At 40.7% G+C, this 72,089-nt stretch overlaps 1 protein-coding gene across 1 annotated transcript; it reads left to right on the plus strand.

Moving 5' to 3' along the window:
* The first annotated feature begins 9,570 nt into the window (after positions 1-9,570).
* On the plus strand, positions 9,571-52,566 carry LOC100771487 (solute carrier organic anion transporter family member 1A5-like). The gene is made up of 14 exons (XM_035448602.1): positions 9,571-9,630; positions 14,970-15,111; positions 16,744-16,876; positions 25,785-25,891; positions 29,403-29,549; positions 33,866-33,964; positions 34,984-35,205; positions 41,581-41,745; positions 42,912-43,107; positions 44,383-44,548; positions 46,226-46,398; positions 48,011-48,075; positions 49,142-49,259; positions 52,347-52,566. The coding sequence occupies exons 1-14, from the start codon at positions 9,571-9,573 to the stop codon at positions 52,564-52,566; spliced, it is 2,013 nt and encodes a 670-aa protein (XP_035304493.1).
* Positions 52,567-72,089: the final 19,523 nt, after the last annotated feature.

Raw genomic sequence — 72,089 nt, forward strand, 5'->3', positions numbered from 1 at the left:
AATCCTTCATGCCCCCTGGCTTCTTGTTGAGGAAAATTGCCAAGACATCAAACATAAGAGTCTACTTGGTTCTTTTTATTAGTCACTCTCTTGGATGTATTTTTTGTAACTAGACCAAGGTGTGAAATTCAATCTCCAACACCAACTGGAATCAGATTTGTCATGCTATATTATAGTCACCTTAATTCTCTGTGGAATCTCACCTTCACAAACTTCTTGATTTTCCCTGAAATGAGAAATAGATAGGTGCTTCTGTTTTCTGCAATGAGTGGTACGCAGTGGTGTGTTCATGGAAGGCAGTCCTTGACCTAGAGCTGCCCACATATATTTCAAAGCTAATCCTGAAGTAGTCTGAAGTTTGTAAGATGTTGAAATTGAGAAACAGAAGCTTCTGAACATCAAAAAAGGAGTAAAATTTTATGGAGCTATTTATACGACTCTGAGAAATACAGATAAATATTTATTGATCACCTGCTACACACAGAAGCTTGCCATGACTGCTGTGGGTAGGAGATAGGAAGTGCCATATGTGGTTAGTTCTCAGAGCAGGAAGACATCACCACAAGACTAGGAGTAATTAGTGTTTCCATTATTTTAAGGAGACGTGAGAGAAGGAGCCAGTCACACGAGCCAGGGATAGAAGGATGTGGTGGTATGAAAAGGTTTGGAGTTAGTCGGACGACTCAGTGTGTAAAGACACTTGTCACTCAGTCCAGGTTCCCAAAACTCACTCAATGGAAAGAAAGAACAGCTTCCTCAAATTTGTCCTCTGACCTCCACTACTGTCCCATGGAACACTTGTGCTTGCATTCATACACAGAAAACATACACATACCCACACCAATAATAATTACAATTTAAAAGCCTAAAGCAACAGAGGCTCCAAATCCAGACGCAGCAGGAGAGCTAAGTCTCTCTCTCCCCTTCTGATCCAGTGACCCATCTTTCTGCACCGGGGTGACATGGTCACACACTGTGTAGATAATCAACTGTGTGATTGGTGTCCCATCACTCACTGGCCATACCCACCTGACTGTGGAGCACTCTTAATACCAAAATATAAGTTTCTACCTTGTACCTCGCTCCCTACTTTATTCTATATGCCAGTTACCATTGCTGCTGAGTCAGTAGTCTTTGGGTTCTCTTTGACCTTTGATCTTTCCTAATCTAAGCTGACTCCCAAGGGTGTTATTTATATATCATTAACTTCTACCGTGATTGTTTTTAAACATATGGCTCTACCTAATGTGTTTTATTTAGAATAATGTGTAGATACTGTATGAAGTTTATTATGATACCCAACAATATTTGCTCCAAACAAATGTCTTCTTTTCTATGTATTATGTCATTTAATGTATGATATACACTTTTAGTAGTTCATTAATATTGTGTGGGTAAAAATGACCTTTAAATAAATTCAAAGATGGCATGTTGTAACTTGGCATTTATTCTATATGTTAAGTTGTTAAAATCAGAAAAAGCTGGTGTGATGATGTTTCAAATTCCACACCCAAAGACTTAGAATTTTTTAAGGAATAAATAAACTTTTATAATATTAATTTTCTTTAAATCTGAGGTTAGAATTTGTGTGTGTGTGTGTGTGTGTGTGTGTGTGTGTATTTGCAGATATTTCTTGAAGTTTGAATGCCTATGTATATACAATTTTCCTTACTAATTTCTTTCAAAAATTGATTTCTGAGCAGTAATGCTACATAATGAAGTACTAGATAAAATTTTGAATCAAGAATAAAATGTGATGATCAGGAGAAAATAATTTATCAAGTCATTATTCTCAAGCTCAGTGGGTTCGGCCTTCCCATCGGCGTTCCTCATGCGTCCCTCTTGATCTAATAGCCCATTAGAAGTGTAAACACGAGGGCACATGACCACAAATGAACACTGAAAGTTGTCTAATGACCCGAAGCATGATGCTGATGACGAGCTATATATAGACACACCTCTGATGAACCCGGTCCCTGATTATGCCCGGAATTTATCCAGAGCCACCTGCTCTTCCCTTTGTCAGGTTACACAAATATTTTGTTTTCCATCTCCCACATAGAAATCTGAATCACACTGCTCTGACATCAAACAGATGTAGCCAGTCGGTACTCTGAGTGGTGGCTGAAGGCACTTGTTGGTTATTCAATGGCTTTCGATAGAAACCTAGGATGCTCGTGGACTGTCTAATTAAACTAAAATGAAGGGACTTAACGGATGTGCTGAGTGAAATAAAAATATTTAGATAACAATTAGCACGAATAGCGAATATTCAACACCAGCCTGGCTCAGAAGTGTACATTATTGTTGTTTATATGAAGGACTCAAATTTACAGCTGCCTTTAAATTTTTTCTCACTCTGTTTGTGTCTTTGTGATTGTCTCCCCACATTAAACTCTTCTGGCACCAGTCAGGAACTCTATTTTCTTACCTGTGCTTTGAGAGCAGTAGACAATGTTTTTGTTTGTGGTTAAACTGAGGATGACCTGTTCAAAAGCATGCAGATAGTTTGCAAACAGATCTTCAAACTTGTGCTTGCTTTAAACACAAGGGTTGCACTATTACACTGCACCCACACGACACAGGCATGAGAATCGTTTCCATTAATATTCTTTTCTCTCTGACATTGACTGCATCATGACAATAGCTACCCATTACCACTTCATGATCCGTCTCTCCCAATAGCTACTGAGAACTCTTGAGAGGAAGCACAAGCTAATTAGCTTCAGATCCCTAACAACTGCTACTGTGCTGGGAATTTATTAACGCCTTAATACATATTTGTGAAATAAATGAATAATATTCAGTCATGTGAGGATACTGATGGGAATTTTACAGCTCATTCTTCATAACAGCATTGCATGATAGACATAAAGATCCCTGTCTTTCAATATAAACGGGCTAGAAGCACATATAGACCCGTCAGCTCGCCAGGGATTAAAGTCGGAATGATGTCTCACACCCGACACTCTTTAGCTGTCTCCTCTTTTTTTACTATGTGAATGAGAAAATGTGCACATAAGTGGAGCAGGGGAAAGTCCTGTGATTTTGCTATATTTCCAGATATGCGGGGTACATTAGGAAAAGGTAAATTCTTTCTTCTGTGAGAAAAGGAGTTCAACTATTTCCTTCCATGAGATTAAGGCGAGATATCTACCTTTGTCCCTCAAACGATGCCTGTGCAGATAAAAGGAAAGGAAATGAGTGAGACAATCTGAAGAAATTATTATACCCATTCTATTGCTCTCAGGGAAATACTAGTGTTGACGGCAAGTGGAGTAAGGCAAGCTTTCTTCAGGAACTGCAGCAACTGCTGAGAATGCTTCAGTGTAGACGGGGGTGCGGTTCAGGATGCAGTGGAGATGAGTGGGGGCTTGCAGACAAGGAGGGAATGCCATCGAGAGGAAACAGCGTGCCAGCTGCTCTCGAGCTGGCTAAGCCAACCTGTCAATTGTTGCTGGCAATGAGGGGATGGCAATGAAGCAGAAGCAGAAAAACATTGAAGCAACTGCCTATCAAGAGTGAGCCGTCTCCACACTGGCTTGACCTGATTCCTGCTTTAACCAGAAGGTACCGGGCTCAACAGGATTGTGTATTACAGAGTTTAAAGCTGCCTAGCAAGACCTAGGTCAAAGTTAAGTGTCTCAAGTATGGAAACTGGATATTGTCTCTTCATTCTCTAGTTGTGTGTGGTACAGGAAGTGACATTGATGACATTCACAGGTGGCTCTATGTTATACATTTCCAGTTCTGATTCGCAGTCTAGACTTAGAACACATCCAAAGACAAACTGTCTAGATTGCTGGTGAAGGGTTTGCCCATGTTCCAGTCTTGTTCACGGTACAACCGCACTAATGGGTAAAATCCTGTAAGTCTGGTTAAGTTTTCTCTAGAGTGGCACATTCCAGGTACCTTGAATATAGGGAGTAAAATTGTTCCTATGACAGACTTAACAGGCAGAATTCATCTTGTCTCTTTTGATTTCTGACTGGAAAAAGCAGATCACAGTTAAATGATTCGCTTGGAATCAAACAAGAAGTCATTGTTGATTCTCAGTACCCTTTCTTGGCTTGGTATTGGTTGAAAGCATTTCAGTTGGACAGCACCCAATAGGCTGCCTCTAGCAGTTAGACACAACGTGAGGATTCCAGAACAAGGTGTTTTTCATAAGACTTCTGCTGCTGTGACTTTTTCTCCTCATCAGGGAGAGGACCATCTCCTAAGGCTTCTTCATGTATGTACTATTCGCTTGGCCATGGTAAAGCAAAGCTTTGCTTCATTAATAACAGAGGGAGGTGGAATGAACAGCTTGCATTTCTGATAATCACAAACTGTGTGGGTACTGAGCATGAGTGAGTGTGTTTATTCACTTTGTACAGAGTGTGTTCTCCTGTGATTGCGATGTTGGTAGGACTGTCATCCAAAGGATCCCCCCTCCAGGGATGCCGCTCAGTGTGTATTGAGTGCCAGTACTGCAAGGTAGTTGCTGTTCTGGAGATCTTCTTTGTAGGATGCTCACCCACCTACTTAGCAGTTCTGCACTGCATTCTTCAAATGTTTGAGAGAGCAGACGTTCCATCATGCATCTTTACAGTAACACAAACAGAGCGAAATGGTTCATAGTTATGGACTCTTCTGTTTAAGAATGAGGGTGGTGTGTTCCCACTCTTCATGTGGATGCTAAAGACAGTGAGACATGGCTGTGTTTTGCTTAATAAAGGTGCAACACGCTGCTTTCATTAGCACTGATGATTGATAAGGATTTGTTTGTGATACTGTGTGATCCTGGGAGCAGAAGTCATTGTTTAAACAATGCTGCGCTAACAAAGGAACACTGTTCATGTGGCCGCCACTTACTCTGTGCACATTTCTCATTAAGGTTCAAAGTGCTCAACAGTCGAATATGACATGATTCAGTATGCACAGGTCTTGTTGAATCACTGGAAGAGATGTTGTTTTGCCTCTTTTCCTCTAAGGACATGTTTAAAATGCCTCTGAAAAGTTATAATATTTTTCCCAGGATACATTGGCACATTAAAGGAAAGTGGGGGTTAGTTTATTAATATGGAATCTGTTTTTGAGTGCTTGGCATTGTATGTTTTATTTACAGTCAAAACACTTTTTTTTCTAAAACTTCTCCGATAGGAAAAGTGTTTTGAAAGGAATCTTCAAGGTGGTGATAAGAACTACTGGGACGATTGCTTAGTGTGCACGGAAAGGGCCATCCAGTGGTCTGGATTCTAACTCCAGTTTCTCTTGGCTGCAAAATGACAAGCAGATATTGAGGATGGTTATATTTTAAGCCACTAAAGAAAGTGAAGGCAACTTTGATATGGGAGAGGAGTAAGTTCTCTTAGTGATTGGTAGGGAGACCATCCTGGGCTCAGGAATGCACGGGGAGAAAGAGAAGAAAGAAAAGTCTGATGAGAGATTGCACTAAGGATGAGGACTAGAGAAGCAGGAGAGAGGTTGATGTGTCATCTATGTCTGGCAGCGATTTAAATTGTAGTCTCCTCTCTACTGGAATCGCCCCTTTCTACCATTCTTTCCACAACTAGTATCAGGTCCCCCAGGGAGTTAAATGCACTTGAAGTTTTAAGTAGGAGCCTTGAGTATGGGGTTTCATTTCTCTGTTTGTTCATAACTGCCAAGACAGTCCCTATAATTTTCATCCATACCCTATGGGTTTTCTTTCCCATTTCCATAATAAGGAAGTTGCAACTCAGCCTACCTGGCCCCATTCTATCCCCGTGTGCCTTTATTTATTTATTTATTTATTTATTTATTTATTTATTTATATTTATTTATTTACTGGAAATTGTATCTTTCCCAGGAGAAGCATAGGTTCCTAGGGATCTGGGTCCAAGCAATGTCCAGTGGTGATCTAGGCATCTCAAACAAATTCATATCTCTGTAGACAGCAAGCTTTTCTTGTTCTTTGTTCACTCTTGGTGCCTTATGCGGTGAGTGCTACATAGTAGGTGCTCAGTAAGTATTTATTGCACTGCAAGGTAGCAAAGAGATCTATGGTCATATGCAAATGCTTGGGGACAACTGGGACTTGGAACTCTGGAAAATGTTTTAGATGTTTTATAAACTTAGATCCATTCTGGATTACCTCCTAAATGGATGCTTTTCACAGGATTTTCATAAATTAGTGCTCTGCATATTGCTGAGAAATCATACACATATGTTGAAGAAAATTTTCTAGAATAAATGTGAAATTAAAATATTTTGGTGGTGATGAAAAAATAGCCTACTTTCAACACCCAAAATAGATTGACAGGGCTAGTACAGTTGAATGGAGCCCAAGTCACCTTTCTGCAGTGCATATAACTACTCTTCCCTGATGGACCTCTGCAGAGAGGGACATGTCCACCCATACATACTGTACGTCATAAATAACCACATACAGATCTCTGTTTAGGTGTCTGGTCTGTTTTTTTCCTGAGTTCTATGTTTTTACACCTGAGAGTGTTGGGTTTGTCCCCAATCGTAGACTTATTTGTTATTTTTACTTAGGTTGCATTCTTAATTAATATTCTGTGTCTCCAAGGTTTCTGTGAATCAACAGTGCCCCAGAAATTGTTTCTCTTCTTGAGACTCCAGGGAAGTCTTGGAATGCAAAGACCTCAAGAAGGAAGCCTGGTCAAACAGCCTTCGTGGGCTCAGTGAGGCAGAGGTTTAGAATACACACAACGGATGTCTTCATGTTCTTAAAGGCAGAAGCCTTCAAGTGAGTTCAAAGGGCAACACTTGGGTCTCATTTGCTTTGCTAAAGAATTGAAAGGCTTTTTTTTAAAAAACCACATTGTCATTAGCTTAAGGTCAGAGCCTAACAAGACTGATGTCACCAAAGACAAAATACAGTTATTTGCATTGGCTTTTTTTTTTAAATAGAAAAATGAACCAAAACTTTCTAGATAATTTTATAATATTTAAGGTACTGGTTAAGTTGTTCCTTTTCAAGTGATGTGTGTGTGTGTGTGTGTGTGTGTGTGTGTGTGTGTGTGTGTGTGTGTGTGTGTGTAGTGAACAGGTATGCGTAGGTTTGTGTGCATACCTGTAAGCATGTGTGCAAGTACAGGTGCACAAATACAGGCGTGCGCATTATGAGAGCCAGAAGTCAATACTGAATGTCTTCCTCTCCAGTGCTCCACCTTAGGTTTTATAATGGAGTCTAGTCACTGAACTTTTCAGCTGTGCATGTGGCTAGAGTGCCAGGTTGGCACACTGTGGTGATCCTGCTCTCTGGGTCCTCCCAGAATTGGGGTTACAGGCCGGTGCAGAGAAGCCCAGAATTTTATTTGGTTGCTAATAGTTCAAACTGAGGTCCTCAAGCTTAGAAATCAAGCATGAAGCACCTCCACAGCAGAGTGTGAAAGTTTTATATCAACTTGACACAGGCTAGGGTCATTTGGGAAGAGGGAACCTCAACTGGGAAAAGGTCCCAAGTATACTGACCGATGGTCTAGCCTGTGGTACATTTTCCATCCTGGCAAGCAGTCCTGGGTTGTATAAGAAAGTGGGATGAGCAAGCCATGAGGTGCAAAGCAGGAAGCAGCATTCCTCTATGGCTTCTGCATCTGCTCCTGCATCCAGATAGCTGCCATGAGTTCCCGCCCTGGCTTCCATCAGTGATGAACTGTGATATAGAACTGTGAGCTAAAGTAAAACCTTTCCCCTTTAATTTGCTTTTGGTCCTGGTATTTTATTCCAGCATAGAAACCCTGAGTAAGACACCCCAGCCCTCTGTGGCCCTTCTGCAGCCAGGGTCTGGGTTGATGTCGTGGCTCCTGACACCATCAAAGGCCATGCTGATACCAGGAGTCTGAGCAGACACCACCTGACACCATGTTGGTGTCTGAGAGCCACTCTGTTGTGGTGGCCATGCTGATTAGAGTTGCCTGTGCTGCCACCTGGGGTCATGGTGACTTCTGAGTCTAGGCTGCTGCAAGGGACCATGTCTGGGTGTGTGGTCCTGCCTTAGTTAGGGTCTGTGGTGTTCATGGCCTGTAGTGCAACCAAAGGCTATATGGATGCCTGAGGTCTGGAAAGCCACTTAAGACTATGTTGGCTGCTGGGGCCATAGTGATGTCTAGGCCCGAATGGCTGCTGAGGTCATGTCTGGATCTGTGTTGCTGCTGGCCATGGCCTGCATTGCCACAGGGGTTAACAGGAACAATTCTTCTTGAAATCCAAGTACCCTGCTGAGCCGACCTGCCCCTCACTGACCTCAAGACAGCTGGCCCTGCCCATCTGTGAACACTGCAATGGGAGAGCTGGTCCCATACCCCCAAAAGAGAGCTGCCCTACCACACTTGGGAGAGATGGCCCCACCCCTCACCATGGGCATGGGAGACCTGGCTCTGCCCCTCACCTGAGGGAAGTGGTCTCAATGGCCAGGAGCATCCAGCTCAGCTACCATCCAGACCCACATTCTGGGCTTTGGGTTGGTCTTATGCTAACATCTACCCATCTATGACCTGCTGGAGAGCATGAAGGGGCGGGTCCCGCACAACAATAAATGCAGGCTCCCCATGACTCAGGCAACAGCAGGTTATTAGAGATAAGTTTCAGTGAGGGTCCCACGATGATGGCGTGCCAGAGGCCTTGAACAAGATCAATGTCTCATTAAAGTCAATGAACATTGTCTTGAGAGGCAATGAAGCCACCTGCCTCAGCCAGCTTCTCATCTCTTCAGGTGGTGGTGAAGACAGGGGAGATGTGGCAGGCTGACCAGCCCTGCAACTACCAGGTCCATAATAAGGGTTATGTGTTGCCACCCCCAATATCCACCGTCTGTGATCTGCGGAGGCATGGGGAGGTGGGGTGGGGAGAATCAATCCTGTGGATCCAGGCTGCAGGATCTCAAGGACACAGGGCAGCAACAGGGTGTCCGGGAAGAGTCTCAGAGAGGGGCCCATCACCATGAGTGCAGCAGAGACGAGACCAGTGATTAAATGTATGGATAAAGGGGTTTGCTAAGTGACTCACTGTGTCACACGGCAGCTCCCATGATGAGAGTTCTGCTTTCTTCCTCCCCTTCTTTTTCTCTTCTATTTTATTTTGGGATGGGGAGGGAGATGGATGGGATCAGAAAGCAAGCTGTGAAAGCCACAAAGAATAAATACAAATAAAAACAAAACAAAACAAAAACCTAATAAATTGAGCATTTTGTGGGGCGAGCTGATTGGACAAAGGAGTATACTCCATGACACTCCACAGCTCCTGATGCCACTAGGATGAATGAAGAGGCCTTGGAAAGATGGAGGAGTGGGGCTTTTTAAATTTTTTTTTGGGTACACTGCAGTGTTGAGGGGTAGTATGGAGTGACTAGAAGGTGAGTGGGATTGGGGTACATGATGTGAAATTCCCAAAGAATCAATAAAGAATTACGTTTGAAAATATTAAGAATATTTTTAAAAAGCTGCACTCCGGTCCTGAGAGTTTTTTTTTTTAATGACTTGTTACTACTCAGTAAATAATTTAATTAGCAACTGTCTGTTTTCTTGCAAAGGCAGCAGTAAGACATAAAGCATATAGACGTCTGGAAACAACCGGAAGAACATGGCAGAACCTGAGAAAAGGGTTGCAGCTCATGGGGTGAGATGCTTTTCCAAGATCAAGGTATGGATTGCTTGCACGTGTAGCCATGTGTGCATGAATATATGTGTGAGTCTTTTAAGCAATCATTGAAAGTCCTTGCAGCATTGCTCAGCTCACATGAAGTTTCCCAGTGCCAAAGCCATTTTACCCAATGTGTTGTTAATTTCCTGCCTTAAAGAAGTTAATTTTTATAGTTAGGATGTCTAACCAGGATAATTAACACTTAATAAGAATCATTTAGAGAAGTGGTTCTCAATCTGTGTGTCACTATGCCTTTAAGGGTCAAATGACACTTTCACAGGGGTGGCATATCAGATATTTTGCGTATCAGATATCTACATTATGACTCATAGCAATAGGAAAATTATACTTATGAAGTAGCAGATGAAAATAATTTTATGTTCGGGGTAAACAGAAAATGAGGAACTGTGTTACAGTGTCCCAGCATTAGGAAGGTTGGGCATCACTGATTTAGAGGGTCTTAAAGGGGGATAGAATTTTAAATGTTTTAGGTGTGTATTACACTGTGCTGGAATTTAGTGTGAGGTCAGAGGTCAATCCAGTGCTCAGCCCTCTGCTCTGGGGTTCCTGACAGAAGGTCAGGGGTCACAGCTAGGAACCAGTTCCCCAACAGAAGTGCTCTGTAGATTAATATGCAAAGATGACTTCATGACACAGTCACACAAATATTTGCTTCAAGCTTTGGCAATCCTGCAATCGTTGATTTGGAAGAAAAATGTCCATTCTGTGAGCTGTTTTGGTGGTTTTCCGTATTGTAGAGATGATTGTCACCCTCAGTTCCAAAGGCCTCTTTGCATCTCAGATGTGAGCTTGTATTACCCCAAGGCATCTGAGCACTGGCCGGGGCTCTGCAGATCCCTCAGAAGTTCCGCTCTAAGCTGCTGCCTCCTATGTCATCCTATCACAAGGTCACTTATCTCAGTCACATGTAGAGGACTCCACACTTTAATGGAAAAGAGAGGGAGGCCTCAGACTCAGCCCAGCCCTAGAAAGTGTTTTTACCTGTAGTGCTGCATGAATTATTGGAACCCAACCCCTCCAGTTATCCTTCCGTTCTCACGTTATTCTCAGGAGCCCAGGGCCCCTGGTTCCTAACCTTTGCCAGACGCACACTGGATGCGTCACTTTTGACGTTATGCAAATTGTTTATACTTCAGTGTATTTCATCTGAAAAGGGTATTAGTACTCCTACTTTCTAAGACAAAAAAATCGTTCTGAGACCTGTGTGTGTCTCTGTGTGTGTTTGTCTCTATATGTATGTGCATGCTTGACTATAAGGGCTATTCTAAACTACTGGTATGAAGGATTAGACCCAGATACTCACACACATCATGAAACTCCTCTATTCCTGGTCTGTACTGTAACCAGAGGCTTTCTGTCCTACCCGGCCCTACAGCCATTTCTAAATAATCTCTCAGAGACTTAATTATTATAATATTATATTATAATTATATATTATTATAATATTAATTATAAATGGGTAACTGATGGCTCAAGCTTATTACTAGCTAGCTCTTACACTAAAAATGCTACCTCATTTTCTACACATCTTGCTTCCTCGAGGCTGGCTGGTGTCTCCCATACTATACCTCTTCCCCCACCTTTAAGATGTATCAGCTACTTGAAATATTTGTCTTGTTTTGTGTTTATTGATGTTTTGCCCTCATGTATGTTGTTCACCACTGTGTGTCTGGTATTCTTGGAGGCCAGAAGAAGGTGTTGGGTCCCCTGCGACTGGAGTTACAAGTGGTTTTGAACCAGATACAATAAACACAAACACCACCATAGACACTACTTCTCAAAGTTTGTCTTTGATTACTGTCTTAGTGAGGGTTTCTATCGCTGTGAAGAGACACCATGACCACTGCAACTCTTATAAAGGAAAGCATTAAGTGGAGTTGGCTTACAGGTTCAGAGGTTAAGTCCATAATCATCATGGTGGGAAAAAAGAGGGCCATGGGGAGATATGGTTCTAGAGAGGGATCCAAGAGTTCTACATCCAGAGGGGCAGGAGGAGAGTGACACTGGGCCTGGCTGGAGCTTCTGAAACCTCAAATCCCAGGCTCATTGATACACTTTCTCCAACAAGGCCACTTTTCCTGTTAGTGCCACTATCTGGTGGTCAAGCATTCAAACCGAGGAGTTTATGAGGGCCGTTCCTATTCAAACCACCACAGTTACTTTGGAGTTTAACAACAGTAGATATTGTGGGAAAATGTTAAAACTGTAAGTTTACAAGTCATATTTAGAAGTAATTGTTTAAAAATAATTAGATTTCTCTGGCTTTAGAACTGTCTAGAATGTTAGGACAGTCAAATGGCCTACATTTGACTCCTGCTTCCTAAAGTTAGAAATGTAATCATTATGAAAGGTGTCCAGGACAAGGGAAAAGATGGCCTTAATGACCTTCAGTCATGCACACACTGATGACATTACCCAGGCACCAACCATCAGTTCTAACCCAATGGCTACACATATGGCCCTGGTTAATCTACAGGAACAAGAAACTAAACCAAAACTCACAAAACCTGGAAAATACTGCTAAGAGAGGAAGAAAGAAATAATCTTTTTGTTTAATAACATTTTTAAACAAAAGAAAGAAACATTTCTCAAGGGGACTGGGGAGATATTTTGATCAGTACAGCACTTGCCTTGGAAGCATGAGGCCCTGAGTTCAGTCCCCAAGCTTACATAGAAACTTGGCATGGTGACACATAACTACAATCCCAGTGTGGGGAGATGGAGTCAGGCAGATACTTGGTGCTCACTGACAAGCCAGCCTTGCTCCCTGGGTGAATTCCAGGCAGGTGAGAGTTCCTGTTATTAAAAAATGTACAAAGCTTCAGGAATTCCACCTGTGGTTGTCTTCTGTGTTCTCATGTGCATAAACATATAAGAACTCATCCTACATGAACATGCACACACTTACACAAAGGAGAAAAAGGAGAACTCCCTCAGGAGGAATGAAAAGACTGCTCTGAGAGAGCTGGCTTCAGACTGTAGAGTGCTGAGGCGAATAGTCAGTGGGACTGGCTTTATAAACACAGATCTTATGTAGGAGTAGCTTGAACCAGCATGGACACTGGTTTCTTTCACTTTCTGCCCAGAACTGAATAGTTTAGAGAAAGAGCTGTGTGCTCATTATCTGCTTAGCTTTCTTCTTCCAAACATAAATCAAATAAATGACCTCCCCAAGCCTGATTTTCTTTCTTTCTTTCTTTCTTTCTTTCTTTCTTTCTTTCTTTCTTTCTTTCTTTTTTCTTTTTTTCGAGACAGGGTTTCTCTGTGGCTTTGGAGGCTGACCTGGAACTAGCTCTTGTAGACCTGGCTGGTCTCGAACGTGATAGAGATCCACCTACCTCTGCCTCCTGAGAGCTGGGATTAAAGGCATGCACCACCACCACCTGGCAAACCTGATTTTCTTAATTTGAAAGACTTTGCTCTTAAATACAGGACCTGAATTATAAAACTCATTTAAAAATGATCAAATATCAATTACATCCCTGAAAGATTTGTAGTGAGAAGAGAGAACATCTCTGCCAATGTCATGTAGAGTTTGAAGAGAAACTTCTATGTCTTGTGAGCTTTCTTGGCCCGGCTAGGTCCCACTGCCCTTCTCAGCCCCAAAGAAATGCAGGGACACTTTATCAGTTATAAAGCTGTTGGTCATTGGCCATGGCTTCTTATTGGCTGGCTCTGTCTAAATTATTAACCCATGTCTAATAATCTAAGTATTTCCACATGGTCTTTTCTTGCCGGAGAAAGGGTCTGGACCTGTTACTCCTTTCCTTTCAAGTCCTACATGGTGACTTACTCTGCCTATGTTTCCCAGAATCCTCCACCTCTCCTAGTCCCATCTATCTTGCTTCCCTATTGGCCTATAGTGCTTTATTCATTAACCAATAAGACAAACATATTTACACAATGCCATCTCCCATCACATCTGGAGCTGGAATTACACTACCTTACATTATAGAGTACTATTGGGCTATACTGAACATGGTGTTCACATTTCCCAGTTCTGTTTTTGCATCTATCTATCTATCTATCGATCTATCTATCTATCTATCTATCTATCTATCTATCTATCTATCTGTTCTGGTTTATCCAAATTAATTGGCTTTGTGGCAATAAATTTACCAACAGTACATACTAATCTAACACAGGGTGTCTTGTCTATTATTCTAGGTGTGATAGCACAGAAGTTCCAGAAGCTGGGATGATGACATTTGACATCAACCAGCTGCTGGAAGATAAGTGAAGGGAAACAGGAAGCTCATTCACTGCATCTCTCAAAATAATGAGGTGTCTTACTGGTATATCCAGCACCTGAGGGATCCCCAAATGTTCTGTCCTGGGTTTCTATGCCATAGGTGCCACTTGAACTACTGAGATAAAGGGTTATAGGGCATATTGCCCTAGGAGGAAAAATAAAACAGGTCACTTTGCTGTGGCCATTGCCTCCACTAGTGAGAATGTAGCTTGTGGCTCTTAAGAATGTAGACAAAGAGGACAAAGTGTTGAACTGGCCAAGGACATCCAGAGACCTGTCATTCCTACAGAGAGAGCATACTAGGCTTACTATAGAAACTATGCTGTGGCGTAATTCTGTGCTTTATTCCCTCCCTTCTTTAAAGCTGACAGCACACGTCCTGCAGATAATAGTACAATGCTGAAGATCCATCAGTAGATGGATCCTACATAGAGTAACTGCATGTTTTTCTGTATGAATAAGTTACACTAATAAAAGAACAAATCCATACCTATCTTCAAAACTCACCATTGCGAACCAACTATTCTAAGTCTGCATCTCCAGAGTTACAACGTTATGATAGAGGAGAGATTACACTTTGAAGTTTCTCCCATGTTCAAGGGTTGTTTATGTTGGATACAATCCTCTACCTCGTGGTAGAGGCTGCTTTGTAAGAAGTTGTTTTTTGTGTCCCACCAGCCAGTTCCCAAATAATGTCACAGAGACTTCTTACTAATTGTGAAAGCTTGGCCTATAGCTTAGGCTTGTTCCTAACTAGCTCTTATAACTTAACATATTTATATTAATGCACTCTATCACACGGTGTTACCTCTCTTCCATCTTTTACCTCCTAGTTCCCGAGTCTCCTAGAATCTCCTGAGTGCTCATATTCTTCCGTTTTTCTCTTCCCAGAAATCTCCCTTATACATTCTGCCCAGATAATGGCTGTTCAGCCTTTTATTATACCAATCACACCAATGCATCTTCACACAGTGTGCAAATATCCCCCAGCCCTGTTTGTCAGTAAATGCCAGATATATAAATGGAAAACAAAGCTCTCACTTTTTCTTAATGTTTTCCTTCCTAGATGTTTTTGGTGGCACTAACATGGGCATTTGTATCCAAGTCACTATCAGGAACTTATATGAATTCCATGCTCACACAGATAGAGAGACAATTTGATATCCCCACATCTATCGTTGGATTTATCAATGGGAGCTTTGAGATTGGTGAGTGATTTTTACACTTACGCATTATATATTGACGTTCTCTCCTTATTTCCTGCATGAGGCTATTTGATTTGGCTGAGTTACATGCTTCCTGATGTGATTGAATAACCTGATTTGTGCGTGAAGAAACCACTATTTAAACATGCCAGTTGTCATACCTAATTTTTGCCACATACCCTGACATGGTCCCTTTTTTTCTAACACGTGACAGAAGATTTAGAGTATTACTATATAATCCCGTCGTTTAATAATTGAAAGAGACACTAAGGCCTTTCCATGGCACATTAGAGGGCTGCCTGGAGGAGCTGGTGTTCTGAAGGAGAGCAAATACTCCTCTTGCCTTACTGTGTCTGTGAGACTGGCAGCTCTCCACTCCTAGTCACTAGAAAGATGAGGATGCTTTCCTGAGTTTGACTTATGCCCATACAATTCCTAAGAGTGAATGAACTTTAGCCCCTGATTTTGGGTGACAAACTGGGATATGAGAGTAAAAAGCATGAAGGAGAGAAAGATGCTCTCTGTAAACAAAGCGTCCTGGAAGTCTTGGTGCCTCTCGTCTCTAGTTTAATCATAGTTTTTACTTCTTTCAAGGCGAAATAGCATTTAATGCATTTATTGAAAACAGCAAGGAAAACCAGGACTGTGAAGTAGCTAACCCACACTGAGGATGCTCCATCCTGTCTCTCAGGATCAAGCTCCTTAATGCTTACTCTGCTACCTATGTCCTAGGCCTTCACAGTATAGTCAGGACGAATGTCTTACACAGACCTTACACAGATTCTAGTGTGGTAGATGCAGCAAGTTCAGTTGGTCGGTTATCCAAGTTCTTATGGAACACGTTGTGCTGGGGAGGACAGTCTCCTGAAGGAGTAAGGTTTGCCAGGCAGAGAAATGGACAGGTAAATGTGAAGGGGAGGTTTGTGCAGAAGGTGAACCATCAAATACTTTATGCTGGGATGAAGTCAGCTTAACAATAGAAGCAGAAGCATCTGGCTTGGCCATGTTGAGTCCTAAAGGTTTTTTTTTTTTAACAGTACGTTAAAAAATATGAATTCATTTGACTCTGTATAGAATAGACAAGAGAGGAGAGATTGGGAGTGATCTGCAGCCTGAGACTTGCTTTTGTATCCATTCCCAAGGGCTAAATAACCCTGAATAGATCTAGTAATATTCTCCAGTATGGAGGATAAACTTTGGATATATATATATATATATATAATTATTATTGCACAAACCTCCTAAGCACCCATCCCTATATTCTTATAGTTTTGGTTGTGAGCCTAGCCTTTAATGGCTGAGCCATCTCTCCAGCCCTATCCCCATATTCCTAAGGTGTTTATTTTTGTTTTTCTTTTTGTTTTTTTTTTGTTTTTTGTTTTTTTGAGACAGAGTTCCTCTGTATTGCTTTGGAGGCTGTCCTGGAACTTGCTCTGGAGACCAGGCTGGCCTCAAACTCAGAGATCCACCTGCCTCTGCCTCCTGAGTGCTAGGTTTAAAGGCGTGCACCACCAACGCCTGGCTTCTTAAGGTGGTTGTTAAACAATGAACACTAGAGTGCAAATGCTGGAGAGGCTGTTGGCTATGATGTGATAATACTTTACTGAAACAGGCATTCTCGTTTCCCCCTCCCAGGAAACCTTTTGCTGATTATATTCGTGAGTTATTTTGGAACTAAACTGCACAGGCCTATCATGATTGGTGTCGGATGTGTGGTTATGGGCCTAGGGTGCTTCTTAATATCACTACCTCATTTCCTGATGGGCCGGTGAGTATTCCAGTCCTTGATGATATTTTAGCTTCAACTTTCCCCTACAGGAAATGAAGCTCAGAATTTCCTCTCTGGGAGCAGTGATGCTCCCCCCAAAGTACAGAATGCATTTATTGAAATATGGTAATATGCTAATATGGAAATTAGAAGACATGGGCTCCCCTTTGCTGGTATGATTTGTGAAACTGGTGGCCTTGGGTCCATTTAAGGTCCCACTCCAGTCCATTGTGAACTGGGGAGGTAAGAAACCACTTTCATGAAATTGAGACACAAGAATGAATTCTCTGAATCTGCCAAAGCTGTGCTGAGTCCTCCATCAGGGCTATTTAGACTCTCCAGTTACAAGGTGTCTACAATGTGACATAATTATGAGTCATCAAGGGATAGACCAATGTCAAGGCTGATTTTATTTTCATGTTTACTGTTGGGGCCCTGTATATTTTGGAAGCCTATTCCTCCAAGAGTTCAGGAAAGCCCAGAATTCCTATTGTCTTTTAGATGTTGGCTGATCATCCCCAGATGGCCTGGCCTTGGTGGAGAATGGATCATATTCTAAATAACAACAGCCTTGGGCCAGGGTCTACAGCCAGGGCCAGCCTTGGTCTACATCCACCCTGAAGGCTAGTGAGACTTGCTGGTGTGGAGTGCCTGAGGGCTTGAGCAAATGCTGTAAAGGAGTGTCTCTAGGATTAAGGGAAATGCTATCAGCCCTTTAAACTTGATAATAGATGTCTCTGCCTTTGCCCCACTTTTGGATGGTTACTTAAGATGATCTATGAATAAATCGTGCCCTTCAGTATCAACTGATCGCCCTGCTGATATGACCAGATGTCTCTGTCCTTCTTTAATGCCATTGGAGACTTAGCTTTCCTTCTTCCACACTCCCCCACTTAGGGTCAGATCCGGGTTGTTCTGCTGGTTCCGATCATGCTGAACGTGGGGCTAATACGGATGGTCCATGAGAGCTTACCAATGTACCATAACACAGAAAATTGTAAAAGGGAAGTTATGTTGAGTTAACTCTTACCCCCCTTTCCTGCTTTCTGGGGACAGATTTCAGTCCTTCTGTCAAACTGTGTGTCATGTTAGTTTTTAATATCCTAATATTAAGTGATATACAGAATAATGTTTTCTATCATAGAATCATGGTATTCTACGTTATAGAGCTCAATTTTATCTATATTTAATATCTAACTCATCCTCCCCCCTTTGATTGACTTTCTTGGCTTTCTTTGAGTCTCTGTCTACATTACAAGCCCCTCACTGGCTGGCAATATGAACATCCCTTGACACAGGTCAGGGGTTCACTTTTGTCCTGGCCATGCCTCTTACTCTTGTCTGCTCTACTCCACCTACCTCTGAACTACAACCCCAAGCCCAGCTCAGTGCCGTGTCCTTGCAGTTCTCCACCATTCTTTTCCTTATGAATTCATTTAACTTCCTCCCTCATCTTCTTTTTCCTCCAGCCACCCCTCTACTCTTTTTCATTACCTCTTTCTTCTATCTTTTCTTTTGTTTTGTTTAAGATCTCTTATCAATTTGATGTGTGTCAGTGTTTTACCTGCATGTATAAATGTACACCGTGTGCGTGCGTGCGTGCGTGCGTGCGTGCGTGCGTGCGTGCGTGCGTGCGTGCGTGCGTGTGTGTGTGTGTGTGTGTGTGTGGTGCCCACAGATAACAAAGGTGTGTTGGGTCCCCTGGAACCTAAGTTAGAGATGGCTGTCAGCTACCAGGCAGGTGCTGAAAATGTGAACCCAGGTCCTTTTTCAAGAGTAACAAGTGCTCTTAACCAGCGAGCATTATCTCCAGACCGCCTTGCCTTGCCTTGCCTTGCCTTGCCTTGCCTCAAGCCTTGCCTTGCCTTGCCTTGCCTTGCCTCAAGCCTTGCCTTGCCTTGCCTTGCCTTTTTTGAGACAGGGTCTTTCTATGTAGCCCAGGCTTGCATGGAATTTACTATGTAGCTTAAGCTGGCCTCAAACTCTTGCTGATCCTCCTGTTTCAGCCTTCCAATGTTGGCACTACAAGGATGAGCCGCCACATCTACCTTGCTTTGACTCTTTCTTGAGCCTCCTCCCTTCCCTCTTTAGTCTCCCTGACTTCTTTCTGTAGAGAAAAAAGTTCCCCATAGCCTTTGAAGACATCAACGTTTGTGTATCTTGGAATTAGAATCAGTATTCTAACTCCTGTGACTGGTTTTTCTTTAGCTCCTCTTCTTCATCTGGAAATGATTTTCTGCCACTTTTTTGTCAATTGGGGAATACTTGGACCTTGAGTGGACAACTGAATTTTAAGAGGAAAAAAAACTAAATGAAAAATACGTCATGTTCTCAGTTGTTTTTTGAAGGGAACTGAAAATTTGTGGACGAAATTTAAAAATTATTTTTTCCTTTCTATTCTATTCAAATCAATGTCAAGAAATATTTGACTGTTATTATGTTTTCCTACCTCCTGCCAATGGTGATTATTCTCTGAAACTGACCTGTCCTCGTGGGATCATGAATAGAGAGAGACAGGATCTAGTCCACACTTCACTGGCAACTTCTGTGGGGACATCCAGGCAATTGTTCTAGGGGGAAGTGATTCTGACTTCTGGGCTATCTTATGTAGCATAGAAATTAGGATGTTGGCAATTATAGTTCCGTACTCACACATAATTCAGCAGCCTTGGTTTCTTCTGGCTGTCTCTCTTCTAAAATACACTTAGAAATAATAGATAACTTAACTAAATAAATAAATGAAATCCATAACACCTACAAAGGAGAGAAACTTAGCTGGACACATTCTCCTTTACTATTGCATTGTGCCATTTCTCTCTAGGACAAGCTGACCCTTGGTTATTTGATTAAGTTAAAAGTCCAGAGTTTATTATCACTTTTAGTGCTATAACACTGCATTGTCAGGTGATGGTTTCTGTCATCTCTTGTTATGACATGTGAACATTTTCTTCTGTTGGAGTTAATGAACTCTTGAGAGAATGAGTGTTTGAATTCTCAGAATGGAAGCATAGGACCACAGCTCAGAGAATGCAGAGCAGGTGTCTTGATTTGTTGTGTTGTCTTGTGTCTCTTTAAAACTTTTATCTTCTCAATTCTACATTAAAGAGTCTCTTTCTTTTTATTGTTTTTGTTCTTTATCTTGCCCCAATTATTCCTATTAAATAGACATTTAGAAATCACAGACAGGGCTGGAGAGAAGGTTCAGTGTCTAAGAGCACTAGCTGCTCTTGTAGAGGTCCTGATTTCAATCCTTAGAAATGATTTGGTGGCTCACAACCATCTGCAGGAGGACCAGATGCACTCTTCTGTCATGCAGGCATAGATGCAGGACTCTTACAATAAAAATAGAGATAAATAACTTTAAAAATGAAATCACAGAGTTGATATTAGAGAATCTGAAATCTATGTCACCCACATGTAGAAACGTGAGGCTAACTGTAAAGAATGGGCACGGTTTTGGTGATTATCAAGTTCTTTTGATAATATAATTGCTGACTTTCATTCATTCGGGTGGTTGCTTTCAATCTTTCCATCTTTTCTTTTGAAGCAATATCTCAGGAAGTCCAGGATAGCCTTAAGGTTGCTGCATAGATAAGGATGGTCTTGAGCTTCTGTTTCTCCTCTCAAGTGCTAGGGTGGCAGGCATGGCTCACCACAACCAGCTTATGCAGTTCTGGAGTTTAAACCTAGAGCTACATGCCCAGCCTCTAATGATACAGACCGGCCTTCCTTCCTTTCTTCCTTCCTTCCTTCCTTCCTTCCTTCCTTCCTTCCTTCCTTCATTCCTTTGTTCTTTTTTCTCTGTTTTTAATTTAAATTAGAAACAACCCTGTTTTACATGTCAATCCCAGTTCCCTTTCCCTCCCCTCCTCTCCTGCCCACCACCAACCCCCTATCCCATCCCCTATCTGCTCCCCAGGAAGGGTGAGGCCTTCCATTGGGATCTTCAAAGTCTGTCACATCATTTAGAGCATGGCCTAGACCCTCCCCCATGTATCTAGGCTGAGAGAGTATCCCTCTATGTGAAATGGGCTCCCAAAGTCCATTCCTATGCTCGGGATAAATACTGATCCAGTGCCAGAGCCCATAGACTGCCCAGGCCTCCTAACTGACACCCACGTTCAGGGGGGTCTGGAACAGTCCTATGCTGGTTTCCCAGCTATCAGTCTGGGGACCATGAGCTCCTCCTTGTTCAGGTCAGTTGTCTCTGTGGGTTTCTCCAGCCTGGTCTTGACCCTTTGCTCCTTACTCCTCCCTCTCTGCAACTGGATTCCAGGAGTTCGGCTCAGTGTTTGGCTGTGGGTCTCTGCTTCTGCTTCCATTAGCTACTGGATGAAGGCTCTAGGATGGCATATAAGGTAGTCATCATTCTAATTATAGGGGAGGGGCATTTAAGGTAGCCTCTCCACTATTGCTTAGATTGTTACTTGGGGTCATCCTTGTAGATCTCTGGACATTTCCCTAGTGCCTGATTTCTCTGTAAACCTATACTGGCTCCCTCTATTCTGTCATCTCTTTCCTTGCTCTCCTCTATTCTTACCCCCACTTGATCTTCCTGCTCCCTCATGTCCTCCTCTCTCCTCTTCTCCCCTTATCTTTCTCCTAATTCCCTCTCCCCTCCCCTCATACTCACAATTTGCTCGGGAGATCTTGTCGATTTCCCCTTCTCTGGGGGACCCTGTATGTCACTCTTAGGGTTCTCCTTGTTTCCTAGCTTCTCTGGTGGTGTGGATTGTAGGCTGGGAACCCTTTGTTCTATGTCTAATATCCATGTATGAGTGAGTACATACCATGTTTGTCTTTTTGTGACTGGGTTACCTCACTCAGGATGGTTTCTTCTAGTTCCATTCATTTACCTCCAAATTTCAAGATTCCATTTTTTTTTCAGCTGGATAGTACTCCATTGTGTAAATGTACCAGATTTTCTTTATCCATTCTTCAGTTGAGGGGCATCTTAGTTGCTTTCAGGTTCTCTTCATTTAGTTTGATGTTGATTGTTGGTTTGCTATATATTGCTTTTATTATATTTAGTATGTTTCTGTCATACCTGATCTTCCCAAGACCTTTAATATGAAGGGGTGTTGGATTTTGTCAAAGGCTTTGTCGGCATCTAGTGAGATGATCATGTGGTTTTTCTTTTTCAGTTTGTTTATATGGTGGATTACATTGATGGATTTTCTTATGTTGAACCATCCCTGTAACCGTGGGATGAAGCCTACTTGATCATGGTGGATGATTTTTCTTGGATTCGATTTGTCAGTATTTTGTTGAGTATTTTTGCATCAATGTTCATGAGTGATGTTGGTTTATAGTTCTCTTTCTTAGTTTTGTCTTTGTTTAGCTTGGGTACCAAGGTAATTGTAGCCTTGTAAAAAGATTTGGGCAATGACCCTTCTGCTTGTATTGTGTAGAACACTTTGAGGAGTATTGGTATTAGCTCTTCTTTGAATTTCTGGTAGAATTCTGCACTGAAACCTTCTGTCCCTGGCTTTTTTTGGTTGGGAGACTTTTGATAATTGCTTCTATTTCATTAAGGGTTATAGATCTATTTGAATTGCTGATCTGTTTTGATTTAATTTTGGTAAGTCATCTCTATCCAGAAAATTGTCCATTTCCTTTAAATTTTCCAATTTTGTGGAGTACGGGTTTTCTAACTATGACCTGAAGATGCTCTGGATTTCCTCAGTGTCTGTTGTTTTGTCCTCCTTTTCATTTCCGATTTTGTTAATTTGCATGTTCTCTCTCTCTCTCTCTCTCTCTCTCTCTCTCTCTCTCTGCTTTTTGGTTAGTTTGGATAAAGGTTTGTCTATCTTGTTGATTTTCATGAAGAACCAACTTTTTGTTACATTGATTCTTTGTATTATTTTCTTTGTTTCTACTTTATTGATTTCAGCCCTCAATTTGATCATTTCCTGGCATATTCTCCTCCTGGGTGAGTTTGCTTCTTTTTGTTCTAGAGCTTGCAGTTGTGCTGTTAATTCTCTAGTGTGACTATTCTCCAGTTTCTTCATGTGGGCACTTAGTTCTATGAACTTTCCTCTTAGCACTGCTTTTGAAGTGTCGAAAAAGTTTAGGTGTGTTGTTTCTTCATAGTCATTGAATTCTAGAAAGTTTTTAATGCCTTTATTATTTTTTCCTTGACCAGTGGTGCAATTGGGCATTATTCAATTTCCATGAGTTTGTAGGGTTTCTGCAATTTGTGTTGTTGTTGAATTCTAACTTTAAAGCATGGTGGTCCGATAAGATACCAGGGGTCATTCAAATATTTTTGTATTTGTTGAGGTTTTATATGTTGCTGAGTATATGGTTGATTTTAAAGAAGGTTCCATGTGGAACTGAGAAGAAGGTATATTCTTTTGTGTTTGGATGGAATGTTCTATAGATGTCTGTTAAACCCAATTGGGTCTTAACTTCTGTTATTTCCTTTGTTTCTTTGTTAAGTTTCCGTCTGGTGGTCCTATCTAGTGCTTAGAGTGGGGTATTGAAATCTTCCACTGTAAGTGTGTGAGGTTTTATGTGTGAATGAGTTTTAGTAATGTTTCTTTTACGAATGTGGATGCCTTTGTATTTGTTGCATAGATGTTCAGAATTGAGACTTCATCTTGATGGATTTTTCCTGTGTTGAATATGAAATGACCTTCATCTCTTTTGACCGATTTTAGTTTGAAGTCTAATTTGTTAGATATTAGGGTTCCTACACCAGCTTGTTTCTTGGGTCCATTTGACTGGAAAATCTTTTCTCAACCCTTAACTCTGAGGTATGCAGCAGAAGGATGGATTCTGTCTTTGTATTCAATCTGTCAGCCTGTGTCTTTTTATAGGCTAATTAAGCCCATTAATATTGAGAGGTATTGACGACCATTGATTGTTAATTCTTGTTTGTTTTAGATTTGTTGTTGTTGGTATTGTATGTGAATTTCCCCACTTCTTTTGGCTGTTGGTAAAGTGGGATTATCTATTGCCTATGTTTTTGAGAGTGTAGTTCATTCCTTAGGCTGGAGTTTTCCTTCCAGAACTTTCTGTAGCGCTGGATTTGTGGATATGTATTGTTTAAATCCGGTTTTGTCATAGAATATCTTGTTTTCTCTATCAATAGTGATTGAAAGCTGTGCTGGGTAGTCTGGGCTGGCATCTGTGGTCTCTTAGTGTTGGTAGAATATCTATTCAGGCCCTTCTGGCTTTCAGAGTTTCCATGGAGAAGTCAGGTGTAATTCTGATAGGTTTCCGTTTATATGTTACTTGGCCTTTTTCCTTTGTTCCTCTTAATATTCTTTCTTTATTCTTTATGTTTGGTGTTTTGATTATTGTGTGTGAGGGGACTTTGTGGTCTACTCTATTTGTTGTTCTGTAGGCTTCCTGTACTTTTATTGGTGTGTCTTTCTTTAGGTTGGAAAAGTTTTCTTCTATGATTTTTTGAATATTCTTTGTGCTTTTTTGAGGTGGGTTTCTTCACTTTCTTCTATACCTATTGTTCTTAGGTTTGGCCTTTTCACAATGCCCCATATTTCCTGGATATTTTGTGTTAGGGATTTGTTGGACTTAAGATTTTCTTTATTCAATGAATCTATTTCTCTTAGTGTATATTCAATACCTCTCTTCTATCTCTTGTATTCTGTTAGTTATGCTTGCATCTATAGCTCCTGATCATTTACCCAGCTTTTATATATCCAGCATTCCCTCAGACTGTGATTTTTTCTTTATTGTTTCTATTTCAGCTTTCAAGCCTTGAACTGTTTGATTTGTTTCCTTCACTTGTTTGGTTCTTTTTTCTTGGCTTTCTTTGCTTTCTTTAAGAGATTTGTTTATTTCTTGCAATTTTTGGCCTGTCTTTTCCTCTATTTCTTGAATTTTTTTGTTTGTTTTCTTCCATTTCTTTAAGGGATTTTCTCATTTCCTCTTTGAGGGTCTCTATCATCTTCATAAAGTTGTATTTACTGTTGTTCTCTTCTGCTTCATCTGTGTTGGGATGTTCAGGTCTTGCTGGTGTGGAGTCCCTAGACTCTGGTGGGGTCATATTGATCTTTCTGATGTTGAATGTATTTTTATGCTGTTGTCTTCCCATCCTTCTTCTAGTGGGTGCTTGTGGGTATGGGTCCAAGGTTCTTTTTTGGTGGGTGCAAGCAGCTCCAATACTCTGATGGCTCTCCTCTTCCCATGGGTGGAGGCAGGACTAGCACCACAGTGTTGACAGACTCTGGATGGCCTGGTCCACTGGGATGGGTTCCCCTGTGCACAGTCCCCAGTACTCTGGAGGCTCTGAGAAGGGCACCGGAAGGCAGACCAGAAACAGGGCCCATGCTCACTTCTTCCCATGGGTTGAAGCACGACTAGCATTGTGACTTTGGCAGACTCTGGATGGCCTGAACCACTAGTACTGGTGTCCCCCGCCCCCATGCAGTCCACAGGCCTCCAGAGGCTCTGAGCAGTGCATCAGAAGGCGGGCCTCTTCCTTCCTTCCTTCCTTCCTTCCTTCCTTCCTTCCTTCCTTCCTTCTTCCTTCCCTCCCTCCCTCCCTTCCTTCCTTCTTTTCTTTCCTTGTTTTTCATGTGTGCATGTGTATTTCTGTATGCATATGTGTTTCATGTGTTTGTGTATGCATGGTGTATATGTGTACACACAGATTTTTTGGGAACTATTCTATTAGGTCATTCCTCACTTTCCACCTTAATGTGATTTTCAGGCATTGAACTAAGGCCATCAGACTTGTGCATCAAGTTTTTTTTTTTTTTTCCTGCTGAGTCCTCTTGCTGCCCCTGCAATAGGATTGATGATAATTAGAGTAACTGCTGTGGAATCATGTCTTTACAGGCTCTGGATGCTATGTTTTCACAGAAGCAGGAGTCAGTAATCTGCAGATGCTCTCATTGCACTCAGTCCCTCACAGTGAATGTTTCCTGTGTCCACACAGATACGAATATGAAACAACAATTTCACCTGCAAGCAACTTGTCCTCAAACAGCTTCTTGTGTTCAGGAAACAGAACCGAGTCCTTCACGCCAACACCTGACCCAAAAGGTTGACTAATACTTCTTACTGCTTTCTGCTCAGAGACTGGGCCAAGGAATCCTCTTTTATGAAGGGCTTTGAATGTGATACTGGGTTTAGTGGTCATCTAAGACAAATGAACAAACTTCATTTACCTCTTCTGGCAAAGGAACTGTGTAATAACAGAATAATCTGTCTCCTGAGTTTGAATATACTTATTAAGACTCCTTTGTTTCTTAAAGAAGGTGTTTTAAAAACAAGTCAAAGATATCCACTCCAGACCATTTTAGAGTTATTCCCACAGGGAAAATGACTTAGAAGCATGGATTTAGACACATTGTGAGATCTATGTGATTGGCTTAGTTTGCTCTTCTTTTGCTGTAATAAAGCATGGACTAAAATCAACTCAGGTAAAACAAAGTTTATCTAGCTTACAAATTGTAGCTCATCATGAGGGAAGCCAAGGCAGGAACATGGAGGTAGACCAAAGCAGAGAGCCCCACTGAGTCTCGCATACTGGACTGCTCTGTTACCTCTCTTGTACTGCATAGGCCATTCTGTCCAGGTCTGGGACTGTCCACAGTAGTCTATGCTACCTTTCTTCAGTTACCCAAGAAGAAAATGCCAGTCTGATAAAGGCAGTTCCCCAACTGAGATTCCTTCTTCTCAGGTATGTCTAGATTTGTGTCAAGTTGACAAAAGCTAGCCATCACAGTGATCAAACATATGTGAAGTACAGCCAGAAAGAAGCTTCCCCAGATCTGTGCTGTGTACCTGATGCACCACGGGAAGGCAGATGCCTTTGTCACAGTGCAGAATTCCTTAATTATCAGGAATTTGTCTTTCAGTCTCCCTTTCCCTCTTTCACAGAGACATTACTTTGCAGTTCAGCCCAACAGTGGTGCTTCCCTTAGTTCCTTTGGACCCAGGCACTGCGGTCCTGGATCCTGCATTTCATATGTTGCAATAGTACCTTTCCCATCACGGAGGTCAAAATCCTGAAGAACTACTCAGGGAAGGAAGGTTTGTTTCCACTCACTGTTCTGGAGTCTCAGCTCATGGTCACTTGGCTCCATGTTCATCATGGTGACATGAGTGTTGAGTAATGCTCTTCTCCACTTCTTGGCGGGGAGGAAGAATGGGAAACACGATACAGGAAGTGGTGTGATATAGCTTTCCTGGACATGCCACCCCCAGGACCAACTTCCTCCCATTAGACCCATTTCCTACCTTTCAGTACTTCTCATCAGTTTAAGTCTCTTGACTTCATCAGCCGATTAGTCCATTGATGGTTATGCTAGAACCATGGCGACCTGCATCCGTATATGCCTCAGAGACACAGCCGGATGTTGTGCGAAAGCACTTGCTGTATGTACTATTTACCTCTCTTTGACTTTGATAGAACACCATGACCAAGAGAACTTACACAAGAAAGTTTATTTGTGCTTGTGGTGACAGCGCGGTGGTTCTCAACCTCCCTAGTCATTTAATTGTATGATATGGTGACCCACAACCATAAATTATTTTCATTGTTACTTCATAACTGTAATTTTGCTACTGTTATAAATTGTAATGTATATCTATGCTTTTAGATGGTCTTATGTGACTTTTGTAAAAGGGTCGCTAGACCCTCAAAGGACTGCTAGATCTCTCATCACCCAGAGGTTTAGAACATCTGTTCTAGAGGGATGAGAATCAATCATGGTAGAGAGAATGGAAGCAGGAGCAGGAAATTAGAAGCTCACATCTCAGCTTTAAGCATAAGGCAGAGAATGCAAACTGGAAGTAGGGGAAGACTTTAAGCTCTAAAAGCCCATCTGTGGTAATATTCTTCCTCCACCTCTCCAAATAGCACCACCAACTGAAGACTGAATATTTAATTCTAGAGCCTCTTGGGGGATATTTTGGTTTAGAGCACCATAACATTCTTATAGAGGGCCTGCTTGGTTGCCAGCACTGACTTCAGGTTATTCACACCCCTCTGTGAGTCCAGCTCTGGGGAGTTGAGTGCCCTCTTGGGCATCTGCACACACAATGTGCACATACGCTCATAAAGGTACATACACACATTTACAGATACATTTAAAAAGTATTCTTAAAGTCACATATACTATAATACCCAACATGTCCTCTGAACATTTAGCCCAGAACTGTCTTAGCAGAATCACCTCAGGCCAGAACTTCTCCATCTTATGCTAGATTCATGCCACAGAATTTGCAGCAACCTTCAAGGCTTGTAATGTCACTGCTCTCAGGAGTCTGTGGAGATCAATATAACTTGAGATTCTAAGAGCAGTCATCTTGAAGCTCTGAGTCACAGAAGCCCTCTAAGCAAAGCAACATGAAACAGTGACCTCTATCCTAACCCCCTTTCACCTCTTGAACTAACTTTTGAAAAGCCATCCCTTGTACTCCTTGCATTGTAGTAGATAAATTAAAATCTTCCCAATGTTCAGAGTGCCAGGAAAGCACTTGATTCTTCCAGTGTCTGATACTTTCAGTTCTGCCTTAGAAGAGGCTTGACAGTCTCCTTGGGATCTGTAGACAGAAATTATTATGTTTATCTAAGAAAATAATCTGAATTCCTAGAGATGGAAACTGAATTTACTTCAACCAAGAATAAGTAAGAGATCTTATGGCCCAGTTGTGCTTAGGACATTTAATGGCAGCCCCTGGCCAGTCCACAGAAGAGGGTACGTTGTCCTTCACTTCTCTGAAAACATAGTGTCAAGCTTCCTCAGGAAGTGGAAGTTCATTTAGCTTAGAACAAATTTGGAAGGTGCATGCAAACCTTCAAATATTTCTCCTTTTGCCTTTCAAGCCAATTTGGCATAGTTTGTCTTATTTTACTGATGACAGGCTGCTTGATCCATTGGAGTATTTGTTTGTTAACAAAGAAATGGTATCTATAGAAAAATATGGTTACTACTCAATGAAAATGTTTAGTTTCTAAAAAGCAATCGAGGCTGTGTGGAGTTCAAACTTCCATCAATCTTTTCTGTGTTGTGTCATACAGCATTAATTGTCAGAGACATACACACACACACACACACACACACACACACACACACACACACACACACACACACACACGTGTGCTTCTTTTTCCTTCCTCAAAGTTTTGGAGGAATGAGGCAGTGCACACTTTAACTGGCTCCACTGGTTGGTGGAAAACTGAGTCCCTGGAGGTGAGGGAAATTCCTCGGTTTTATGGTTTGCCTATTTCTATGGTGTAAATTCTCCCAATCAATGAGTTGTCACTAAACACTAAATTGGGAAGAGGCATTTGTCTGTGGAGTCATCTCTCCTACCCAAGAGGGAATTGTTTCCAGCACAGCACTTATACTCCATTGCTAGGAATTCTTTCAAAATAAGTGGTATGGATGATTCACGAATTCATAGACAGCATAGTAAGTAAGGCAAGTCACTGAATGGTCATTGTGGGCTGTGACCCAAGAAAAGCTTATAAAAACTTTTGAATTAACTGCCAGTCATGCTTGACTGTCAAAATGCTCACACACTTTCTTTTGTTTTCATGCAGACTGTGTGAAAGAAATTAAATCATTAATGTGGATATATGTAGTAGTAGGAAATATTATCCGTGGAATTGGTGAAACTCCCATCATGCCCTTGGGTATTTCCTACATAGAAGATTTTGCCAAATCTGAAAACTCCCCTTTATATATTGGTAAGTGTCTTAGATGGTGTTTCTGTTGCTGTGTTGAGAAATCATGACCATGACATCTCTTGTAAAAGAAAAACATTTAATTGGGGGAGGGGGCTTACATTCTCAGAGGTTTAGTGCATTATCATTGTGGTGGGGAGTGTGGTGGCATGCAGGCAGACATGGATCCTGGAGAAGGAGATGTTACGTGTTGATATTCAGGCAACAGGAAGTAGACTGTCTCAGTGGGCATGGCTTGAGCATGTATGAGACCTCAAAGCCCAGCTCCACAGTGCCACACTTCCTCTAACAAGACCACACCTACTCCAACAGGGTCACACCTTCTAACAGGGCCACTCCCTTTGGGAGCCATTTTCTTCAAAACATCACAGTAAATTTGAAAATCAACCTTTTGGGGAGGGTAGAAATCTATTATTATTGATTTGAATGCTTTGTGGTTTCCAGCACTGTGAGCAGAGTTGGTAAGATTGTGCAATGGGGAGTTAAAAGGCAGCTGCAGACCAAGTGCTTCAAGTTACTTCTCACCATTGGGGATTCCTCTGATGTGCAGACCCTGTACTCTTCTGATGCTGACACACTAGCTTTAAAGCATTAGAGCTTCACCAACATTTTCTGGAAAGTCTTTTGTAAATCCTAGTGTTTTTTTTTCTGTTTTTCCTGCTTTTAGAGTCTCATTCTTTCTTCTATAAGTAATTATGACTTCAATATTGGGCATTTTGTGTCTGTAGTATTTTAAAATATAGTTTTATAATTTTTAGCTCTCTCTCTCTCTCTCTCCCTCTCTCTGAGTGTGTGTGTGTGTGTGTGTGTGTGTGTGTGTGTGTGTGTGTGTGTGTGTGTGTAAACTTGCATTAAACTTGTGGTCAGAAGACAGCTTTTGGTAGTTGGCCTGGGATTGAACTGGACTCTTCGGGTCGAGGTTTCATGGAGAAGTGCCTTTACCTGCTCAGCTGTCTGCCTGGCCCCGCAGTGCTTTTATTGTGTTGCAATGTAATAAACATCCTTGCAGTTTAAGCTTTGTCAAAGATGGTTTTAAACATGTTTCCTCTACCATGTTCATCAAGTGATTTATTATTTTCCATTTGCTTTCTTTTACTACTTGGGGCTCTTCCGCCTGCCTCCTGATGAAGTGAATGACACAGTATTCTTTCTTCTAACCCCCTCAGCCTAGACAGGGTTCTTTATAGTGTTGGCAAATATCCAAGTTCATTCTTTTGGTTGTATTACTTGGTATTATCATAAAACACATATGTATCTTCCAGTATCTTCCAGGTAATAATCTCCAACACATTGCCTAGCTGCATGATCTTCCAGGCTCTGAACAATGATAGGATGTCAGAGATGGACGGTGCTTCTTTTTCTGGGTTGGGACTCCTCAAAAGACCTCCAGAGTCCATGTTGCCCTTGGAGGCCATGTATATGTTTTTGTTCCATCTTGCCACCTGGGGTCATGTTGATATGTGTGGCCTGTGCTGCTGCCTGTGGCCCTGTTGATGTCTGTGGTTCCTGTTGCCACCAAGGGCTATATTGATTTCTGTAGTGATAATTTGTTTGTAATCTAACAAATAAAGCTTGCCTGAAATCAGAGTGCAGGGCTAAGGCACTAGTTAACCACACACCCAGTTAATAGCTAAGCCACCTGTTAGCCACATACCTAAACCACTAGTTAGCGATAAAGAACAGGCAGTGGTGGCCACACCTTTAACCCCAGCACTCAGAAGACAGAGGCAGATGGATTTCTGTGAGTTCAAGGCTACCCTGGGCTACATGAGAGTGAATCAGTCTAAAAAAGAAACAGAGTTTACACCTGTAATCCCAGAACTAGAGAGGAATATAAGGCAGGAGCTCAGTGCAGTCTCAGGGCAGTCTGAGGTTTTTTGGTGGAGAGCCTTGCAGTCTGCAGTCACTCTGAGGACAGGATCACCCCTTTTGGGTCTTAGCCTTGGTAGAGGTAAGAACTCTGTAGTGGTTTGACTGCTTTGCTGTTCTGATCTTCAGGCCAGCTTTGTTTGTTAGATTACAAACAAAACATACTGCAGGCTTCTGTGTCTTTGCTGTATTCAGGGTTCCTGCTGCACTACCACAGACAGTCCCATCAAAGCCATGATGGGAGCAAACTCCTTTCCATGTGTCCAGAGCCATGTTCTCCAAGGGACTCTGTGATGCTTAGCTTTAATTGTCAACTGGACACAGCCTAGAGCTACCTGGAGGAGTGTTTTAATGAAGTATTGTCTGTTGTGGGTTTCCCTGTGGACATGTCAGCAGGAGATTGTCTTAATTAAGTTAATTGATGTGAGAAGACCAGCCCACTGTGGGCAGCACCATTCCCTAGGCAGGGAGTCATCAACTTTGTAAGAGTGGATCACAACCATGCAAGCAAAGACGTAAGCATGAATGCTTTCACTCCCTCTTCAAAGCTCCTGCTACTGGGGATTCTCTGTTGAGATGCAATTGCAAACCAAAGGAACCCCATTCTCACCAAGGTTAAATTTTCTCACAGCAATAGACATGAAACTTTCATAGTTGCAAAAGCAGAATGAGCTGTGATGAATTTCTTGTAATGTGTCTTCATTAACGCTCTTCTCCTGTAACTTCCTTCCAAAGAAAGGATGTGTCCTCTAACAGCCCTTCTCTTGGATGCTATCCTTGTCTTCTTTTTTTATATTTTTCTTACCAACCACAGTTTACCTTCCCTCCTTTCCTTCTGTTTGCCCCTCTCGACTCCTATCTATACCCATCCCCATCCCCTCTGGTCTTCTCAACTTATTATTATTTTCATTTCCTTGGTCCCTTCCAACCTCACCTGGCTTCTTTGAAACCACCACCAGCATCTCCTGACTTACCTTCATTCAGAATCTCTGCTAAGTCAGCCCTACTCACAGAAAAACCAGATATGAACAACTTCAACTTCCTGCCTTCTCTTCACTTTGCATCTTGTCTTTTCCTCTTACTCTGTGGGTCTGTGGGTTAGTCCTCCTCTGTGAGCCTGAGTTTTCAAAACCAAACTCTTCTGTCTTCCTTGTTCTCTCAAACACTCCCTATTTGCTGCCATCTATCCAATGATTCCAGCAAGATCTCCAACCTCCACTGAATTCATTCCCATCCTATGCTGTCTGCCTTGACTCCCAGTCTCTCACTCTTCTCAGTCCCTTTCTAATTCTAACATACTCTCTTGGAACCATCAGTGATCTCCATCATGAGTCACTATCTGATATAATACAGAAACTCAGAAAAGTGGGTGTGGTCAGCATCATCTGTACCAGCCCCCAAGTGGGCGTGGTCAGCATTTCCTCCCACAACTGTCTTCACTTTTGATATTTTTGTTGATTCTTATGAGTTTCACATAATGCATGCACCCCTATCACATTTAATTCCCAGTCTTCTCAAGTCCATTCCTCCTCCCTTAAGACCTCCCCTAAAGAAAAGAAGACAAAGAAAATTATAGCAAGTCCAGTTTGTGTTAGCCATATTCTCAGTGGACCATGGTCAATCTTCCTGTGGTCAGCCTTTCAAGGAAAACTGAATCACTACCCATCCTTAGTCCTGCCAGAAACCATCAACTATGAAGAGATACACTTCAGGATCCCTATCACAAAATTTAAGAGGTCTATTCAATGGCTTCCTCTCTAGACTGTTTCTTTTCTTTGGAAGGGGGTGTGGGGAGAAGAAGCTGTCACAGAAGACTTCTATGTCTCTCGTTCTCAACTGTGAGTCTGCAGTCATCAACACCACTGCAAAAGAAGATTTCTTGCCCCTCACGGTCTATGTCCCTGGGCTGTCTGTTTTGGAGGCCTGTCATGAGGCAGCACATTATGGAGGAAGGAAGGGAGGAGTGAAGCCATTCATCTTGTGACTGGGAAGCAAAGCAGGATGAGGAAGGGGCTATGGTTCTCCTACTGATGATCTGAAGACTCAACACCATGCCCTGCATTCAGAGGGTTCCTCAGACTCCAGTGGTTGCCATTGGGAAACAAGTCTGTAGCACATGAACTTCTGGGGGACATTCCATATTGAAACAATGGGAGCTTCTTTGTTAATATTTATAGAAACCAACATACATACATGCAACACATATGTATATATAACATATGTATGTACAAATAACATACACACCAAGCTTATGTTTTTATATATTGCATATAAAAATATCTGAGGTAGTGGAGTGTAGCTCAGTTGTAAAGCACTTGCCTTGACTATTGGATTTGATACCCAGCTCTGCAAAGGAAGGAAAAGAAATCTAATATTAAAAACAATTCAATCTCAAGGCTTTTTTATGTAAGCAAATTTTTGTGTAAATTCCTATCTTTGTTTACTTCCAGGGATTTTGGAGACAGGAATGATCATTGGTCCTTTGATTGGACTTTTGTTGGGATCCTTCTGTGCAAACATTTATGTAGACACTGGGTCTGTGAATACAGGTAACATAACACGTTTTATTTCTACCGTCCATTCCCTAGAGTGCGAGAGAATGCTCCAGATTGCTATACCATTGCCTTCCTTGATCCGCAGTTAGGCAAATTATGACCATTTACAGACTGCAGATCTAAGAGAAGCAGAGGCAGGGATGAAATGTCAACTTCTGATCAAAAACCCACCACTCTCCCAGCACATTGAAGCCACACCCTTCGTCTCAAAAGATTTACTCTCATAGGTCTTTCTCAATGAGGCAGTCACTGTGGAAAGAGATATTTCTGTTATGTGATAAGCACCAATTTATAAAGTTTTCACAAGCAGACAGAAATAGTCATTTACTGCTGGAAAATATATCCCCTATACTGGTAGATAAAATCAGTGAATTATTTAAAGCACACACAAACCGAAAAAACTGATACTATGTGATGTTTTATTTTATTATCTCTATGCATAAGTGTATGTCTGTGTGTGGGTGCCTGCTGAGGTCAGAAGAGGGGTTCAGATGTTCTGAAATTAGCGGTATAGGCAGTAGTGAGTTTCCATGAGGGTGCGGGCTATAGAACTCAGGACCTCTGCCAGAGCAGCAGTAACTCTCAGCCACTGAACTGTCTCTTCAGTCCCCTGCCACACCCACTCTACTGTTTTGACATTTGAATACATCAGGTTAAAGCCAATTCCTTATATATTTCTCAGATATGTTTTCTATCTTTTTAAAATGAAGTTTTAACTATTATGTAGCAATCTAGGATTTTTTCTTTTTAATTTCAACTTCACCCAACTGATCAACCCCAGACACTATTTCTCAATGTCTGAATTTTCCCAGATCCCTGTAATACCAGCATTTAGGAAGCAGAGGCAGAGAACCACAAACTCAAGGCCCAAATAAGAACAATGACTAATGTGTGGCAAGTTTACATGTAACACACTATTTTGAGCTTAGATGGGATTATGATCCTTATAATTTTCTATGGTTTACTCAGGAAAGAATGATGGAAGCTAATAAATTATCTGTATTTCTTTACAGGTGACCTGACCATAACTCCCACTGATACACGCTGGGTCGGTGCTTGGTGGGTCGGCTTTTTGATCTGTGCAGGAGTGAATATCCTGACCAGCATCCCCTTTTTCTTTCTTCCCAAAACACTCCCAAAGGAAGGACTGGAGGATAACGTGGATGTGACTAAAAGTGACAAAGAAGGGAAACAACAAGAAAAAGCCAAGGAGGAAAAACGTGGACTCACTAAAGGCAAACAGGAAAACTTTAAACCTTGTAGTTCGTTTGATGGGTCTGCAGTTAGTGTAGCACTTGTCCTGCTGTGCTGAGTTCAGACAGTTTGTCACTAACGGTCCCTACTAGATGTGTTAAACTTCTTCCAAAGTTACCACTTGGAAACAATTGACTTAATTCAAAACCCAACTTATCTTAGTTTAGAAAAGTGACTACTCTATGAAAATTTCCAATCAGTCTGAATACTCAACAAGCAAATATGTTTTCTCATATATTTTGAAAAGCCTATTTTATAGAAAATATTGTTACAAGTTAAAAAAAAACATGAATAACCAGCAATTCAAGCTAAAGATAATGGGAGAGAAATACCCGTACTAAGGGACAGTATAATTTGAAAAGAAAAATGCTTATTTAGCTGTGAGCATCCTTTATTTTAAGGGCCAGTGATGACACAATTCTTTGTATTTGAAGGTGTGTTGTAGTTCACAGGAGCACCGTTCCCTGAGGATCAGACTGTTGTAGAACAATCAGGAATGTTATTAACCTCCAGTGCAGAGTAATGATGATTCTGTAAAAAGCTGAGTGTTCAAGACTGCCCATTCTGAAACCTTGGCACTAATTTCACAGTTTTGTGTGTGTGGTGACTTCTATAGTATCAAGAGATTTGTGCAAAGGGGGAATGGCTTAGGCTATGGAATTCTAAAAGTGTATCCATGGAGAACAGGAAGGGGCTATTTTTCACCTGTCAGTTGAGGGCGACAGTACATTATATTCTTGGGTTTCTGTGCTGTTCTGGCATAGACTGCACTGGGGAGCACTGGGGAGCACTTTATTGGTGATTTCTCTACTTCCTCCATCACTCATAATGTCCAACAATTGTGCACCAAATAATCACACATCTGCCTTAAACATTACTGATCCTTGCCAGGGAGCCAGTCACTGGCAGCCAGTTCAGAGGCTTGACCAGTCTTAGAATCATGTTCACCTTAACAATTCTCCTGAAAGCTAATACTGATAGTTTTTGTGTGACTGTGTGGACTGGCAGATCAACATTACTTTTTTAAATTTAAGCTTTTATTTTGAATACATCTTGACCAGTTTCCCCCCCCCCTCTCCCTCCGGTGTCCCCTCTACCTCCTCTATCAGAGCTTCTCCTTCTTTGTGTTCCATCAGGAAAAAGCAGGCCTCCCAGGGATAGCTACTGAACAGGGCATAACAAAACACGATGAAACTAGGCACCAGCCCACACTCAGGGCTACCTGAGACAACCAGTAGGAGGAACCAGGTCCCAAGAGCAGCCCAAAGTGTCAGAGACACATACCCCCACTTGCACTGTTAGGAGTCACACAAAACACCAAGCTAACAAAGATAACATGTATGCAGATGACCTAGTGTAGACGTGTGCATGCTCTGCGATTGCTGCTTCAGTCACTGGGGGTCCCTAGGAACCCTACTTAGTTGACGTCTGTGGGCTGTGCTCTCTTGGTGTCCTTGGTCCTCTGGCTCCTACCTTTCTCCCACCCTCTTTTGTGGGCTTCCCCAAGTTCCAAGGGGAGGGACCCAAGGGAGACTTCCAATTTGGGCTCTCCACATAATGTTTTCTGGGGATCTTTGTATTTGTTCCATCGACTGCTGGTGGGAAGCCTCTTTGATGATGATTCAGCTAGACACTGATCTATTAGTGTCTAAGAGTATCATAAGCAATCATTTTGTTGATGTTTTTCTATCATAGATCTTAGGGCTATCCAGTTTCCTGTTCTTGGTCATCCAGACTGTATTGAGCCTGGGCTCCTTCTGGTGATATGGGTCTCAATTTAGGATAGTCACTGCGTGGCAACTCCCACAGGTTCAGCTCCTCCAATAGCTTACTCCGTCTTGCAGGTGGAATAGATTATAGGTTGAAGGTTTCGTGGCTTGTTTGTTGTTCCAGTCCCACCTCTGGAAGTCTTGCCTGTTTTTAGAGAGTGGCTGGTTCAAGCTCTGAATCCTCCATTACTAGGAATCCTCAGGAGGATCACCTTCTTGGAATCCTGAATGTTTCTAATGGGCTGGGTTTCCACATCACCTAACCAAATGCCCACGGATCCAACCATTTCTCCCCATACTCTCTCCCTCCACCACTCACTTTCAGTAGGTCACTCCTGTTCCTATTCCCACCCATCTCCAGTCCACTCTCAAAATCCCCTCTATTTCCTCTCCCCAAGGAGATCCACTAATCCCCATTAGAGCCCTCATTGTTACTTAGCCTTCCTGGGTTTGTGGATTGTAGCATGAATATCATTGACTCAACAGCTGATATCTGCTTTTTAGTGACTTAATGCCATGTTTGTCTTTCTGGGTCTGGGTTACCTCACCCAGGATGATTTTTTCTAGTTCTATGCATTTTCCTGCATATTTCCTGTTGTCAGTTTTTTAACAGGTGAGTCATATTCCACTGTGTAAATGTACCACATTTCTTTATCCATTCTTTGGTTGAGGGGCAGCTAGGTTGTTTCCAGTTTCTGTAAATTACGAATAAAGCTACTTCTTTTTTTTTAGAGCTTTCATGTATACTGCTAAGTTGCTAGTATGAGATCTCTCTGATTTCTTTATGTAGCAACTTAGTGCTATAAATTTTCATCTTCGTATTACTTTTATTGTGACCCCTAAGTTTGGAGTATGTTGTGCATTCATTTTCATTGACTCTAGGAAGTCTTTAATTTCTTTGTTTTCCCTGCCTTGACCCAGCTGATAGTCATTCAGTCGGTCAGTTTCCATGAGTTTTTAGGCTCTCTATTATTTCTACTTTTGTTGATGGTCTGAGAGCAAGCAGAGGTAATTCCAATTTTCTTGTAACTGTTGAGACTTGCTTGTGGCTGAATATGGGGTCAACTTTAAGGAAAATTCTATGAGTTGATGAAAAGAAAGTTTATTATTTGTGTTTTGATGAAATGTTCTGTACGTATGTGGGTAGATGGAAGTTTCTGTCCTGCCTGGTCCCACAGATGTTTAGCCCCAAATAAACACATAGAGGCTTATATTAATTACAAAATGTTTGGCCAATGTATCAGGCTTCTTATTGGCTATCTATCTCTTAATTATTAACCTATTTCTGTTAATCTTTGGATCTCCATGTGATCTTGGCTTACTGGTGATTCCTGGGTCTATTGCTTCCTCGGCAGCTATATGGCATCTCCATGACTCTGCCTACTACCTTTCTCTATCCCTATTTGGATTTCCCTTCTTGCTAAATCCTGCCTCTCCATTGGCCAAAATAGCTTTATTCATCAACCAATAAGAGAAACATATATTCAAAACAGAGAAAGACATCCCCCATTATATCTGTTAAGTCTATTTGATCCATAATTGTCTGTTAGCTCCAGTATGTCTCTGTTTAGTTTTTGTCTGATTGCCCTCTCTGTTGGATAGAATAGGATATCGAAGTCTCCAACTATCAATGTGTGAGGTTCAATATGTGATATTAGCTTTATTAGTATTTCTTTTACGAGCAAGGTTGCCCTTGCATTTGGGGCATAGATGTAAAGACTGAAACATCATCTTGGTGATTTTTCCTTTGAGGACTACAAAGTGTCCTTCCCCATTTATCTTGATTAATTTTGGCTTGAAGTCTATTTTGCTAGATATTAGAATGGCTACATCATCTTGTTTCTTCGGTCCATTTGCTTGAAAAATCTTTCTGAGCTCTTTTCTAAGGTATTATCTATCTTTGATGTTGAATTGCATTTCTTATATGCAGCAGAAGGATGGATCCTGTTTTTGCATCAATTCTGTTACTCTGTGTCTTTTTATTGGGTGATTATGTCCATTGATATTGAATGATATCCATGACCAATGATTATTAGGTTGCTGGTGGTGGTGGTGGTGATGGTGGTGGTAGTGTGTGTGTGTGTGTGTGTGTGTGTGTGTGTGTGTGTGTGTGTGTGTGTGTTTCCCTTCTTTTGGTTTTTCTTGTGTGAGGTTATTTATTTCCTGTACATTCTTGGGTATAGTTAATCTTCCTGGGTTGGAGTTTTCCTTCTAGTACCTTCTGTTGGCTGAATTTGTGGATCAATATTGTTTAAATATGATTCCATTTTGTTTTCTCCTTCTATGATGGTTTAAAGTTGTGCTGAGTAAATTAGTCTTGGCTGGAATCTGTTGTCTCTGAGTCTACAATACATCTCTCCAGCCTTTTGGGCTTTTAGAGAATCCATAGAGAAGTCAGATATAATTTTAATAGGTTGGTCTTCATATGCTACTTTACTTGCTCCTTTTTCCTTGCAGTTTTAATATTTTTTCTTTGTTCTGTATGTTTAGTGGTTTTATTATTTTGTGGTACAGGAACTTTCTTTTCTGGTCCAATCTATTTGGTGTTCTGTGAAATTTTTGTAGGCATTTCCTTCTTTAAGGTAGACAAATTTTCTTTTATGATTTTGTTGAAGATATTTTCTGGGCCTTTGTACTGAGATTCTTCTTCTTCTTCTTCTCTCCTATTATTCTTAGGTTTGGTCTTTTCATAGTATCCCAGATTTCCTGGATGTTTTATGTTAGGGAGTTTTTTTAGATATACCATTTTCTTTGACCAATGTGTCTATTTCTTCTAGTATATCTCCAACGCCCAAGATTCTGTCTTCCATCTCTTGTATTCCATTGTTGATGCTTGCATCTGTAGTTCCTGTTCAATTACCTAGATTTTTCACTTCAATAACTCCCTTTCTTTGTGTTTTCCTTATTGTTTCTATTTCCATTTTGGGTCATTTCCTGTAGCTGTTTTCCCCACCCTGGGATTTCCTTAAGGGATTTACTTGTTTTGTCTTAGTTTTTGATGGCCTTTCCTTGATTTCCTTAACTGATTTATTCATTTCCTGTAAGAACCTTAATCATCTTCATAAGGTTGCTTTGAAGGCCATTTTCTTGTGCTTCTGCTGTGTTGGAATATCAGGATTTGTTGTATTGGGATAATTGGGTTCTCTTGTTGATATATTTCCTTTGCTGTTTTTTTTTTTTAAATTATTTCTTATACTGGTGTCTAGTCATCTAGGTTTGAGGTGATTATAGGTCTAGATGCTGATTTCTGAGTTTGTCTTCTTTGGATGGGTGTTTTGTTTCTTTGTTTCTGTTTACTCTCTTGTCTTCTGGTCAGTTTGGCCTGTGGTTGAAAAGTGTTCTCTCCCTGTGCTGGGGGCTGGACTTATAGCTGGTGTTGTGTCTGGTAGAGTAGAGAGTCTTTGCTCCAGCTGGGGGCTGGGACATGGTGAAGCTGAGTGGTTGAGGATTGGTGATAAGGTTTTGGGGGCACTGGTAGCCAGTTCAGAGATTTGTATGTTCTTCGAATTATGGCCATATTAATGATTTTCCTGAAATAGCTAATACTGATTGCTATGTGTAATTTTGTGGCCTTCCAGGTCAACTTGATTTTCAAAAGTAGGGACGAACTTGGCATAGTATAAGACATACAGAAAAATCAATGTGAATTGTGGATACCCATTTAGGAGAACAGACATGTAAGCAAACAAGGGTGAGTTCAAAGCTCCTGGGAATTCTGACTGTAACTCACTCATTCATAAAGATGGATTTTGCCACTAGAGTTCACTTCTTTTTTTTTTATTAAACTGCTCTGTCTTGTTATGAATGGTTTCTTATTTATACTTTATGCCCCCAAAACCTTAGGTAATTTATTAAGCATAGTATAAAATTAGAAAATCAAGACAGGAAACATGAAGAAAGGAAAAGGAAAGATATTATTAAGTGTGAAGTTCATTATCTTCCTTCAGATCCAATCCATTTACTAGAGACAAGCTACAAACTTGACTCAGCTTTTTAAATATGGAGAAGTTCTGGTTAAGTCAGTTGGAAGGTCCTTAAAGTGAGATCCTCATGTTGATATATTTAAAAATATCACTAGGTGCTTCTAATGAATGCTGTGTTGTGAAATGCTGCTGGGATGCAGAAGCTGGCTGAGCTGTAGAGTGATTCCTGTATCCTTCCATGGTTTTTAGCTTATCTGTTCTGGCACAAAGGATTGACATCAGTGTTTGATCTCAAACTTCTTCAAAGAGAGTCCCTTGCAGATTCCAGAGAGCAGACTAGTTACTCTATAGTGAATATTAATATAAGTGATATTAATATAAGGAAAAGAAAAAAAGGAAATGCAAGTGTATGGCCATAGATGTGGTTCCATTTCCTTACAGTTTTGCTTGATGATGTAATTGGGTTCTGAGTCTTATATAGCCAGTTGAGCCACTAACTTTCATCAGCGACTTAAAAAATAATATAGAACATTAGTCCCAAGGGGTAAAGATTTATCAAATATATTTGTGTCACTGCATAGAATTTGTGAGATTTTAGGAGAATACTGGGCAAAATTCGAAGCAATGTTAGCTTAATTGTCTTGGCACTCTCTTGTTGTTTCAGATTTCTTGCCGTTCATGAAGAGCCTCTCCTGCAACCCAATTTACATGATTTTCATCCTTATAAGTGTGCTCCAGTTCAATGCATTTATAAATTCATTTACCTTCATGCCTAAGTATCTGGAACAGCAATATGGAAAATCAACTGCAGAGATAGTCTTTCTCATAGGTATGAAGTCTCATTGTGTCTTTAGTAACATTTCTCTGTCCTACAAGGACACGATAGGCAGTCTCCCTAAGGGCATGATCAACAGTAAGACAATGTGACTAAGAGACTTCAACAAAATGGAAATGTTAGGATATTCTTGTAAATTCCTTCTTTCCAGTCTCCAGGGAAATCAAGAAATGGTAGGAAAAGGAAGAGGCCAGAAATATCCTCTTTGTTCTCTCCCCAGTCAGAATGGAAATTGTTTTCTCTATGGAAATCTTGGGGGATACTCACATCAGTCAATTTTCAAGAGGCAACATGTTAATTCAAAGAGGCATAGAGTTAACCCACTGGAACTCTGTATATGACTTCCATATTTCATTTCTGGGCTTCAATTCTTGCCTTCCAAATTACTCCTAATTCAGTTACTTGGTTCCCTTGTGGTTTGAAGATTCTGTGTAGCCACACTCTGATTTTCTTGTTAATACTCTAAATCCACGAATCCTACCCCATTTTGGATTGTCCTGGGTTCTTTTTACTCTTGACAATTGACCATCATGATTGCATTCACATTATTTCGAGTTTTGTGGAAGCCCCTACAAAATCCCAGTCCTTACCCTCATGTAATGGTATAGAGCTGCAAACAATGTGCTAAATTCTCTCAAGTCTGGTATATGAAAGAAACCTAGCTGGGATTTTCTCTTCTCTTTTCTTTTTTTGCTTTGATTTTTGTCTGGGGAAGGAACACCAGAGAGGAAGAATAATGTACAACATCAACAATGCATAGAGTGCTCCGTACTTGATAAGTATGGACTTTACAGTGACCTTCTAAATCACCTTGAGCTGATTCAAATTCCCAACCAACTGAGTGCATAGAAATACATGAAGTACCTGTTATCATATACGTGTGTGTGTGTGTGTGTGTGTGTGTGTGTGTGTGTGTGTGTGTCTCCCTGTGTCATACTTATATATAACCTGCTGAAAATGATTCAATAAATGGTAATAGTCTTTTAAAGGTGACATTATGGGACATTTGAAAATCTCCTTTTATTTAATGTGTGAGCCTGTTGGGGTTAAAAATATCACTCTGTATTAGAGCTAAATAGTTTCTTAAGTGAGATATATTAGACACATTGTTAACATTCATTTTATGCTGCCTTTTAATAGTATTTTACTCATGTTTGTAGGTCTTTATAACTTACCTCCAATATGTGTTGGATATATAATTGGTGGCTTGATTATGAAGAAGTTCAAGATTACGGTCAAGAGAGCTGCATACATAGCATTCTGCTTGTCCCTGACTGAGTATCTTCTATCTTTCTTTAACTTCATGTGGACCTGTGACAATTTCCCAGTTGCTGGCTTAACTACCTCTTATGAAGGGTATGCTGTTTCCTAAGGAAGATCATAATATTTTCACAATGGCTAGTCCATTTTCTTCAATGATTGTGTATGACTTAGTGGCAGTGATCCATGGCTTTATTATATTTTCTTCTAATCATCATTCTTATATCATCCCATATGAGTTGTAAGCTTATTAAAAAGTTCTGGAGACTACCATTGAGTAAGTTTATGATTCTACATAAATATACATGGTCACTGTGATATCACAGTCTCCTTTAAAGTGTAATAAAGGAAAATAACCAAGAGCTTTGTAGCCTAAATTATCCATATATTTTATACTGTCATCAACAGATACCTTTAAAAGTTGACTATACAGGCCAGCAAGGCTCAAAGTTAGCACAGTTGTATCTAATACATTGTAAGTCTATTAAGAATATATATGTATGTCACTGGTATAGGTATATCTTGTATACTCTGCAGACCTAGATTTTTGTATTACAAAATCATAAGAATTATATATAATAATTATATATATATATATATATATAATCATCTGTTTTGAATCTCTTTTAAGACAGGACTGGTTCTTTTCACTTTGTACATATAGAAATTGAAACTCGGGGAATTAGTGAGTTTACAGAAAATGGCTTCAAGGGAACCAAAGTAGAATTGTATGTACTAACTCCATCTCCAGTCATGCCAACTCCATACTGTGTTTGAGTGACAGGATTTGAATTCAGCTTCTAGACTCTCACATTATCCTCTTTCAATCCCAATGTAAGTGCTGGCCACTGGATATATCAGAAGAGCATGTCAGGTTACTGAAAGCATTCTGTTTTGGGGGCTAAACAGCATTTATTTTATAAATGGTAATTACAGATTTTGCTGAAGCCACCATCGCTCTTTCATTACTTTCCATCATGAAGATCAATGAGAAATTACATCTTCTTTCTTAGCTCCGACAGCATAGTGCTTTCCTATGTTTGTTTTCTGAAATAATTAAAAAGCAGCTATGTGACCAGCTATGTGAGCAGATGACTTGTGTGCCAAAAAAATAGTATAGAGACCACACACTGATATTTGGATGATTGATTTTTGTTTCTGTTCTGGGGAGAAGATGAACTGTTTCTGTCTCTGTCTGTCTCTCTGTCTCTGTCTCTGTCTCTGTCTCTGTCTCTCTCTCTCTCTCTCTCTATGTGTGTGTGTGTGTGTGTGTGTATGTGTGTATGTGTGTACCAAGATGAAGATAAGGGAAGAAAATTAAGTGCTTGGGTAGCTTTTTGGTATCCCTAACATTATTTAAAATCATTTCAGAATTCAACAGCCATTATATGTGGAGAATAATGTCCTTGATGACTGCAACACAAGATGCAACTGCTTAACAAAAACGTGGGATCCCGTGTGTGGAGACAATGGCCTAGCATACATGTCAGCCTGCCTCGCGGGCTGTGAGAAGTCTGTTGGAACAGGAATCAACATGGTAATCACCCTTTTCAAGTCTTGGGTTGATGTTTTGCATAGAGTATTACCATGTGCTATACCCACTAAAAAGCAAAAATTATCCCGTGCTTAAAATAGATTAATATATTTTTATGAACAACTAAATTTCCTTTATGTATTTATACTTGATCTTACAATTTCTAGATATTATATATAGCCTTGACAGAGTCTGAGAATTAACTTTTAATTTCAAAGCAGTTGAGACAATTTTTCAAATGATTGGAGTTAAAATCCTCAGGATGAGCTGGAGAGCTAGCTGAGCTGTTAAGAGCACGTTCTGGTTTTTCAGTGGGCCTGTTTGCTTCCCAGCACCCACATGGGTCAGCTCACAACTGCAGCTCCTCGCACTGACACTCTCTTCTGCCTTCCTCAGGCACCCACGTGCTCCTGTTTGAATGCACACAGATATAGACGCATACACATGAATAAACATTAACATTAAAACTCTAAAATACTCCAGAAAGAATTTACCTGTTTTTGAGATAGGGTCTCAAGAAGCCCAGGCTGACTTCAAACTAGCTATGTAGTTAGTTGAGGTGGAGAGAAAACTTGTCTTTGAATACCACGAGCTCCTTTCATTTATTTATTCATTTGTTGTGGGTGTATCTATGTGTGTGTGTGTACAGGTGTATACACATATGGAGGCCAGAAGACAACGTCAGCTGTTGACTCCCAGGTCTCATCCACTTTGTGCTCTTGACACAGAATCTCACTGGCCTGTGATTTGCTGATTAGGCTGCATGGCAAGTGAGCCCCAGGGAGTCATCTGTTCCCATCTTCAGAGCAGCAGTTCTGCAAGCAGATCCTCTACTTTTCCTTGCCTTAAACATGTTATAATACTTACAGAGTTGGTTGGTAGTCAAAATGAGATATATTTTGATTCTTAATCAGACCCCCTCCAAGCAATCCAAACAATCAAGTATTGACTTTATTGTAGAAATAAACTCTTTTCTTTGAGACATGATATTATTAGTAAGCACCTAACTATTTTATCAGCATTCTGAAACACATTTTGTTTGCATACTTAATACTAGGCCAACACAAAACAGACAAGTGTTTATTTACTTTTTTAAAGGTTATGTGCAGACTAGGCTGTTGACTTAGTGGGTAAAGGCATTTGCCACCAAGTTTTGGCACCAGAAATACATCCCACATTGTAGAAGGAGAGAAACTAGTCCCATAATTTATTCCCTAACTTCTATATGCACATCATGGCACACAATGTTTACACATAGGCATACATATGCACACACATACACAGACATATGCATTTATACCCACAGAGAAAAATCAAACAAACATGAGAATAAATATAAAAATAAAATAAAGTGTGCATTCAGGATAACTGATTTTTTTCAAATTACTCCATGCATTTAGAAAAAAATTAAGAACTAAAAAAAAATCTACCTCTTTATATTTTACAGTAGAATTCTGAGATTCCAAAAAAGATGGAAATAAAGGAGGACAGAATCTCCATTTTACTTATTTAGTAATTTTTATTCAGTGGTATTTGTGCTCAAACTAGATAAGTGCTCTTCCTATGATCCATGTCTTTGGCCCCTACACTCTCAATTTTGATCTAACTGGCTTTGTAGAAAATACTGAAGGTTGATGCCCAACATTTCTCTGCCTTAAATAGGACACTTTTTTTTGGCAGGTGTTTCAAAATTGCAGCTGCATTCGATCTTCAGGAAACTCATCTGCAGTCCTTGGGCTGTGTAACAAAGGCCCTGACTGTACTGTCAATCTGCAGTACTATTTAATCATGTCACTAATTGGCTGTTTCATCTACTCTCTATCAGCCATACCTGGGTATATGGTTCTTCTGAGGTAATAAGTAACTTGTTCATTAGCTTTCTCTCTTTCCCTTTTTAGTAGTGTATGCATACATGAGTGTAATGGTGTGTGTGTGTGTGTGTGCACGCGCGCGCGCACGTGCGTGTGGTATATATGACTTTATATATTAATTGTCCATGGTAAGATATTATATTTTTATATTCACACAAATGGAGATGTGGTATATGCCTTGTTCATAGGTTCAAGGACAGATAAAGGCACCGAGTATTGCTACTTCTTAAGTCTTATTTTTAAAGGGAGGGAGAAGTGGCTGTGACATCTGTCACCCATCATGTGCCAGGCTGATTCAGCTGATGTGGTGCCATGGTGTCTCCTTTCTCCTTCACTACTCCAGGTGCCTCTGTTCCAAAGCAGGATTCTCATTTGATAAGGATGAGCTTCCTCACAGAGGAGGTTGGTCATTGGTGAAGGGCATGTGAACAGTTATACTCGACCGTTAAAACCTCCAAGCATTCTCAAGAAATGCTCTCATATTTACTGAATGCCTGTTCCTACTTCCATGCCCCACTTCCATGTTCATCACTTTTTCAATTATCTTACCTTCTGACACCAACTGGATGCCAAAATGTGGCTCGTTAATGTTATAATGTGTGATTGTTAAAAGTGTGTGTGTGTGTGTGTGTGTGTGTGTGTGTGTGTGTGTGTGTGTGTGTGTGTGTGTTTGCATGCCATGGCATGCATGTTGAAATAAGATGTCTTGCAGGAGTTGATTCTCTTGATATAATGGGGTTATGGTCTCTTCAAATTACTTTTTCTCATATTTCTTTGCTCTTTCTTGGTGAATTTGATGATTTTAGTGTGAATGATGGATGATGCAGTGCTGCTGTTTGCACACTATTATTACTCTTCTAGTCTATTGTTTTTCTTGAACTCTGTCATGGAATCCCTTCCAAAATGAAATCTCAACAATTGCATTTATTATGCTTTTCTTACCCAAGATGGGAAGAGACCACATTTTAAAAGGATTTCCATATTCCAAATTTATAAAAAATATTTTTGGATGTTATCCTGACTGCTTTATAAGTCTCCCCTTGAAATTCCTAAAACTGACTTGTCCATTTTTGTAGGCAGTACAGGAAAGACAAATGTCTCCATGTAACAAAGGTTTTATCTTGTTTATTGTTATAGCATACATAATGGAGTCTTTCTCTGTTTATCTGTGGGATCACCTTTACCATATCTTGAATTTTTATATAATAAGCGTTAGGTTTTTTTAATCAACATGACAAAATACCTGGCAAACAACTTAAGAGAAGGTTTATTTGATTTGTGGTTTCAAAATTTTGGGTCAATTATGCTGGGGATAGCGTGGTGCTCACCATGAAACTAGTCATATTGGTTAGCAGCCAATGTCTAAACATTAAATGGGTCCCACTCTGCTTTAGATGTGTGGAGGACAGAGGACAACTTCCAGAAGTCATATTCTCCTTCCTCTGTGTGCTCCCAACAGTAGAGCTCTATTATCCTCACTTCAGGATGAAAAACTTAACCATCAGAGTCATGAAATATGACTGTCATTGGGAGGAAGCTAGGACAGATATGGGTTTGCATGATGAACTTTTATATATGTGCATGTAATTTTCAGGAGTATCAAGTCTGAAGAGAAGTCACTTGGAATTGGATTACATGCATTTTGCACAAGAATATTTGGTATGAACAATTTCCCTACTCCAATATTAAATACTTAAAAAATTTAGTTTTCTCTTAATAAAAAGATAGCAACTGTGTTGTCAACCCAAAATACAACCCTTATCTTAAAGGGAATAGGCAGTTTTATTCTGGACTCAAACATGTGTCACCATAACGTGGGAACATAGATTCAGGTCATTCAAATATCAGGTTCCAACATGGTTATAATTTTGTGATGCTTTTAGTTGGAGAAGAAAAGAAGTCATGAGTAAGGCACTTCTCAAATATATCTAGGAGCTTTGTGGCAGCAAAGCATGCAATTCTCTTCTTTGGGCTCAGATGTAATCTGATGACATTCTTAGCGTTTGGGTGAGTGGAGGCTAGCAACCTGTTAATTCAAACATCCCTAAAGGCTTCATGTGATAGTCACACAGATATGAGGTCAGACACAGGGATGGGGCAATAAATGATAAATAAGAGAGGTAAAGATAACTTGTCTCTGGGATCTTCAACATCCCAACTGTCTACATCCACGAGATTCTGATGACCCTGTGGCATTTTTAGCATGTATGCACTCAGCCCACATTACCCTGACCTCCAGTTCACAAGCCTTTGTGTTTAGAAATGGCAACTAGTAATTAGTCAGAGAATGGAGCAACTGCAGAGATGATAAATGCTTCACCTTGTCTTTAAAGAGCCTACCTGAACTTAATTATACCTTTCATCTTTTAGTAGTTTCAAGGATAAAAGTAAGAAGGAAAATGTTTCTGTTAGATGTACAAGACATTTCAGAAAATACATGAACCTCGTGGTTATAAACTCAATGGACATTTCCTTAGCATCATATATATATATATATATATATATATATATATATATATATAGTCATCTAGAAACATTGCATTAAGTTACAGTTTCTAAAGTAAGTGTAGAGGCTTTGATTCATAATTTGTTTTTTTTAAGAGAGAAAGTGAAGTACTTCCAAATATAAATAACACCTCTCTCTCTCTCTTTCTCTCTCTCTCTCTCTCTCTTCCTCTTCTTTCTTCCTGTCAATTGGTTGCTTTTCTCTCTCTCTTCATTGTAGCTGGCATTCCGGCCCCTATTTACTTTGGTGCCTTGATAGACAGAACCTGTTTACACTGGGGAACTCTGAAATGTGGGGAGCCAGGAGCCTGCAGGATATATGATATACATAACTTCAGGTAAAGATAAATTTTTAAATGATTTACTTATGTTTACATGCATTGGCATTTTGCATGCATGTATGTCTGCGTGATGGTGTCAAATTCCTTGGAGGTAGAATTACAGGCAGTTTCTAAGCTGCCTTTGGGTTCTTGGAGTTGAATCTGGGTCCTCTGGAAGAATAGCCAGTGCTTTTAACTGCCGAGTCATCATTCTGCCCCAAAGGTAAAGATAATTTTTGAGACCTACTTTTGTAGTTTATAAAATGTTCTCATTCATCAAAGATTTTCTTGGGTGATAAGATTACATTTGGCTTCATTTTCAGAATGCACGTGATGGCATAGCTCTCCTATTTGTGTATTTTAATATTTCCCAATTGTTTCTAAAGTGCTTGATATATGTAAGTATGACTAACTCTTCAAAGTATGTCAGAAAGGAAGCAGGGTGGCTGTATAGATGCTCTGGAGCAGTAGTGGGGGAGCTGCATCTTGAGCTGGGCTAGCATGGCAGAACACCGGCGATAAACAAGACAGCAAGATCCAGAGACCAGGGACAATGGTGCTACTGGTGGGGACAAAATCTCTCAGCTTCTACCACCCCATACCTAAGGCAGAGAGGAGGATTCTTCCCTTCCATAGGAGTCAGCATGACAGTCCCAGGACATTCAAGCAGCGTGGATCCTGGAATTGTAGCTCCTGAAAAGTTCACAGCCCTCACATGTTTGCAGCCTGATACTGTAAGAATCCCCAGTTGGTGTACTGTCTTTGTAGCCCAGGGCTGTCTTGAGAAGCGACCTGCTATCTGTATTTGACTGACATTCTTATCTCTGGGAAGCCATAGATACTCCATTGCACTTAGCGGTTGGCTGCCCCATGAACACAGCATGGTTCAGTAGAATGCTTGTGGTATAAACAAGCTGAGAGTGTCTCAAAGGGAGAGAAGGTTGCCCCACATAGAAATAACTGAAGCCATTACCCTCAAGAACCTGCAGACCGTGGAGCCTGGCCTTTGAGATCTTGGGACATCCAGCTGTCTGTGCTTTCATGCCATTGCTTGAAGTAAAAACAGTACGTGCATGGTTCCACCACTCCCATTGCTCCACAGACACCTGTCACTAACAGTGCAGTGAGAGAACTATGGCTTCACTGCTGCCCCACGCCCAGGGGTCATGCTAGGCTGATCTTGAAGCACACTTTTGCTGTTACCTTGGTTTCTGTCTAGTACAGCAGGACCAAGAAAGCCCACAGGGAAACTTTGTTTGCTACAGACTGCACTGTGCTTCTCATTGCTCCCAAAACAACTTCAGCCAAAGGGAATTTTGGCCCTCTCCAGGTATGACCCAGTTCTGCTCTGTTTCTGGGTGAGGAGGATACTGAAAGATTCTGGGAAAGAAAAGTGCTGGCCGCTGCTCTGTTCCCAAGTGTGTATGGCTGGGGGTGGCTGCTATCCCATTTTCAGACTGGCACTCCCAAAGCAATAGTGTGGAAGGACTCAACTACTTCTGTCATTGCATCTGTGTGGGTTAAAGTTCAAGCTACTTGACATATCTAGAACGGTGGACTGTATCCCAGAATTGTGAGCAAATTCACCCCATCTTCCTCAAATTGAGTTTGTCAGGGTCTTTTATAACAGTGGCAGGTAAATAAGTGAAGATATTAATTAATCTATTATCCATCTAGAAAAAAATCTCAGTTGTATTTCTAGACTGTTATATCTGGTCTTAAGCATTCAAGCACATATTCTCCACATATACTTTCCCACTGTGGAAGTAGTCACAATCATTTTCTCTATGCTTACATAGTTCACGACTTCCTTCTTAAGGAATGATGCTACCCACTGTGGACTGGGGCTTCTCATCTCAATTAAAGTTATCAAAATATCTCTCACGGACATAATCCACATAGGCCTTAACTGAAACTTCCTTCACAGGAGACTCTACATGGTATGAAGCTGACAAAGCTATACACAACACCAGGTTTTACTATAAATATTGAGATCATAAAGGATTTTTTCATAGTAATTTAGAAATATCCATTATGTCAAAACCACCAATTTCCCAAATACATTAAGTCAATAATCTTTTAATTTACAAAGAGCAATTGCTTATAACAGTTTAGAAGTACTTCTATGAAGATGTGAATGGGGAAATTACCTAAATCATTTCAAGAAGCTTCTACAATCTTCAGGCTGAAACTGGACAAGTTCAGCAAATGAAAAGAATTTGGGGCTGAAGTTCAGGGGTTAAGATCACCTATTGCTCTTGCAGAGGACATGTGGTCAATTCCCATAACCCATTTTGGGCAGCCTACAACTTCCCATTACTCCAACCCCCAGGCATCCAGAACTCATGGATTCATACCTACAGAGACCCAAAACATACTCATAGGGAATAGTCAAAATAGTTATTGGATAAATTGATTATACAAGAAAACTAATGCATGAAAATTCATATATTGAATCTACTAATATATAAAAGTGGTAATATGACTTATTGTAGATATAGAAGTATTTCATTATTACAAAGGACTACTAGTGTAATGCAATTCACAATTGCTGAGTAGGAGAAAAATCTTGAAAAGTAACTCTTTTGTTTTATATATGTGTAATCAAAACCGGAGCAAGCAAAGTAGAAAAGAATAGTTCTCTTACCTTGCTATAGAGTTCTTTTGGCTCAGTATTTAAGAGACTTTATGATAATGGCAGAATCATGGCCTAGTGTGAGGTAATGGTAGAGGATGCATGGTGGCAGAGAGTGAGGACGCTGGTTATGCTTCGTGCTGAGTTAGGATTTTCATCCTCAGCTAAACCTATGTGAAAACATTCTCATAGGCACACCCAGAGATGTATTTCTATAATAATCCCAATGCAGTCAAGTTGACAATGGAAACTAGCCTTCATCAAAATGAAGAAACACATTTAAACTTGCATGTCGGAAATTTTTGACATTTTAACAAAAAGAATGAATAACTCAGCAAAGTAGATTATATAAATTTCACGGGCAAAATAATCACCTGATTCTATTGAAGAATAAATGGTCTGTGAGCATATACAAAAGTGGCTTTCAGTGAACATGCTAAGATTTAATACAGATTAGTTGTTTTCAATAGGCGCATTTACCTTGGGTTGCCAGCAGCTCTAAGAGGATCAAGCTTCCTCCCAGCAGTCTTCATTCTAATACTTCTGCGGAAACTCCAACTCCCTGGGGAAAATGACTCTCCAGAACCTGAACTTGCAGAGATGAATCTCACAGAGAAGAAAAGCAAGTGCATGGATGTGCAAAGAAGTCCTGGGGTTGAAAAGGACGGAGAACTCAAAACTAAGCTTTAGTGAGGTTTCTATTGGCCTGCACAAGCCATGGACAGTGTGCGTTTGGCCTGCACAAGCCATGGACAGTGTGCGTTTGGCCTGCACAAGCCATGGACAGTGTGCGTTTGGCCTGCACAAGCCATGGACAGTGTGCGTTTGGCCTGCACAAGCCATGGACAGTGTGCGTTTGGCTTCATTTGAATCATGAGAGGTACTGTAGGAACTCTTTTCTTATCCTTAAGGACATAAAATTATTTTACACACTATAAAAATATTTACTGATAGCATTTTTTCAAAACATTGGGGTAGCACTTAAGATTTTCCCAGGGAAGACTCTGGTGACCCCCACACTGAACTTTACGTCTGTCTTCATTTGCAAACAGCCTTTTCTGTTTTAACTTAATCAAAACATGTATGTGTTTCTCACATATCTTCAATAGTGTTTAAACTCTCCCATTCCTGAAACACTATTCAATTTCATTGAATTTATGCTTCATTGTTGGAGTTATTAGAGATGAAAATTTTCACCTTGGTTTTCTTACATTGAAATAATGTGTTTGAATTTATCCCATCTATGTGCAAGACATTTGCATATCCCTTTATCTATTTAGGAGTTGTCAACTGTCTCTCTTTTTTTATTCTAATTTTTATTCAAAATTAGACTTCTCATTAATGTGCCATCTCTTGTTTTCAACCTGTTCTTTCATTACTTATATTATACATTTGATCATTTTGTTTAGATCACTGATAAATTTAATAAGGTCATTTAAAATCATGTAGCAAAGATGGTTGCAACTTTCCCCCTAGGATTTCAAAGCTGGTAAAGAAACTTATTCTTAAAAGCAAGCATTTGAGAAAGCCAGTCCTTCACCAAGCCCTTTGTAGAGATAGGGCTATGTGTCATTGGTACAATGCTTGCCTAGTTGTGGGAGACCCTGGGTTCTACAACAAGGTAAACTACTGAAAATAAAATAAAATATAACATAAAAATAAAGGATGGATGCAGTATCAGGTGTTCTCAAAAGACTACTTTCTCATATTCAGGTGGTCTCTTTGGCCCAGTGTTCATTTTACTCGTGAGTCCTCAAAGTACATGGGTATTAATTTCCAAAATCATATTAGAGTAAAACCATTAAAGAGGAGCCAGGGAGATGGCTCAGTGCAAGGTTATCTTTGCCACAAAGCCCGAAAAGGTGGTTTGATTCCTGTTCTGTGCCCTCTTCTGGATGTAGGGAGAGATCTAACCAGCCTTACCTGTGGCGCTGACCACCCATTTGGGCATGGTCACAGGTGCATCAGTGAGAGTATGGGGCTTGGTCTGGGGTCTGGGACAGGCTTGCTCTCTCTTGGTTCTGGTTGGGTCACAGAGAGCTGCTGGGGGTGGATCCTTGGAGCTGGAACTTGTGGGTCATCGGATTCTCGTGTAAGTGACTTCTCCCTGAATAAAATTAACCTATATTCTCCTAGTCCCATGTATCTTAATCTGTGTGTCACTAAACTTCCCCTTTTGCAAACAAATAAATGAAAAAAATGTAGAAAGCTTTAGAGTGTGACTATTGATATAAAATTGGGGTTCTAAAATTTAAGGTACCCCCAAACCAAATTTGATTGAGTACTGTCCCTCCTAGCCTCAGGAATTAATGAATGATGTTATTAAAACATCTTAAGTGCTGTATTCTGTAGATCTCTGAAGTGTTTGAAGACCATGTCTATCTAATGTATATCTCTGTTTGACCTTGAAAACATACCTAACATGACAAGTTTGATTGTAATCCATGACTAACTACTAACTGGCATTTCTTTATGATCCTATGTAGTTTGTAATAAAAACTTTTAAGGACTAGAAATTTGTATTACATTGTTAAATAAATTTGTATAGGTACAATACCTTGAACAAGAGTAGAAATATATGTTTGGTTTTATGAAAAGTATAAATGGCAAGATGAAATTACTTCCTTTATGAATGTATTTTCTCAGCTTCATCCTTTTGAAAGTAAATGGAATGTAAATAAATTCTAAGTTTTTTTTAAAGAAATGTGTGTACAGTTGTTCTAGCAAAACTAATCTCAAATTTGTATCTATATACTTAAATATCTTAAACAAGAGTAGAAACATATATCCAGTATAACAAAGATAACCTGAAATTTGTATGAATATGCAAAAATCCATACCAATGTAAATACTTAAGACTAGTTTTAGTTTTTTGGTTTAAAAGTATATTCAATTATCTACCTTTTATCCTGTCATAGCTATATCCCCTTTTTCTTTTCAGAACAAGATCCCTGAATCTAGTCTCATTTGTCCAGCTTTTTTTCCTGATCATTACCAATAACAACTTGTTACCAACCCCTTGAACAATGAAAACTATCCATAATCCATTGAACAGCCTAAAACTGCCTGCCTCACCTCTTGGGAATGTGGGATTTGTATTCTTAAAATTACTTCCTGTTGTCTGGGGGGCAAAAGCATCTTTAGAGGACCCTGAAAAATAATTGGGATAATTATCAAGACCTTGGAAATCTAGCTGTATCTTTCTTTTGTTCTGTCCCTATGTAATGGGGAAGTTCAGGGCTAACCTCAAGGCCTGGCAGAGTAGTCTGTGAGACTGGACCACTTCAGCTAGCCACCTTGAAATTGTTCTTAGCAGTTTGTAGTCCAAAGCTGATTTTGGGGTGGTGTTTGTCAGTTTAGTGGCATTGTAGTGCTGGTGGAATCATTGCTGTGGAGCCCAACCTCCTTTTGGAGACTTCAAAGGTAATTGCTAGTCATGGTCATGGTTCAATGCAGAAAAGTTAAACATTTTAAATATTGTATGTAGCAGATTTGAAGAGGTTAAAGGACCATACTTTTTAAGGTACATCCAGAATAGAAAACCTTAATTCTTAGTTACCAGATAGAGACTCAAACCTGAAATCATGTACAGAAACCTAGATAAAGCTGTAATCTGTGTCCATGTTGCTGGTGTCTAGGAGCTGTTCTACCAATGTGGTCAGGATGATTAAGGTGGCCAGTGCTGTCAATGGGGCCATGGTATCATCTGGACCAGAGCTGTGGACAAGGACCATGTCTGAGTCCTTGGCCCTACCACGGCCAGGGTCTGTGTTGATGTTGGTAGCACCTGAGAACATGGAAGACCATACAAATGCCAGGCGTTGTTGATGTTGATGTCCGAGGGCCACACTGCTGCTGGGGACATGCCAGTCAGAATATCCTACACTCCCACCTGGGATCATGGTGACATCCAGGCCAGGCAGCTATCTAGGACCATGTCTGATTCTGTGGTCCTACCACAGCCAGGGTCTGTATTGATGTATGTTGCCTATGTTGCCACCAAAGATTACATAATGCCCAGGGTCTGAGCTGAAACTGGTGGTCATGAGGGTGTCCAAGAGCTGTGCTGTCACCAGGAACATGCTAATTTGAGTGGCCTTCACTGACACCTGGGACTATAATGTTGTCTAGACCAGGGCTGCTACCAAGGTCCATGTCTTGGTCCATAGTCCTACAGTAGCCAGGGTCTGAGTGAATGTCTGAGGCTCCTTTTACTACTGAGGGCCATGACGATGACTAGTGTGACAAGATTTCCCACCAAGTTCCACAACTGCCTTGCCCCAAATGTACACACAGACTCTATATTAATTATGAAACTGTTGGCCAGTAGCTAGGGCTTCTAATTAGCTTTCTCTGTCTTAATTATTAACCCATTACTATTGACCTATGTGTTTCCACATGCTCTAGGCTTACCAGAGAATGCATAGGCATCCCATCTTCCCAGTCTCACATCACATCTGCTATCTGTCTGCCTACATTTCCTAGAGTTCTCCTTGTCTCCTAGTCCTGCCTATCTTCCTGCCTCATTGGCCACAGTGTTTTATTCATCAACCAGTAAGAGAAACATAAATACAAAAGGACATTCTCCCATCAGAGTGGGGTCTAGTGAGCCACCTGAGACCATGTTGGTGTCAAAGGACCATGCTACTGCTGGAGCCACACTGATCTGGCTGCCCAGTGCTACCACTTGGAGCCATGGAGACATACGGTCATGGGATGCAGCCTAGAGCAATGTCTAGGTGTGTGGCCCTGCTATTGTCAGAGGTCTGAGGTAGTGTCATGGCTCCTGTTACCACCAAGAGATTCCCAAGGGCTGTTCAGCTACCAGAGACCATGTTGGTGCCCTTGGGCCCCACTGCCATTGGTGACATGCTGATGTGGGCAGTCTGGGCCCAAGCTGCTGCCAAGGATCATGTCTGGGTCCATGTTCCTGCTGCAGTCTGGGGTCTTTAATGATGCCCATGGCCCATGTTAGCACAAGGGGGGTCATTGGAACCATGCTGTGTTGACTCAGCTCTGAGCTTCACTGGCCCAGACATGTCTCACCCTGTCTCTCACTGGATACTACAGCAAGAGAGCTCACCTTTGCACTCAGAGAAGATGACCCCACCCCTTAACAACGGCATGAGCCTCACCTGTGCAGCACAATGGAACTGATCTTGGTCAGGGGTGCTGGTGAGCCAGTACTGAGGGCATAAGAGTACGAGAGCTGACTATAATTTCACCACCGTATGCTCCCTGTAGCAACCAGGAGGGAGGTCCCTGCAGCTTGCCTGGGTAAAATAGCAGAGCTGGCTCTGGTGATGTGAGTGTGGGGGCCAAGATCTCCAGAGAGCAGGAGAACTGGCCATTCTTGCTATGGGATGATTGGGTGAGCTAACTGAGTGCTGGAAAGCTTGCAGGGGAAGTGAAGGTGAGGGATGGCAGGCTGACCAACCCAGCTACTACCCAGGCTCAGAACCAGGGCCTTAGGTTGGCCCACCCAATATTCTCCAAGTCTATGGACTGTTGAAGCATGTGAAGGGGATGAACTTATAGATCCAAAACAGCAGGATCTACGTGACACAGGACAACAACAGGATATCCAAGAGGAGCTCCAGTAGGAGCCCATGATCAGTGGTACTGCAGAAATCGGAAACCTTGAGCCAGACCAATGACTCAACGGCCACGAACACTTGCAAGTAAAGGTGAATGGACTAAAGGGTAAACTGTGTGACTCAATGGGCCACACTACAGCTTCCATGACAAGATTCTTCTTCTTTGTTATTGTTGCTTTTTGCTTTGTTTACTTGTTTTGTTTGGTTTTTGGTTTTTCTTTTAAATTTGGTTTTAATATGGGGGGAGGGAAAGGTTGCAAGGGCAGAGGGTAGATAGGAGGAGACATGAGATACGTGGGATCAGAATTCATGTTGTGAAATCCACAGAGTCAATAAAAGTTAACAAGAATGTTTCAGAGAAATGCTGGTGATATCTGATCTTGCGCTCACCCTCCTCAGTAGCCATGAGCCACCATTTGCGTTGGACCTATTTCCCTTATTTTGGGGTTATGCATTGGTCTTTGTTGACTCATCTCTCCATTCTTAGTATTGTTATCCTCAACTGGCTTGCACAAGTGACTTCTCAGTGACTCTGCCAACTCTAACAAATAACACTAATGGGAGGTGACAAGGCCACTTGCTTGTAGGTTTGCAGGAACTTTTGACTCATGGAGAATAGCTTAGACTAGATGAAATCCGAACCATTTCCTCATGGTGTTCATACTATATTTCATGCTTGTTCACCTGTAAAAATGTAGAAACTTAGATGTAGGCATACAGAAGTGAGTCTCCACAGCTGTTATCTCAGCAAAGACCCACCCTGAAGGTGGGTGACTCCATCCCACTGCCTGTGGTTCTGAACAGAATTAACAGGAGGAAGAGAGCTGAGTGACAATCTCCATCTCTTCTTGTTCCTGACTGAGGGTGTGAAGTGATTGGCTGCCTTGAGCTCAAGATTATCATAGAACTCACAGGAATACAAAATTCATAAGAAACTCTTATGAGAAATTGCACGCTAAAACACTGGAAAAATGAAGAAATGGGTAAGTTCCCGAACACAATTGACTCATCTACCTTTAACTTAAAGAGATCAAAGACTGAAGATAGCTCCCATGACGGAGTAATTGCCTCACATGTACAGACCCCTAAGTTTCATTTCCAGTGCAAGCACACAAAAACAAGAGGAATTAATTAGGATGAAATGGTAATTAAGAATCTTACATCTAAAACCACATAAATACAAAAGGCTAGGACCTGAGGTATTTTTTGCTGGTCTCCTGTCCGGGTCTCTCTCTCTCTCTCTCTCTCTCTCTCTCTCTCTCTCTTCTTTCTCGCTCTCTCTCTCTCTCTCTCTCTCTCTCTCTCTCTCTCTCTCTCACACACACACACACACACACACACACACACGCATCCATGCACACATATTTGACACTGAGGTGTCAGTGGATACTGCAGGAGAGAAAGCGGCTTGTTCCAGGGGATTTGGGAGCATGGAGAAAGACATGCTAGTGAGGATAGAGATGGATGTGGATCATGCGGCCGGGGTATCCTTGAACGTTTCCATTGCTGCTCATCCACCTTCAGCATCGACACTGTGCTGGAGCTACACTCGATGGGCTGGCCCACTTGTCTTTTCATATAAAGCAGATGACCAGGTGGCCTGAAGCTGACATAGAAGACTGACTGCTTGCCACCTCTAACATATGCAGCCAATAGGCCGTCCTGAGTGGTGACTCATGGCACCTGTTGGCCATTCAGTGTCTCTGCTTAGACGTTTAGGATGGTCTTGGATTGTTCCACTAAACTCAAATCTGCGTAAAGCAAATGAAGGGCGCAAAAGCAGCCACACTGTTCACTGAAATATCACAAGAGCAATCTCTAGGACCCATATTACTATTTTTCTTCCCAGAAACTTTTTGAACCAGGCTCCCACAGTTCAAATTTTCCATGCACCTACTATTATGCCCCACTAAGCAGAACTTTAAGCATACCACTGCTTTCCTAACTCAAAGTACCAATGTCCAAATTCCTTCAAACAAAAACATGGTCAGGCCTATCAGGACAAAAACCCACTTGTGTCTTAGTTAGGATTTCTACTGCTGTGAAGTGATGCCATGACCACAACAACTCTCATGAAGGAAACACATTTAATTGAGGTGGCTTAGGTCTCAGAGGGTTAGTCCATTATAACCGTGGTGGGTGGGTCATGCTGATGTGGAGGCAGACATGGCGTTGAAGAAGCAGCCAAGAGTCACACATGTTGACTCGAAGGCAACAGGAAGTGGTCTGTCTCACTGCATGTAGTGTGAGCATATATGAGACATCAGAGCCTGCCTCCACAGTGACACACTTCCTCAAACAAGGCCATACTAACTCCAACAAAGCCACACCTCCTAACAGTGTCACTCCATTTGGGGACCATTTCCTTACAAACCAGCACACCATCTAATTATCTGTCTCTTCCAAAAGCTCCTGAGACCTTTAGAGCAAGCACAAGCTATTCATCTTAAGAGCTCTACCACCTACTGTTAGGACTGGAATTTAGTAAAGCCTTAACAAATATTTGTGGAATGAATGAACAATAAACGCTACCATTGAGAGATCACTAGAGGACAGTTTGTATAATTTTCATCTACTGACTAAGAATTTTCTTCCCTGGTTCCACAATAAGTAAATTGTATCTTAGCCTACATGGCCCCATTCAATTCCAGTGTATATTAGTGTATATTCTATCTATCTATCTATCTATCTATCTATCTATCTATCTATCTATCTATCATTTAAGAAGTTTTATCTTGCCAATAGAAACATAGGTTCCTAGCGATGTGGGTCCAAGCAACTCTCCATGGTGACTGAGGCATCTTAAACAACTTCACTTATCCATAGAACAGCATATCCTCAGTGCTTATTCTGCAACCTGTGTCCTAGGGCTCACAGAGCAGTCAGGACGAATGCCTTACACAGACCTCTCACAGATTCTAGTGTGGTAGATGCAGCAAGTGCAGTCCATCTTTCATCCAAGGTTTTAAGGAACACATTGTGCTAGTGAAGACAGTTTCCTGAAGGAGTAAGGTTTTCTCGGTGGAGAAATGGACAGGTGAATGTGAAGGGGAGATTTGTACAGAGGGTGAACCTTCAAATAGCTTGTGTGGGGATCAAGTCAGCCCAGCATGGGAAGGTGAAAGTTATTAGAATATGAATCTAGAGAGATGTCAGGGATGAAAAATGGGTAGAGACTGTGGCTTTCTCTGGATTATGTCTCTTATGTTGCTGGTGGCAGCGAGCCAGTATGGTGATGGAAGAAGGTTTTACTCTTTCTATTCTGAGGACTCATATTGAAATCCCAGTGCCATCTGATTTCAGGAGATTTTAATTGCAGAAAATGAAACTGTATATGTGAAGAGGAAGCCAGTTACACTGAAGCAGAACTATAAGACTATTCCAACAGCTTATCAGCCAGGGATATTTGTGTTGTTTAAACAGCAAGGTGAATATTACCTAGATTTGATTTTCAAGTAATCATTGACTCCATGGCCCTGTGCAGTATTTGCAGCAGCCTCCATGTCATAAACCACTGTTTATACTTCTGTTGGTGGTGGTATCATGGCTGCTCGTGCCAATACTGACTGCTACTTCACAGTGAACAGAAATGCTAAAGCAAGTCAATAATTATTGAAAACAGTTCTCTCCCAGTTCATGGACAATGTAAATTTTTTGGAAAACTAATCTCTGTGAACTCTGTGGCTTTTAGACTTAAGTCTGAAAAGTCCTGCTTAAATTAGAAAATATTAACCCTATCTACTAGCATTGGCTGTGATAGGTGACTTAAGGGGAAATCTTAAGAAGAAATATTTATGAGAGTAATTAATTCACATTGGCCAGTGAATGCAGCATTTGGTAGGCGTCTCCCTAGATAGTTTTGAAGACAACCTCCTATAGCCTGGACAACACTTTACCTCTGTCTCCACACTTTCCCACCAATTATTTAAGGAACTCACCAAAGCAATGTAAAAGGCAATCTAAGCCTAATGTGAGGAGGGAATGTTTTCCCTTTCAAACAATAAAGATTTCATACAAGATCCAGTGCATTATAGTCTAGTCATAGACTAGAAAGATGTACAGAGAGTTCAAAAGGTGGGTGTCCTGGGACATTACCTTCTGAATGAAGACCTCAGTGACAGGGACTTTGGAAAGGGAGATGGGCTGCAATAAGGGTAAAAAAGTATATGGAGGCAGGATATGCACCATTCCAAAAAAAGCAACGTCTCTTCTACTTAGACAGCAGACTAGAGAGAAACAGAATTGGAAGAAAAACAATGTCTTCAAATCTCTTCTTTGCTAAGTCATCAAAGAAGTATGTTTGAGTTTTCTGATCTTTCCTTTATTATATAAGCAGGACAAATATCCATAACCAAACTAAAAATACGTGGTTTGAAGAGAGATTACTAATATATTTGCTTCATTTCAACTCCTCTTTCTTTTCTGTGCATGATACTGGATGAGCCTAGGGCCTCAAATACATCAAGCAAGCATTCTTCCACTCTATTCCCAGCTCTTTTTACCTTTCATTTTGAAGAAGTTCTTGGAAAGTTGTCCAGGCTGGTTGTGAACTCACTGTGTAGCCCAGGAAGACTTTGGTCTTGTAGTCTTCCTCTCTTAGCCCCCCCTGTGACTGGGTGTGGCAGGTGTGTGCCACACTTGTTCTTTTGTCTTTTAAGCATGTTTATCAAAGGCTTCCCTGTCAGAATGGGGCTTCCCACTGAGTTTCTTTAAACCTAAGCTTTCTTCTAACCCAGGAGATGAATATTTGGTTTGACTTTCCCCCCCTTTTTAAAAACTTAAATTAGAAACAATCTTATTTTATTTATCAATCCCAGTTCCCTCTCCCTCCCATCTCCCCACTGACCCCCCCCCATCCTAACCCTATTCTACTCCCCAGGGAGGGCGAGACCTTCCATGGGGGAATCATCAAAGTTTGTCACATCATTTGGGTCAGGGCCTAGGTCCTCCCCTGTGTGTCTAGGCTGAGAGAGTATCCCTCCATGGGGAATGGGCTCCCAAAGTCCATTTGTACACTAGGGATAAATACTGGTTCCACTACCAGAGGCCCCATAGACTGCCCAGGTCTCCTAACTGACACCAACATTCAGGTGACCTGGTTCAGTCCTATGCCATATTCTGTAGGTCTTTGAAGTGTTTGAAGACCATCTATCTAAATATATCTGTCTATGACCTTGAAAACGTACCTAACATGACTATAAGTTTAACTATTAGAGATGACTATTAATCTGCATTTCTTAATTTATGTTACATTTTAAAATGGGCCACATAAGCACATCATCTTCAACAAAGTAGAAATACACATGTAGTATAGTAGAAAAAATTAAATTTGTATCAACAAATTAAAATCCATACCAATGTAAGATATCCCAAGATTAATAGCCGCTTTCTGGATTTAATCATCTATCCTTTTATACTATCATTTCTAGATCCTATCTCTCTTTTTTCCTTTAGAAAGAGATATTTGAATTTAACTCCTTTGCTTGGGTTTTTTTTTTTTTTTTCCTGTAGCCTCACACTGGGCAACAGATGAAGCATAAATCTAATCAATCTAACAATCGAAACCAGGAGTCAGATATGGGGGCAAAAACCTGAATGATCAGAGAAGCAATGGAGCGGCTACCAGTGACCTCCTACTTCTACAGTTCCTCTGACCAAAAAGCTAAAATCCTGTCTCTGCCTCACCTTATCACTTCCTGTCTCCTCCTCTCTGTAGAGACATCTAGACTTTATGGCTAACTAATGGCTGGCTCTACCCTCTTATGCCAAGCAAGCTTTGTTTTTCAGAACACAATGAAAATATTACACAATGTGACATATTGACTCATGGAGAATGATTGCTTGAATTCTCGGAAAGGAAGGGTAGGACCACATCTCAGAGAACACAGAGCCAGTATCTTGATTTATTGTGTTGTTTTGTGTCTTTCTAAAGCTTTTATCTCCTCAATTCTATTTTGGTGACTCTCTTTCTCTTTCTTGTTTTTGTTCTTTATTTCACTCCAATTATTTCTAGGAAATTTTCCTTTAGAAATCCCAGGGAATTGACATTAGAGAATCTGAAAACTATGCCACCTACAGGTAGAGACTTGAGCGATAACTGTAAAGAAGGGACATTTTTGTTGTTGTTGATTATCAAGTTCTTTTGATGATATTACTTTTATGCATTTAGTTGTTTTTTCTCTTTCTCTTTGTATTTTTTCTTTTGAGACAGGCTTTCATAAAGCCCATGCTGTCGTCAAATTAGCTGCATAGCTGAGGGCGGCCTTGAGTTTTTTATTCTCCTATCTCCACTTCTCAAGTACTAGAGTGACAGGCAGGAGCCACCACACCCAGTTTATGTAGTTACAGAGTTTAATCCTAGAGCCTGCTCAATGTAATGATACAGATTTCTGTTTCTGTTTATTTATTTAGTGTGTTTGCATGTGCCTGTGTTTATATGTGTTTGTGGATGCATGGAGAGTGTGTATGTACACGTAGAGCTCTGGGGACTACTTTATAGGCTCATTCCTCTCCTGCCACCTTTATGTGATTTCCAGGGATTGGCATCAGGTCATCAGGTTTATGTAGGAAGTTCTTTACCTGCTGAGTCCTCTTGCTGGCCCTGCAATAGGACTTACTATGATTAGAATGACTGCTGTGGAAACATGACTGTAGAGACTCTGGATGCTATGTTTTCAGGGAAGCAGGAGTCAATAATCTGCAGATGCTCTCATTGCATTCAGTCCCTCACAGTGAATGTTTCCTGTGTCCACACAGATACGTATATGAAAAAACGACTTCACCTGTAAGCAACTTGTCTTCAAACATCTTCTTGTGTTTGGGAAACAGAACCGAGACCTTAACGTCAATTCTGGACCCAAAAGGTTGACTAATGGTTCTTATTGCTTTCTGCTCAGAGACGCAGCCAGAGAATCCTCTTTCATGAAGGACTGTGAACGTGACAGTGGATTTAGTATGTGTCTAAGACAAATGAACAAGCCTCATTTCTCTCTTCAGGGAAGAGATTTGTTTAACAACACAGAATAATCTGTCTCCTGAGTGTGAATATACTTATTAAGACTCCTTTGTTTCTTAAAGTGGGTGTTTTAAAAATAGCCAAAGACATCCAATCCAGCTCCATTGCAGAGTTATTCCCAGAAGGAAAAATGACTTAGAAGGATGAATTCACACACATGGTGAAATCTATGTGATTCGTTGAATTTGATTTTCTGTTGCTGTAATAAAACATGGACTAAAACCAACTCAGGCAAGAAAGAGTACCTAGCTCACAAACTGTAGTCCACCAGGAGCGAAGCCAAGGCAGGGTATGGAGTTAGAGACCAAAGCGGAGAGCACCCATGAATCTTTCATATTTGCTTTTTCAGTTACCTGTCTTACACAGTGTAGGCCACCCTGCCCAGGATGGTGCTCCCCACAGTGTTCCCTGCAATCTCACACCAGGTGGCCAAGAGGAAAATGCTTCCCCTGGCTATCAAAACATGCATCATGAAAAACAAGGTGCTTCTCCAGACACTGGTGACAACTGATACCTTTACAACAAAATTGGTCATTCTAGGAATCAGCAGACAACGTCTTCCCTAATAGAACAGATTCTAATCTTCATTTTGCAATAATTTAGGTACCAAAAACCAATAAATGGTGTACTCAGCTTCTTTCTCTTTTATAAAGAGCACTATTTATTATTAGTCTTGCTTTTACTTATACATAATTCTTGATGAAAAATTGTTTTCAATCATGTCTGATTTGCCCCAAGGAAAAGGCAAATCACATAAATTGACAAATACCCAGACCTTTGTTCTTTCTGCTGACTTTCACAATGGCTCAGATATGACCATTTGTGAGCTTGCAAACATCTCTTCAGTTCCTCTGCTAGTGAATTCAACCATGGTAATAAAAGCATGGCATAGAATAACTTGTCAAGTTCAGTTTCACATCAGTCATGCAAGATAATTGATTGTCTTCCCCTTTACAAGTGTTACAGCTTCAGAGGGAAAGGTATCCTGATTTGTCAAGAAGTCAGGCTATAACTGCATGTGTTATAGTTCTGGATGGAGAGGAAGCCTGTGAAGGGAAGTATCCTGGATACCTACAGCTTTGAGGAGAAAGTTATCCTGACTTGTCAGGAAGTCAAGCTATACCTGAAGCTGGGGTGCACTGGGGGATGGTCTCCCTGCAGGATGTATTGATCCTGCTCCTCTCCTAGCCAGAGCCAGTACAGCTGAGCTCTGTTCCACCTGCCAACGGAGCTTACTCTAAGTACCTTCAGAGAAACTTCTCTGAGATTTCTTCTCTTTGATCCAGGCATCCACCTAAGAATGGGTAACCTGAGCACATCATTTAAATGTGATTGTTACAGTTGTCTATTGGTATAAGACATACTGTAACCCCAGGGAATGGGACATAAATGTTTTGTGAATGGAGCTCCTGCATCAATGTCATTTGGAGAATCCCATCCACCTGTAGGATCTGTAGACGCAATATTGCAGACCCCTGCATTGATCCTAGGGAGCTCCGGGCTTCAGGACTCTCTAAACTTCACTATGCTTTTTTTCAAGTGGTAATTCTTAGTTTTGTTTTGTTAGTTGTGATTTTAGTTGACTGTTCTGGTAACAAAAACTGATAATATTTCTAAAAGTTTCTACAGAGAAATGAAGCCTCTCTGTAATTATTCACAGAAGCTTGTTTCTCCCGTCATCCCTGGCAGCCTTTGTAGTTGTTGTGACTAAACAGGAGGAAATCACTAAGGTTAATGATTCTTAGTTACTTAATTATTCTAAAAAAGAGATAACTATATTCCAAAGAACTTAAGAACTTGGGAGATGGTTTCTTAAGAGATGACATTAAAAACTTATAAAGACACATGAGGAAAAGGTAAAGGATATGAAAGGTCAGACATCTCTCTGGTGCCAGGACATGAATGGTTAGATGTTTTTTCAGTTAAAGCTCCCAGTTCCCTTGCAAGTAAAAAGTATACATAGAAACTGCCAGGGAGAAGAGAAATTTGGTCCCAACAGTTAAAGAATTAGGTAATTGTTACCTTTTTGAGAATTTACAAAGGATTATAACTGTCATCCACATAAAAGCGATATATATATGTATATACATATATATATATAATTTAGAAATTGACTTGCACCTGAAAATAATATTCCAAGTATGACATCACACACTCAATTGATTACAATAATATAAAAGGTATCCTATTGTTAAGGACTGATCATAAGGCTTGAATCTCTTTTGTAGTCTTGATTGCTGCTAGCTAGGGCATAGTATGAATACTGTGTGCCTGGATAGATATAATTATTTGGCTTGCAATATAAAAAATTAATGAGATCAAGGAGGTGGGGAAGAGGGAAAGAAACTGAAACGGATAAATGTTAATGATTCTTGGAAAATAATTAAAGAGAAATTAAAGAGTGTTACAACTGCTCATGCTTGAATGCATTAGACCTTGTATGAACACAGCTTGAGTTATTTAACACCATCTGAAAGAAACTGGTGGACAGAGTCTTCACTATTCACCAGCTCCACACCTCTGTACTGCAACACAGAACACAGAACTAGAGCTGGACTCCAGCACTCTATACATTTCTAAATACAAATTAGCTCCCTGGACTGAATCATAGATTCCTGGAGAAAGAACACAAATGCACTGAACATGGGTTTGGTATCTCTTGTGGAGTGAATGAATTAAGTTTTGAAGTATATAGTGTATAGTGCAGTGACAGAATACTTAGCTAGTATGTGCACTGTCCTGGAATTTGATCCCTAAACCACAAGTATTTAAAGTTTTTGAAAGGAATGTATACCTTTTTGTTTATAATGAACATAGTTTTTTGTCTGATTGTTTTCCTTTATTTTTTGATGTGTGTGTATGTGGTGTGTAAGTGTACATGTGGTGTGTGTGTGTGTGTGTGTGTGTGTGTGTGTGTGTGTGTGTGTGCATTCACAAGTACACAGTTGTGCACATGTGAACATGACTCTTGTCTACTCTATGCTCAAAGGGGCTAGGGAAGGACAATGAGCGAGTGTGTCCTTCTCTATCACTCTCCACCTCATTCATTTGAGGAAATGTCTCTCTCTGAAGCTGGATCTAGGATAATGCCCGGGAGCCCAAGCAATCCTCTTGATTCCACCTTGTTCCCACTCTGATGGGCTTCTAGGCCCACCCAGACACACCTGTCTCTTTATGTGAATGCTGGGGTGTCTATCTCAGATCCTCATGCTTGTACACCAAGGGATTCTGTTCACTAAGCCACTTCCCTAGTCTTATTCTCTCCATTTTAAAAGCAAAAATTTAATTCCATTAAGTTTGTGAATAATCATGGAATGTGATTTCATTTTGTCTGTTTTGAGTACATGCAGAGATGCTGAATTTTCCCATCCTTCTGTGGTGGCTTTGGAAATTTGGGTAGAAAAAGGAAGAGTTTGGAAGAATAATGTATAATAACTCAGATATAATAGAGCTGATCCACTAGGCAACAGCTCTATTGCATCCTTATCAGTTATTTGGATACTGTGTGGGATGAATAATTAGAACAGGCCAATCAGACATCATTCTGAAAGACAATATTGATAATGACTGCTGGCCTCCACAGATGAAGAAACCAAACTACATTTTAACAATCCTAAAATGCAATTTTATGTTTTTAATATTTTTTAGAATAGAAGTAGGGATGTGCCAACCATTTGATGACATCTTACAGTTTCTCTTGTCAGGAACCAGCCAAGATACTATAACTTACCACCATACAGATTAAACTGTAACTCAAGAATTGTTGACACTATTTGATCTCAAATATAACTTGAAAACAAAGGCAGGGCATGTGTATTCCTCATTGTCTGAAAACAGCTGCTGGGACCATCTACTGAGGTCAGGATAGCACTGGAAAGAATCTTAACATCATTTCCAAGAAATGGGAAGGTTCTTGTGTTATTTTTAGCTGCTGTATATACAGCTGTATTAATACCACAGAGGAAGGAAGTGCTGAGTAAAAAATAAAGTGAAAATCTGAGTTTAAAGAAGCCAGAAAGGATGGACTCTCAACATGAGGCATCCTTTACTCATCTAATTTCAATTACATTTTTCTTTTCATTGTGAAGAATGACACGTTAATGTCAGCTACCATCTGACACTCCCATGAATGATGAACATCAGTTGATAATGAGTAAATGTCACAGTAATTCCTAAAGACATATACCCTACAAAATCTGGGTCATCAATTAGTGGGAGCCCTGAGCAGGCCTGATGCTAGTGAGGATGCTGGAGCAGGAACCAGAGAAATGACACGACTTCACTGTAATACTCTGCCTTAACTCTTGTTCTTCTCAAAATCTTTCTAAGTACTCATGAAAAGACACTCCCAGACTCACTCAATGTGGCCAGCACTACACTGGTCCTGATACTAGATAATCAGGTAACATTCTTAATTACAGCCGTTGTAGTCTAAGATTTTTTTTTGTTGTAAGGTTGTTAGATACAAAATTATAGCAAAAATATCCATGTGGTGTTGCATATCTTTAATCCCAGTACAGGGGAGGCAGAGGCAGGTGGATCTCTGGGTTCAAGGCCAGCCTGGTCTACAGAGGGTGTTTCAGAACAGGGCTACCCAGAGGAACCCTATTTTGGCAAACCAAAAATACAGCAAAAAATAATCTTTCTATACTACCAAACAACTGTATGGAAACAAAATTATGTAAATTGTCTCATTTTTAGTGCATCAAGAGTTAACCACAGAGTCAAAAACATTTAAAATTTACTTTACCCATTACTGAGTAAAAGGAGATGCAAAAAAGACCAAAACAAGCTTGGCAGTGGTGACACATACCTTTAGTCCCAGCACTTGGGAGGTAGAGGCAGGTGGAACTCTGTGTGCTTGAGGCCAGCCTGGTCTACAAATTGAGTTCCAGAACAGGCTCTAACGCTACCCAGAGAAACCCTGTCTTGAAAATTAAAAACAAAACAAAACAAAAAGATCAAGACATTCAGTTTTATCCATCAAACTACTAATAATTTAATACAATAGACATAATTATTTCTAAATATAGATGACCATTTTCTACTATCACCAAAAAAAAAAAAAACTCCAAACAACAAAAAACTCATCCCCAGCTCTGTATGAGTTTTGAAAACAAGGACAAACTTGGAAGTGAATGAGAAGTAGTTTCATTAATGGTTTGTATTGAAAACACTCAGAAGCTTTGGCATTCTCTTGGCTTTCTGTGATGTCAACTCTAATTTCAAAAAAAAAATCTTTGTTCTGATGAGATAGAAATCAGATTTGTTCATACAGCAAGCACTTAAATGTTCAGACAGATTCTCTCCTGTTGTGTCTAAAGAGATTATAATGCATTTGGTGGGCTCTGAGCCAGCAGGGAGCCAGTGATGAGAGGCATCTCTGAAGAGGAGTGGTACTCTGGATGAGGAACGCTGAACATAACTTTCTGCTGGAAGATTCAGGAGTGTGAGACTAGAGGGCCTTTTGAGAGTCCCACAGACAGTAGTCATGGTTACTGCAAAGAGCACCAATGAGAGAAGAGCTTGGAAGAAGAAAGAGTTCAAGTATAAAAACAAATATGGTCACAAAGTGCTGTGCATCCAGTTCTGAAGAGCCTGGTTGATATACCAAATTCTGTGATCACTGAATCTGAAATCACTATAGGTTCATAAACATGGATCAGATTTGTTTATAAAGATTATTCTGGAAGTGTGATGAATGAGAATGGCTGACATTGGAGTCACGTCAAGAGGAAGGGAAATTATGTAATGATTGAGTCAATAACAAAAAGGATAAGATGTCCATAAAGAAAACCCTTTTAATCCCACCTTTACTTATTACTTAAAAAGGTGGGGTGTTGGTTCAGGCATTGTGCTGGCCTGCTTCTGTTACCTGTTTGGAATCCGATCAGGCAGTACTCTGGTCAGCCCAGGGTTCCATGGGAACTAAGTCTGTGCAGGTTCAAAGGACTCCTTTAAAAGGCAGACCCTTGCCCATATACGCTCTGTCTACTCTTCTCTCTGCTTTGCTCTTCTCTTCTCCCACCTACGTGCTCTCGTGCGCGCTCTCTCTCTGTGGCGACCTTCCATGGTGGTCAGCCATTGACCCTGTTTCTCTTCTTTCTTAGTCTCTCTACTCTGCCAGACCGATAATAAACTGGTTAACATGTCTGACATGTCTCTCAGTCTCGCGCCTCATTTGCACCTCTCCTCTTCTTTTATTTCTAATTTAAGCAAAAGAATAACATGTACAGCATATCTTACTAACAAGTGAAAGAGATAAACCACATAGTATCCAAGTGTGTTTCCAGAAAGGGTACTGAATTACTTGGGGGAGGGTATAAGAATCTCCATATTTCTACTAAATGGAACTGTAGTGTCCTATTAAACTCAATCTCACTAAAGTTCTGACCAAAAGCAATTAGGAAAACATAACAAAAACCCAAGCAAAACAGCATCAAGCAATGAATTAAATGTTATTTTTCCTTTGTCATAGTCTAGTGAACATGGAAGCAACCCAGAGGGCAAAGTTCGCAGAGGAGATGAACAGAATCAGACACCAAGGCAATAATAAGTACAAATTAGTGTTGCACTTGGCTAATAATTTAAACCACGTGGCAAAAATTCAGTCAGAAGTTAAGTTTTACTTCACTGAACTCAGAGAGTTCACAAGCTAATTGGTAGATGAAAGCAACAACAATTCAGTACTGTTTTAGATTTCAGTCAAGCATATTAAAAGAAAGCTAGATATTGAGGTAAGCCAAGTTTTAAAAATGTATGCAAATTTAATAATAAATAAGAAATGATTTCTAATGCAGAAAATAGTATTTTCATGCTGATCAGTGTGAGAAATGGAGGAAGACAGATAAGTGAAAAAAGCTAAGAGCCATGGTCTATGAAGACCTAAGGAAATACATATCTTAAGTTGTGCTGGCTAAGGCGATAGCTCTTCTCTGATTTTATTTTATTTTTCTGTAGAATTAACATATTAATCTATTTGTAAACAGTTTATAACTAATCAAATATGTGCCCTGTAGTGGGTTTTACCTTGATTTAAAAATTTGATATCACAATAAATTTGATATTTATTGTGATGGAGGGTACTGACATGTATAGTGTGTGGTAGATTGCCTGACGTGTGATGAATGGTGTGAGAGAGTGTATGTGTATGCATGCTGTGGGTGACTATTTGTAGTGAATTCTCTCCTGTCACCTTTATGTGGGTTCTGGTTTCAAACTCAGATCATAGCCCCATATTCTGCCATTCTCACCTTATTTTTGCTTTTTAAAGTGATAATCCACTCATACATTATTTAAAATATGCACTAAGTTGGCTAATAATATTAGCATTCAAAACCAGATTGTCCGAAGAAGCCCTGCTCGGAGGCATCTGACTCCAAGGGTTTGCTCACTGGATCTGAGATCTGCAGTGGGACCCGACACATGGGACACTGATGAGGCCCTGGTGACTGTCCGCCTCCACCCACTAGAAGAGAACAGACAGAGTATTGGAACTGATTGCATCTACCAGAAGGGAACCTTGGTCCCATACCCACCAGGAGAGGACAAGACTCCTGCTACACCCACCAGAAGAAAGGATGAGAAGAGGTCAATGTAAA

This window comes from Cricetulus griseus, chromosome 8, assembly GCF_003668045.3.
Source record: "Cricetulus griseus strain 17A/GY chromosome 8, alternate assembly CriGri-PICRH-1.0, whole genome shotgun sequence".
Classification (NCBI taxonomy): Eukaryota; Metazoa; Chordata; class Mammalia; order Rodentia; family Cricetidae; genus Cricetulus; species Cricetulus griseus.

Bases quoted from the DNA above. Each gene is read 5' to 3' on its own strand.
- LOC100771487 (XM_035448602.1), top strand. From the start codon at position 9,571: ATGGCAGAACCTGAGAAAAGGGTTGCAGCTCATGGGGTGAGATGCTTT. The intron at 15,112-16,743 runs GTGAGTGATTTT...TCCCCCTCCCAG, and splicing joins CAATGGGAGCTTTGAGATTG to GAAACCTTTTGCTGATTATA. The intron at 48,076-49,141 runs GTATGAACAATT...TCTTCATTGTAG, and splicing joins ATTTTGCACAAGAATATTTG to CTGGCATTCCGGCCCCTATT.